This window comes from Vitis riparia, chromosome 19 (assembly GCF_004353265.1).
Source record: "Vitis riparia cultivar Riparia Gloire de Montpellier isolate 1030 chromosome 19, EGFV_Vit.rip_1.0, whole genome shotgun sequence".
In the NCBI taxonomy this organism is placed as follows: domain Eukaryota; kingdom Viridiplantae; phylum Streptophyta; class Magnoliopsida; order Vitales; family Vitaceae; genus Vitis; species Vitis riparia.
The window spans coordinates 20932674-21004762 of NC_048449.1; the positions used below are offsets into that span (position 1 = coordinate 20932674).

Below are 72089 nucleotides of genomic sequence, written 5' to 3' on the forward strand. Positions count from 1 at the left end.
TCATTTCACTAATACCAAAATTTTATTCAAATGATTTTCAATAGTATACACAGTACCTGGTTCAAAGGCATATGTAATGCCAGTAGCTCTAACTTCAAAGACAGTTGCAGGATGACATAATCAGCCGAGTAATGGATGAAACAATCCTTAAAGAGAGAAGTAGTTTATGAAGTTGCAAAGGAAAAGAGAAGAAGAAGATGAAGAAAAGTCATTACCATTATTGTCGGTGTATTTAAGAGTATTTAGATTCCCATGCCCAAGAAAATTTAGAAAAGTGGGGGAACCAAATTTTCTTATGATTCGGTACTATATGTGCTCCTCACCAAAGGATTGGTATTCTACTGTAAATGAGAAGAAACAAAAAAAGCTCAGAATTGCAGGAAAAAAATTTTATTTAAAGGGAAGCAATAAATTAATAATCCAAAAAATAAAAGCTCAAAGAGAGGAAGGAATCATAGACATTAATAATGAAGAGACTATAGACAACAGACAAAAATGAAAGAAAGCATATAGGTTTATGAGAATGATGAAATTAAAAAAAAAATTAAAAATAAAAATAAATAATAAAATTAACCTGAGCTCCCTTTCCAATGCTGTCACATTTGTCTCTCGAAAAGCGAACTGATTTAAGTTCTCAACATTATATTAAACCAAATCGAGTAAGCTTTCAACATTATCTAAAATTTGGTGAGAAAACATGAAGCAACTTATGATTTATTGGGCATATAATTAGCTGTTAATGATAACAAGCATGAAATAAATTTTAAAACTAGCCTAATTATTCAACAAACATGTATAATGAACTTAAATAACGTTATTAATTTGTCCAAAAGTAAATTGGTTAAAATAATTATAAGTATATTTATCCAAAAATATTAAATTAACTCACAATTCAAAACCGTGGAGAAGGTTTGCCTAACATGGAATCTTTGTCAGATTTCACATCCTCAGTAAAACTAATTTTGCATCAGAAAAACAGAAACAGAGGGTAACACTTTTAGAAGACTGATAGTATAACAATAAAAAATGAAGTCATAAAAAATGGAGGGATTGCACTCCTAAAACCTATTATAGATGACATGCTTTAACTAAAGAGCACAGAAGTCCTTTTGACATCTTTCAATAAGTATAGCATTCTCATTTTCATATATAATTGATCAAATATAACATTCTCATTTTCATGTATAATTTATCAAGTATGGTTATAATGTCACTCACTCTAGCAATGATACTCCCTTTCAAAGTTTTTCAAACTATGGAGTCTGGCTACTTCAGGTATGAGAAGAATAGTGCTACCTTCAATAAAAATGAAGAAGACTCTATCACAGTCAATCCAAAGCATTTAGGTTCCTGAGCTTGAAAAGCTTAAAAGAGGGGAATTAACCGAACTCATGTTTTACTGATTCAGCAGTATATGCTGCTCACTCAACTCTCAGCTATCCTCTGCTACACATGGGAATCAACAAACCAAAATTGCAAGCAAAGTATAACACTTTCTCAACAAACTGATTGAGAAGTAATAAACAATAAAGGGATCAAAAGCATAAACCTGAGTAGAAAGGATGGTTGTGAACAGTAACAAAAACTGAGGAGGCCTTAGGTTGGTGATGCAATTGATAACCCTTTTCATATTCATCAGCCATCCATAAGTGGCCAACATTTGCCTCTGAAACATTGAACAGTCTCAAACAGCATAATCATGTCGTTATGGTGGCTCAAGCAATCACAAATAGCGTGGAAAACAGTTCTCTTTTGCTTGTGTACCCAACTGTACAATTAAAAAAAAAAAGGAAAAGTAGAAGTAGAGGAAATATTAATTTCTTTCAGTGTCTGTGTCTTTAGCCTGTAAGTCATGATGAATATTATCAGAATAATACAATATTCATAATGTAGAGTGCCTATGGATTGTTACCTTCCAGAGATGTCAAGCCACCAATCCAGCCTAGTTATGAGGGTTTCCTTCAAATTGTGTGCCACTGTCATCATCCTCATTCTCTAACAGATGAAGTTCTTCTCAATGGCTGTGACATACTGAATATGTTGAGACAGAGACAGACATACAGAATACGTTGAGACAGACAGTGAACATGGATGATTTTAAGAATTTTCATAATGGCAACATTTGAAAGCCCAAAGTCCTTTGCAATATGCTTGCCAGCCTCAACCTCATTATCTAACAAAAGCTCTTTGCAACATTTATTCAAGGTCTCAAATGTGATGGAGATATAGAATCCACTGATAGACCAGTATCCATTTTTACATTTGACATGACAACAATTACATCTGCCATAAAAGTGTTAACCTAAGAAATTTCCAAACATGATGAATAGAAATATAAAATAGTAAGATCATTTTAGCAAACAATTATAATAGTTAATTATAACTATGAAAATACAAACATTACCAATTGATATCTTTAAAGATGCGATTTTCAAATTTTACTAATTACGAACATACTTCCAAGCCAAAAAAGTTCAACTAAATCATAATATCAACAGATGACTGGTTTTGTCTATATTTTTTTTTTTTGATAGATATGACTGGTTTTGTCTATACTACCACTATTAATGGCTGACATTATTATCAAGTGTTTTCATGTATGTTGAGTTTTGGTTAGAGTGATATTTTAGAAAATAGTATAAAGCATAGCAATAGACTTCAATTATTTATATGCTAATACATACACAGAGAGTAGAGACAAGATAAGCGGTGTAGAAAATTTTTGCTTTACACTATTCATTAATAAACAAAATTATAGATGAGCATAACATTCTTAATGGGTCAACAGTAAAATAAACGAGGATGCAGCCAGCAATGGTGGGAGGAGGGTTTTCTGAAATATGTCTGACAACACACCTGAATTGAAATGGCAGCCAAAGTCCTTTCTGCATTAGTCAGCTAGTAGATATAAATTGCTCAAGTGATTAATTTCAAAGCATATAAATAATATGTGGCTGCCAAACCAGAACAGTCCCAAATGATGAGTCTCTCCAGGGTGCTGAGAGAATGCATTTCTGATGGCAGTGATGCCAATTGAGGGGAAGGTTCATCCAGGCTTGTAATGTTGTCACTTGAGAGTAGAGAAGAGATAGAGTTTAATGCAAGTTAGTGGAGTTTTTCCTTCGCACTGGCCCTCAATACCTTTTTTCCAAGGCATAGGCAATATCCAGCCCATCTTCCATCATCATTTTGCATTGGGATATGAGAAACCTTTGGGCCAATGACTAATCACAAGCCTCCTAAACAAGGTGAAATCTGCAAGAAATTAGTAATGAAATCAACCCTAACATTTTCCCAAACTCTTAGAATGCAAAACTTAAAAAGCAATATAATTAGCTTGGTCCTCAATGACTAATTAATGACTTTTCTAATTGTACATTGATTTGAAGATGCAAAACTTTCAAACTTAGTCATCTAAGCATTTTATGAAACAGATTGACAAAAAAATAAAAATTTAAAGCTATTAAAAATAGGAAGAAACATTAGAGTGAAAACCTGAAATATATTGTAGATGAGATGCTTGAATTAAGGGATAGAAATTCCTTATGAATCATCCATTTCTGGTCAATATCAATTTTCAGGAACATTTAAGTGCATAGGGGCACATCCCCTTCTGGCAGTGATTTCAATTCAGGGCAAACATTTGAAGCTCATCAGGAGATGTCAAGCTGTTTAAGTTTCTAAACAAGAACAGTTGATGATTTGAAGAATTTCAAGAATGGTAACATTTCCAAGACCCAATGGTGGAGAGACCAACTAAAGCTTCGGAGTCCATTCAATTTGCATGCCGACCTCATCCTCATTATCTGACAAATGAAGCTCTCTGCAACATTTATTCAAGGTGTCAAAGGTGATGAAATATTGAATCCACTCATAGAGATGTTCAAGCCCCGCCATTAACCCTTTTACATTCAATTGACAACACTTACATCTGCAATAAAACAGTTCACCCAAATAATTTCCAAAATGGAGAATGTAAACACAAAATAGCAAGATCATTTTAGCAAGAAATTATAATAGTTAATTATAACTATGAAAATACACAGCATTAGAATTGATATCTTTAAATATAAGATTTTTAAACTTTACTAATTACAAGCATTTTCTCAAGCAAAAAAAAGGTTCAACTAAGTTATAATAAATGACAAGTAAATCATAATATCAATGAACTACTCTATCAACAGTGGACATAATGATAGTATAAAGCATAATAATAGACTACTGTTTTGTCTTTGCTGATAAATACACAGAGAGCAGTGATCACGAGACAAATAATACAGAAATTTTTTTATTTACATGATTCATTAATTAAAAAAATTATATATGAGTGCAACAATTTCAACAGATCAATAGTGAAATCAGTTATGATGCAGCCACCAATAATGGGAGGAGGATTACCTGAAATATATGCGTTGTTCATATTTGAATTAAAACGAAAGCAAATGTCCTTTCTGCTTTAGCCATCTAATAGATATGAATTTGTAGGCAATGTAAAATCTTTAGGCCAATCCAAGACCTATTTCCTTCTGGCATCCCTTTGGGCATTAGGCCAACTTAAGCTTCTTAAAGCAAGTAAAATCTGTGACAAATGATATTTATATGAGAGTTAGGTATTTCCTCGAACTTTTAGAATGCAGAACTCCAAGTAAAATGATATTAGTTTAGTAAACTGCATCAGCATATGGTTTGAAGATGGAAAAAATTTCCAAACTTACTCATTTGAGCATTTTGACAAACATACGAGGAGCAAATAAATTTTGAATACCAGGACAAAATGGAAATAGAGAATTTTGAATGTAAGATAATAAAAACTAAAGAAAAGTTAGGATTTCTGACCTGACATGGAATCCAATTTCATTCATTCTTTCATCGATGAAATCTATTTGTGGCCGGTCTTCAACAGTTTCCTCTTGGCCACTTTTTTCTAAGTTCAAACAATCAGAGACAACAGTTCTCTGTAGGCTGTTGAGGGAAGGCATCTCTTCCGGCAGTGATGTCAATTTGGGACATTTATATATTTTAAGCATTCTGAGTGAGGAGAATCCGCCTATCCAGTGTGGGAATGCTGTAAAATTGGGGCAGTTCCAAATGTTGAGAGTTTGGAGGGTGGAAACATGTTGAAGCAGCTCATCTGGGAGAGTTCTCATATCATCCACGACTGCAATAGATAGAGACTACAATGAAGAAGCAGTGAACAACATTTGACGTAATAGCTCTTCCTTCACCCCGAGCAGCTTTAGAGTCTTAAGACAGGTTAACGAAGGTACTTTCAAGAATGTGAGCTTAGGGCTAACCCAGATCTCCAAACTAGAAAGACGAGGAGATGAATGCAGCTCCAAGGAGGCTAACTTATCACAGAACTTGATATCTAGTTGTGAGAGAAGAGGGGATGAAGGCAGTGCAACTGATGTCAGATTAAAGCATCCCCATATGGTTAATTCGGAAAGACAAGGAAATGAAGGGCAAGGCTCCGTTGGTGAGTCCCTCCTCCAGAATTCCTTCAACTCAGGCATTAAGTTGAGTTTGAGGTATTGAAGAGATGGGAAGAACGGGCCTTCTGATGAACACTCCATGTACTCCACCTTTTCCATACCATCAAGCTCCAGAGACTTGAGGTGAGGGAGTTCAGCAAATGATGGAAGAATCTGGCATCCTGAACATCTTTCCAGATTAATTGTGATGAGGTTAGGCAGACTCGACCCATAATTCTTCATCCAACTTGGAAACCTCACGCCTCCATATCCTTCTACAGAGAGCTCCTCCAGGTGTGGATGTGGCTGTAGGCCTTCTATCAGTGATTCAGTGTCCTCACCCGATTGGGCTCTTGGGTCCTGCCATTTTAATCCCAAGGATTGAACGTATTTTTTCCCCCTCAAGTTTGCTTCCCTGGATTCTTCCACAACATCCCTCACATTTTCGAGCTTTTCAATCCTTAGCTTTCCTCTGAGGTTGTTAAGCCCTTCCAATTCACTCAACTTTCCAATTTGGCGATCATCCTTGAACCACCCCTTCCTATCTCCAACAACAAATAGTGGTAGCCTTTCAAGCGAAGTCAATTCTCTTATCCCACATGGCACATGAGTCAAACTCCTACACCCATTATCCTCCAAGTGCCTAAGATTAACCAATTCCCTTATATCTTTGGGGAATTCCTTTAAATATTCACAACCAACAAGTTATAATGTTTGCAAGTTATTCAACCTTGTAATAGAATTTGGGAGAGCATTAAAATGATTATAGGAAAGATTGAGATACCTTAGATGATTCAATTTGCCTAAAGACTTTGACACCTTCCTTATGTTGAACTTACTTAGGCTTAACACACGTAAATTTTTAAAATTTGAAATAAGCTTACTCACAATTGAGCTATCGTCTTCATATGTATGAAGCTTTAAAAAGGTTCTTATGTGTTTTACCTTCAAAGCCTTCCTCCCATTATTCAATGGTTTAGATCATGATACATGATGAACTCTTTCCAAGATCTCCTCCGCATCATTTCTTAAAATAAAGGTCTCAGATCCAACTAACTGGGCAAGGTCATGTATAAAATCATGCATTTTACAACTTGATACATTATTATAAACACCATTTTCAACCTCTTCCAACAATGATCTTGACAATAATTCCTCAAAATACTGATCTCCTACATTCTCGTCTAAAGGTTGAATATAACCTTGTGCCATCCATAATTGAACCAATAATTTTTTCTCAATTTCATAATTTTTTGGAAATAAGGCACAATAAGCAAAACATTGCTTCAAGTGGATTGGCAGGTTATCATAGCTTAACTTTAGCACTGATGAAACACTGTCATTTCCATCTCTCAATGACACATTGCTTCAAGTAAGAATACGTGTCATTCAAAGTGGAAGACGATAAAATTAAAAATATCAAATATAATTTATAAATAAATAAATTTTCTATATTTTATTTGATGGATGTTAACACTTATGCTAGAAGACAATAGTTTTCTTTATCCACACATGTTAGCCCTATCAAAATACTTAAATATGATATTGCTATAAGAAAATAAAATTATTTTATACCATTTCATTATTCTTATTTTATGTCCAAAAAAGTTGTTCAAATTATATTTGTTATTCATTACATATTTTTTTCTATGCTAATTAACTTAACACCAAAAATGTATTTTTATAAAAATTTATTTAGTTTTTTTAAATTTGATTCTCTCTTTTTAAGCTTCAATCTTAAAATTTATTTATTTATTTGAGACTTGATTAAATATGAGAAGTCCTTAATTAAGTCATAGTGATCAAATGATAAATTCATGTAAGTTGTAATATTATGTTATATTGTTTTTTGTGTCCTTAAACTTATTTTTGGAATCTTTGTTTGAATTCATTCAACCATTTGATTTGGACAAAAAGTTTAACCTCTAGTCTAAATTTTAAAATCCTAAGATGAGTTTTTTTTTTAAAAAAAAATGGAAACACGCATATTTATATTTTGTTAGAAATGACAAAATTTTGCTCAATGAACAATATTACGCCTGTTTTCAAGAATACTTTTTTGTTCTCTATAACAAAAAAAAAAAAAAAAAAGTTTTATATTTCTTATTTTTAAGAATATAAAACAATATAAAAACACATAAAAACATATTTGACAATTAAAAAACTATTTTCTATTCTTGTTTTTTAAAACAGAAAATGAAGTGTTTTTAGATAACATATTTTAATTGTTTTAATTGTTTTCACTTTTTTTTTTTTATTTATGGTTATTAGGATAAATAGGCTAAAATAATCATCAAATTGCAAGAATGACTTTCCTTCTTAATTTTGTTGAAAGACGACCCATTTTGGACTCTTTTTACCTTTTTAATTTGTTTCCCTCCAAAACCACGTTTTCTCACATATTTTATTCATTTCATTTTTTCCCTCTCTCATTTATCTTTCAAACTCTTTGTATTTTCTTTTTCTTTTTTCCTTTCCCACTCTCACGTTGATGCCAACATACTCCCTCCTACTACATGAGAGAGAGAGAGAGTATGAGAGGGAAATGAATTGGTAGTGAGGGGTGATGTCTTTTTGTTGAAATAAAGAAGGGTAAAAATATCAACAATGAGTTTGTTTTTTTAAAAAAGATGAATGAAGGTTTTTTTTCTAATTTTAAAACTATTTCAGGTCTTTTAACCAAATATATCTTATTTTAAAAAATAATTATACAAATATGGAGAATGTTTGAAAATAACACATTAGATATAATTTTTTTAAAAACATATTTAAAAATATAAAAAATAGGTTAAAAACATTTCAAGTTTTCAAATAAATTTTTGTTTTATAAAATATTAGAGAATAATTTTTAAAAATTGTTTTCTAGAATCATTTTTGAAAGTAATTATCAAACAAGTCTTAACATCCTATTCAAATTTTTTAAAATATTTTTAAGAATCAATAAAATATCAAATATAATAAAAAATGATGGGAATAATGTTTTTTCAAGTGTTTGTTTGAAAATATATACAAAATAGGAACTTCTCTTTTCATATTTCATATCATCTCATGAGATCCTAAATTTTTTGATATATTATGTACTTTTAAGTCAAAGGTGATATTGAATTACTACCTTTCGATTTGGTATATCATGTACTTTTAAGTCAAAAATGATATTGAAGTACTACATTTGATTTGAATGGATACTACTTTGATATAAAAGTATATGAAATTTTAATTATTTGTAAAAAATTTCCATTTTCATTTATTTATTTTCAAAAAGTATATACCAATATACACTTTTTCTAAATAATTACATAAAAACCCTCGTATGATACATTTCTTTGCACATTTGCACGTTTTGATTATGATTTTGTGGCATTAATAACAACTAGTATTCTATGTTCAATATATCTTATTTAGGCTATGTTTAGTTCCCAAAAAATACTAGAAAAAGAAAAAAAAATGTTAAAGAAAATAATTTTCTTATATTTAATTTTATTAAATAAGTGAAATTTTTTTTGAAGTAATATATAAAAATACTTTATTGATTTTAAATTTAATTTTTACTTTCCTTCACTTTTTTTTTTCTTTCTATTTTCTTTTTCTTACATTTTCCTTCAAACTTTCCAAGAACCAAATATAACATTAATTATCAATCAAGATTATTCTAACTTTATAGATTTTTTTTAACTATGTCAATATATGTTTGGAAAACAAGAAAAAAAAAATCAGTGAATTAGTAACTAAAAAAATTGAATGCATGATGTTTTTTAATAAAAAGGTAGGGAAATAGGCCACTAAATAATGGGTCTCTGTTATCACATCCTTCCAATAGTTTAAGATCATTTATACATTGAATTTCACATGCAATGAGTCTTGTAACTTTAGATTTTAGTGAAAATGTACTGTGAACCCATATTTCATTAGATAGAAAAACATCAAAAGTGTCCATCAAGTGGTGGGGTTGGGCGTTGAATTATTCATTGAAAGTAATGTGAATTATAATGCATTTCACGGAAGAAACAAGAAAAAACCCACAAGTGATGGGTTCTTAAAAAAAATTATTATTATTATTTGAATCATTGATTCAAAGTGTAGTGAATGAGTAACATATTTGATGCAAATTGAAATACGAAAAGAATTGACTTAATGATTTAATTATTTATAGATTTAATCTCTTCTTACAATTAAAAGCCTTAATCAAGTCGTATTAATCAAAGGATAAATTCATATAATATGTATTATTATGTTATATTGTTGTTTTTTTACCTTTAACTTATTTTTAGAATCTAGTTTGACTGGTTCAAATCATTTGATTTCTAAGTAAGCTCAAGCTCTGGTTTTAATTTTAAAATCCTAAAAAAAAAATATAGAAAATAAAAAAATATGAATATTTATATTTTGTAAATAAGTGAAACAAAATTTTACAAACTAGTATCATTTAAAGAAACTAGTATCATATTAACTAAAATCAAATATCATACTCACACATTTCAATTATGGTTTTGTGACATTTATAACAAACTAGTATTATATTAAAATTGTGTTTGAGAGTGATTTTATAAAGTGTTTTTAATATTTAAAGATAAATTTTTTTAAATGTTATACAAGTTAAAAACATTTCTAAAGTTATTACCAAACGTACTCTAACTATGCTTTCCTAATTATCAATCAAAATATTTTTTAATTATGTAGGTTTTTTTTATAACCATATTAATATATTTATGGATACAAAATATAATTACAATAATAATAAGGATGGAAAATTATGCTAACTTTGATAGAGATTATTATCGGTAGATTTGTAACAAAAAAAGTTTGAGTGCATGATGTTTCTAGTGAAAAGCTGGAAATAAACAACAAAATATTGGGTCTTGATGTTCATAGTACTCGTTCAAAAGGGTCAAATCTTTCAAGATTTGCATTAAATTATTATATTGATGGAGAAATAAGAAAAGAATGCACTGAGTAAGAAAGGAATGCACCAAGTGGGGTTTAGAAGAAAATTTTGCATTAAATTATTGTATCTAATAGAGAAATAGGAAAAAAAAAAAAATACTGCAAGTGGTGGTGTTTCAAAGAAAATGTTGCATTGGATTATTTTATCTAATGGAGAAGTAAAAAAAGAAGGCAACAAGTGTTGGGTTTTTCGAGAAAATGTTGTATTGAATCATTATATCTTATGGAAAAATAAGGAAAGAATGAATGAAGAAAATGTTGGGTTGTGAAGTCTGAATCAATATTGTTGCGTTTTGTTTAGAATGCTAAGGGTCGAGTTACCCCAATTAGCTCACGAGGATTTTCTTTTTGTTTTATGTGATGATTGACGAGTTTGCCCTTATTATATACTTAACCCTTTTATATTTAGGGTTTTATTTTTTAGAAGTGTGACCGTAATTGAAAGGTATTTTAAAGAGGTTCAACATTGTAACTATCTATTTGGGCATTAAGCCAATCATAAGCTTCTTTAAGGAAGGTGAATATGTGACGATGGTTCAAAGATGGAAAAAATTTTCAAACTTGTTGATCTAGAATTTTAACAAACATATGAGGTCCAAATATAAATAAAAACAGAGCATTTTTCATGTAAGATAATAAAGTTGAGAAGAAAGTTGAAGGATTTCGAACCTGTAATAACATTCTGTATCAATTCATTATTCACCATCTTCGACATAAATCTTTGGGATATGAGCAATCTTAGGCTAGTCTTCAACTGTTTCCTCTTGATATCTTTCTACTAGGTGCTCACAATAATATATATTAAGTGAGGTGAAACAACTTATTCAGTGTGGTAATGCTACCAAACCACAACAATTGTCAATTGTGAGACATTGAAGAGTTGAAACATGTTAAAGCAGCTTATTTGGGAGAGATGTCATATCATCTATGTTGTTAATACACAGAGTCTCCAATGAAGAATCAAAGACAAGAATGAGTTGTCGTAATACCTCTTCTTTCACTTAGGTTCACCACTTAGTCTATGGATACCTCTAACTTTTTCACTATTCACTAAGTGCACAAGGTCCCTATAGTTTAGATGACCTAGCCTTCTATGCCAGAGCTCAGTAAGATCTAGTTTTGCCTTACTACACATAAGAGGTGCTCTAGAGTTAGGATTTATCACATGATAGTTGTCAATTGTTCTATGTCTTATGATAACTAGCTTTCCCTCTTTATTGACTACCCTACATAATTCTTGACAAAAATTCACCTTATGGTCTTTGTCATAGATCTAACTAAAGCTTAGGAGGTTTGCCTTGAGTCCATCTACATAGAGGACTCCATCTAACTTAGGACAACAAAAGATGGGTATACTTTCCTTGCCTTTCACATGAGCTAAGTTCCCATCACCAAAGGTAATTGTCCCACCATTATAATCCTCAAGAGATGTGAAAAATGTTTTGTCTCATGTCATGTATCTAGAGCAACTAGTATCAAAGTACCAATCACTGGAAGATTTAGCTTTAAGAGCATTGAACACAACCTGACATTTAGCCCTATAATTTCTCAACCTGATTTGTTTAGTCCTAGGTTGTGACTTAGGGGAACTAGGTTGACTTCTAGGCTTTTGATTAATTTTATTCCCTTTCCCATTATTCAAGATTTTAATTTTAAGGGAGTTAAAATCATTCATTAGCCTACTCATTTGAGATTCAAACCTTTATAGGAACTTAGTGTAGTATCTAAATTGAGAGTGTCCAATTTTCTTACACTATGTGCATAGTGATGGGTTTTTAAGTGACGTTATATGGGTGGGGGTTTCATTTTTACCTTTGACAAATATAGTTTCTCCATTAAAGGGAGTTTCATTTTTGTTAATGTACTCCAAACCTCTTTAATGACTGTGGGTTTTGCACTTATCAAGTATTTCATTAAACACTTTAGTTTTAAGGTGAAAATTTTCATTCATAGATGAAGAAAGTGTATTGTTCTTGATCTCTTGAGTGAGAGCATTATTCTTCTTAAGGAAATAATGACGTTTAGATTCAAGAAATCTAATTTTTCTCAAGTAAATTAGTATTTTTTTACATTAAGCCTATCAATCTTGTTTTTATGAGCTTCCAAAATATTGTGATCTTTTAGATAATTCTTAACTAGCTTTTCATGCTCAACAAGAAGATTACTTAAGAATTTAGCCTTTTGTTCATCAGTAAACTCATCATCACAATCACTATCATGCGCAGATTCCATAGACGCAATAAAAGCTAAGAAGTCATTAGGATCATATCTTGCATCTTCAGAAGTTGTGAAACTACTTTATTCAAAGTCAATATCACTCCAAGTAACCTGCATAGACTTTTTCATATCTTCATGAGTGACTTGAAGAATATCTCATGCTACTTTTGCACGTTTACAGTCAGCTATCCTGTGAAACTTATCTGGACAAACTCTGTTAAAAACACTAAATAAAGTCCTAGCATTGGCTTCACTACCTTCATTGTTGGCTTTGTCTCGTTCGTGTTTAAGTTTCAGATCTTTTATTGATCTTCCTTGAGCATCAAGGAACAATGAGGGTCCTCATCCATATTCTACTAAGTTTCATACCTTTTCACCTTATATTTCTAGGAAAAACATTATTTCAGCTTTCTAATAGGAATAGTTATTCCCATCAAAGTAGGGTGGATTATTCAAGGGGGCACGACTTTTAGATTGTTCTATATCAGACTTATAGGATCAATAAAAATTTGATTTTTATCCTATAGGATCAATAAAAATTTGATTTTTATTTTGTATGATTAATAAAAAATTGATTTTCCTCTTATAGGAATAAAAACTTGATGTGTATGCTCTAATACTAATTGAAAAACCTAAAATCCGATAAGAAACACTTAGAAAGGGAGAGAGGAGGGGGCAAGGTTGAATGGGTGATTTAAAAAAAGTTCAATAAAGATTTATATATTATACCCAATTCTTTTACCCTACAAGATGTTAGGGATAATTTATTCTTTCTATTATAGGCAATTCAAATAGAATGTCAAATATAAAAGATATGAACAATGAAGTACAAAAATTTTACTTGGAAAACCTCCACACCAATTATAGAGATAAAAAATCATGAGGTCTAAAACCTACTAATCTAAATCCACTATACAAAATCAAATTACATAGATTTACCTTATTGTTTTACCCTAAAGACTTACTCTCTTGTACCTACAATTTGATTCACATCTACAATGCAACCCTCAATTGCCTTAGTGGATCACTTCATCCTTGTTAAAGGGATGAAACTCTTCAACCCAAGATTAAAAGAACAAATCCTTGAATGAGATATTGCGAATGGTGTGACACTTTAGGTTTTCTCTCTAGGAAACCCCTCTCTAGAGAATATATGATCTCCTTCCAATCTCTTAATGATCCCTAATCCTCAAGGGGTTAATAGAGAGGTATTTATAGGAAAAAGCTCGAAGAATTTTGATTCTAGAAGAGTTCTAAATTAAATTTGTGCGAAAAATCTTGATAGAATCTATATGACCGCTTGAGTGTCTCGAGCACTTGAGTGGTAAGGACGGCTTGAGCGGTCTTGAGCGCTTGAGTGCCTCAGGTAGCTTGAGCGGTCCTACCCATTTCAAAAAATCAATTTTAAATCATTTTAAGTTCAAAACAAAACCAATTCTCTTTATACCTCCAAAGAGCTTAAATTATCACAAGCCAAACTTTTTTAGACATACATGTGACCTTCCGGTTGGATGAACAACAACTCTTAATCTTTAATGGAGAGTAAGTCACTATTTGCAAAGACTTCTATGACCAAACTTTAAAATGAACAAAATTGTCAACATATAAACAAGACTTAATGTCTTAACACAAAACACCTTTTAACTCCTCATTCAAGTAAAATAGAGAAGATTTGTGACCTACTTCAAACACTTCTACATCAAACTTTATGACAAGAGATATCACAATATAATTTTTATTTTTTAATTGTCATAGTTTGTCAATTTTTTTTATGTTATCATAAGATCATTCAAATTTTAATTATTCATAATCTATGTTAAAAAAAGAGTAAATTAATAAATTTTAAAATTCAATCAAAATTTATATAAAAATAATTTTATTATAGACTAAAATTATACCTATTAAGAAGCTATATAATTATTATTATTATTGATAACTATAGGTTATGAAGATGAGAAAATGTAGAGAAGAAGCTAGATTTTGAATTCGAATATTCTATTTTTGTGCTTGGATAAAAAAAAATGATCTTGTTATTTTTTTTGGCCTACCAAACATGACAATTTTGCAATGTTTTAAAAACCGGACCGGACTGGCCGGTCCGACCGTCGACCGGTCACCATTCCGGTCCGGTCCGGCCATTTGGCTCGTAAAGAGGTTGAGTCGGAATCGAATTGGCTGAACCAGCGATCGGACCGCCGAACCGGACGAACCGGCCGATTCCCTCCGAACCGTCCGACTCAATTTCTTTTTTTTTCTTTTTTTTCTCCCAGCATCCGCACGGCTGTTCCCATGTTTGCCGGTCACTGGAGCGTTGTCCTTCTGGCAGCAGCCCCCGCGCGTTGGAAAGCCCTTCCCCGAAACGCTGCAAAGCCCCGTCGCTGGCCACTCAACCCCCCCTCCCCCGCGGTTATTCCCATTGTCGCCGGCAGTGTTTGAAATATCGAAAAATTTTGGAGATATTTCTCAAAAATCGTGGAGTTAGGGTTTGTGAAATTTAAATCCATTGGCATAAAAGCAAAGAGACCCCTAGAACAGATCCGGAAAACACAAGGAGCAAAAAAAATAGCAATTTTGTTGGTTTTCCTTGGGGGTTTTGAACAGATTTTCTCGGAAATCAAACGAGGATGAATTTTCCCGGAAATCAAATGGGGGATGGATTTTCTTAGGAATCAAACAGGGGTTGCAAAGAAAAAAAATCAAAAACATGATTAGATTAGTAACTGCGAGGATTGAGAGTGGTAGAGGAAAGTAGGGCTTTTTACCTTTTACTTTTAGGGATTGTGTCGTCTGGAGGGCACCTTCAGAGAAAACTGAAAAGGGCTTCTTTGCCTCGAGTGAGAGAATTCCTCCGTATAAATAATTATTAATTATTAATAATTCATCTTAATTTTTATTAAATCAAAACCGTGGCTTGAGTTCAATGCATGCTACCATTGGACTATGATAGTCTTTGATAATATATATTTAATTTAAATTTGTTAAGGTTCATCATTAAAAAAAAATCTAATTTTAATTATTTTATTTTAAATTATATTTAATCTATTAATAAAAATATAAAAAATAATATTATAAATTCTAAAAAAATTTAATAATATATATAAAAAATATATTTATGACGTCACCGGTTCAACAGCGATTCGACCACCGGTCCGACCAGTGAACCGTGAACCGATAACTTTTCCGGTTCAATGACTGGTCTGGTTCTGAAAACATTGCAATTTTATAGGTATAATACCTTTTTTTTTATTTCTCAATTTGTTTTTGTTTTAAAAATAAATAAAACTACAAGAAAAAAAAAACAAACAAATAAAAAGATTGAACCAAGTTTTTCTCTATATGAGATTGATATAAACTATGTTTGGTTCCTGAAAAGTATTAAGAAAAGAAAAAAAAATATTGAGGAAAATAATTTTCTCATATTTAGTTTTATTATGAAAAATACAAAAGAAAATAAATATAATTAAAATTAGTTAAAAATTTATATATTTTTAAATTATTTAATATTTATATAATTGAGATAAATATGTGATATGAGTTTGAAAAAATATATAAAAATAATTTATTGACTTTAAACATTTTTTTTTCTTCTTTACTTTTTATTTCCTTCTACATTTTTCTCTTTATTTTATTTTCTTCTTATCTTTTCCTCAAATTTTTCAAAAAACAAACATAACCTAAATCATTCTCATATAGAGAAAAACTTCATTCAATCCTTTTTTCTGTTATACATAATAATAATATTATTATTATCATTTCATAATTTCTGTATATATATATTTTTTATACATATCTCCAAACATATTTCCATTCCCTAAAAAGTATATATATTTCACACTATTGCCTTTTTTTTTCATCAAAATTAAGATTCTTAGTTCTCAATAAAATTTAACTTCTAATAACACTAAATCATATATCTACATTCTTACAAATTTAATGAAATCTCAAAAATTAAAATTATTATTTCCAATTATAAAAACTGTTATAATATTAAATTTAAAATTTGACAATATAATCTAATCTTAATCATTTGATAGCTAAATTTTCTTTAAATTTAAATTTAATTCTTGGAATTTTCACTCTTTGAATGGGAGTGGTAAAAATGTCAAACTAATAAAATTTCCGAGGATTTTTCGTTTTTTTTTTTTGGCATTTTGCCGATTCTATTTTTCGTGAATTTCTCAATATTTTCGGCCAGTTAACGCGGTCAAAGGGCACTTCGAGAGGTTCAAAACCTGCGTCGGGTCAAAAGTTCGGAATTTAACCTAGGCAACTACTCGGACATGTGGATATGAAGAAACATTAATATATTACAATCCACCATAAAACCAAAATACTAATATATATATATATAATATTAATTCTAATTATTTATTTAATTGATTAAAAAAATATAAAAATCTATCATTTCTTAACAAGTCTTTTTTTTTTTATATATATAATTTAAATAAAAATATAAATATTAAAAAATTCATATATATATATATCACAATTTATTTTTTATTATTGAATATATTTGAATTAAATAAATTATAATTTTAATATTAAATATATTTTGAGTTAGAATATATTATTATCAATGTTATAATATTATTATGGAATGATATTTAATGTAACTTCATAAAAATATTATTGAATATGAAAACTAATATATATATATATATATCAATTTCTTCAATAAAATAATATCTCAATTATTATCATTTTTTATATTTTTTTTTCTAATATTTTCATAAGTTTTAATCAATCTTCATCTTATATTTCGTATCAAAATTTCAACCAATATTTCCCAATACTCCATAAAATCTCAAGTTATCAATACATTCGTCAATCGATATTTTCATCATTATTATGACCAACTTTTCAAAAATTTATCTCAATTAAATATTAACTTTTGACTAACTAACTTATCAAAAATTTCTCCCACTTAGACAAGTAGATCTTAACCATTCCCTTTGACAATTTGAGCTACAATTTTGGGAAAACTTTTCTAATCCCTAAATCTAACTTGTCGTTAAAAACCCTGGTTTTACACTACAATACCGGAAAACCTCCAATGTCATTGTTAACCAATCAGTAATCTATTGCTGAGAGGTGAAGATAATTCGAGGCGACAGTGATTGCAAAAACTTCAAAATGAGTATCTCTAAATTGAATATACAACTGATCAACTGATCTTGGATTCTTTTGGTACAAAAACTTCTAAACTACAATATTGGAGTGGCGCCATTTCCTTCGAGTGTCATCAGTGATCCTAGCTCACAATTATCCCACTTTTTGTATTGCCTTGTGAAATCTGGAAATTTTCTCTTACATCAAGATGAGCCATGAGAAGCCAGACATGAGTGAGCAGCTCTCCGCCTCGCCTGAGCTGCTTGGCATGCTGATTCGGCCGACATTGACTTGCAGCGTAACATAGCATCTCCACCCACACACCCCGCATCAGCTCCCATTTATGTTCCCGGGATTGCAGAGACTTGGCCAGCCTGCAGGCATCAAATAGCAGAGACTTGCTTCTATCACCTTTCACCTGTGATGCTGGAAATTCAGTGCTCACTCTCAGTAAATCTTTGCAAGCTTGGGTTCTACTTTTTATGTGCTTTCTATCCTTGAAGAATTCTTTAGCCTCGGCGCAGCTGTCTCGATATCTAATCTCCCCAATTCCGTCAGGCAGCATAAAAGGGCACATGACCAGAAGATACAACATATAATCAGAAAGCACCTTGCACGCTTTACAATCTGGATTCTTCTCTGCATCATTCTCATAGCAGAGATCAGTTGCAATGTGCCAGAGAAGAATGCTATGACTGAAGTCTTCGTTATTGCTCAAACCTAATTTCTCTAGCAGCACCAGATCACCCCGACCAGTGCATAATTGCTTACCCGCCTCAATATCTGAGGCACTCTTTGATATTTCTACAAGGTATTCAAAGATCAATTTTTTCATTTCTTCAGAGAAAACAGCTAAATTCTTGTGATAATACTTCTCAAACATTTGATAAATGTGGAACTTCTGGAGTACACGGACTTTAATTGGCCTCGGTTTAAGGCAGAAATCTATTAGATTGTATTGTGCCATGGTTTTAGACCACCTCTGATTCGTCGGGAATAGAAAACGCAATTGGCAGCGAGAGATGGCTTTAATGATGAGCTGCACCGCTGTGTTTTTGTTTTTGTTTTTACTTGACCACCGCTTAGTCCAATCTGAGAAAAGCAGTACAAGAATGGCATAGATCTCTAAAACAATAGCTCCAACCAGCAACAAGTACGTTATAATAACATCAATAGTCGAGTACTCTTGCCTGTCAATGGTCAAGAAGGCTATGAATGCAGAAATGGTGAAACTCAAACTAATCGAGCGGAGAAGGCTGCCCCATCTAGAGCAAGTCACAGTTGCCTTTGTGTAGAGAACATCGTACATGAATCCAAGCTCAATCTCAACCACTTCAAAAGCCACTTTCAAAGTCACTTCCAAAGCTTGTTCAGAATGTTTCCCCTGGAAGAAAGACTGGCTCCTTTTGCGCCTCTGGGAGCTAAGAATGATATCTGCAAACAAACCCTTGAAAGTTTCGAAGAAGTAATAAGCCTGCTGCAAAATGTCTCCTTCTGGAGGAGAATGCACTGTCCTAGAAGTTTTACCTCGTTGTTGTATTGAAACTTGATATCCCTCGGCTTTTCCTGAAGTATACTCATCCATGAATTTGGGATAATTAGGCCCTGGATCAGGACGAGGTAGCAGGGCATCTCTGAATTGTTCGCTGCTTGCAGACCTTAGAACCCAGGTCCTTTCCCCATACTTGATGAGTCCAGCCACAAAAATTGGAATGGCCAGAATATTAAGCAGTTTGGACTTCCAGGACCTAAGAAAAATGTAAAATGTCCCTCCAAACTGGATGACTAGCGCAAGAAAGTGTCTTAACCATAATTCATTATCCTCTAATGAATAGGCTGTAATGGTATCCGGGCCGCCAAGGTGCAGCAGCAGAAATGGTGCCCAAAATGCCCATATCAAACTGTTTGGTTGTGATGAGTTGTCATCTCCATTCTCATTGGACAGGACGCCAATACAGACTGCTGCAATCCAATCTGCAGCTAAATAAGCTAGCCAAATGATGATTCTGACCCAGTTACTAGCTATATATTTCCTCCTGTTACCCAAGAGTATGAGCACAATTTGTAAGAAAAGGCTCAACAAAACCAATGCGCGGAGTTCCCATTCATTCCAAAGTTTTGTCACACTTTCTGGGAAGAGTTCCATCGCTCTTCTCTTATTTACGAGGATCATACTGCTAAGACCTGAAACTGTAAATATATATATATATATATATATATATATATATATATATATATATATATATACACATATAAGTGGTTTGATCAGTACAGAAGATCTGAATTAAAGCAGATTGATTATGAAAATAGCAGAGTTGGATTGATGGGCTCACCCGTAACTAGCATGCTTCCTTCCCGAGTGCATCTAAGGATCTGATTTTAGTAGTTGATGCTTCTGCTTTAGAGCCAATTTCAGCAGCCCAGGAAGCTAACAGAGAGGGGCTTTCGCACAAATCATTTCTCAACTGGGTGGTGCACTTGAAAAATAACATTGAAGAATTAAGTGCATCAAACATTTTGTTAAAAGAAAACAAGAAGAAAAAGACAACAAAAATGAAAGAAAACCAAATGCCAAACTGTATGACTTGTGAAAGGTGCTTGAAACTTGAAACTGTTCTTGCTTTTATTTTTCTTTAGCATATAGGAAATTTCATTAAGGCCCATGAACAAAATGGTGTACAAGGTTAACAGGAATTATAACATATTTTTACAGTTAGATCTGAGTCCATGTCAGTTGAATTGTTTAATAATTGTCTTTGGTGATTAAAATCTTTGAAATATCCATTTTTTTTTAGAATCGGACTAGTCATTGAATTGGAAAAGCTATTAGGTCATGATTCAATAGTCAGACCAATAGTTGAATTGTAGTTGAACCATGCCATTAGTATGACATCATAAATATATCATTTATATATGATTAAAATTAAAAATAATTATAAGAAATAAAAAATGACAAATTCTACCTGAATTTCTACAGCATATAAACACTAACATAATGTACACTAGCATAATGAAGAGGACAAATAGAAATGAGTGCACTAATGGATGAGATTTAGCTAATTAGATGAATAAAAGATCTCATCTACATTTCTTTCTTTTGCTATCTACTAGTAAGATCATGATGTCTTCGACTACCTAAGAAGAAATGTTTTAGGTTCTTCTATTTCCTAAGAAGAAATGCCTTCAAATAAAATAAAAAATTAAAAAAATATATAAAAAAAAAACTAATAGAAAAAAATCCCAGAGAGAAATTATGAGTTTTGACTTCGCTGTACTTGTTTTTCTTTTCTAATTAATTTCTACAATCATGGTAGCTTGTAAGGTCCTTTATTTCCACATTTCCCTCACTCTATTCTCTGTATCATCTCTGAACTTATGCTTTTCAAAGCTCACATAACAAACAGAAAAACAAGATTACACACACAATTCTTGGGCATTTATACAAACAGCATGTATATAAGCCATGAATGACAGTTGTATGTGATTGGAAAAAATTGGAATTGATTTGTGGGTTTTAAGCTTGAGAGAGTGCCTATTGAAGATACTTGAAAGCTTTATGATAATTCAAGAATCCAATAAATCACAAACTTTCTGGATAGGATGAAGTTGGCTGCCAGAAAACATGAATTTGGCTGGAGATTGTATCTCATCCACGGCAAAAAAAACAGTCAGCTAACAAAGATGCTTTGGGTTGTCAACAATGGTGTTGCTCACTGGAAATCAATAGATTAAGCATTAGATCTTTGTTGAAATGAAACACAGTAAGGTTAGATACTTCAGTCTGTTCAGAAAGGAATTCCGGATTTGAATTTAGATTATAGTAAAACAGTTTCATTCGATAATGAAATGCATTAAAATGGCATCATTTTGGATAAGCAGAACTTAAAAACAAATAAATAAAAGGCAGACTGGATGGTTCTTCCAAAACCGGTCAATTCACATGGGTTAGTGATCCAACCATCAGTTTACACAGTTCAAGGTTTGGTTGACTTCAAAACAGCTCAAAAGTGCCACCCAAACCAGAGAGGATACTGGTTGATGGTTAAACCGATTAAAACTGACTAGTCTGATCTGGTTTTTAAACCATTACAAATATCTCAATCATACAATACAAAAACTTATTAATCTTTCTGCTTAACTGTCATTTATCATTTAACAAATCAATATCTGATACCCCTTGCATTCCAATACTCTAATAGATTGCATACACAAATATCTTTGCATCTCAATTAGGTTGATATATATGTTATCGTTTGGTATAATTTAATATTTTGGATAACTCAATGAGGAGAAATGTAAACAATACTGCAAATTATTTAAAAAAAAAGGAAAAAAAAAGAACATTCTTTTGTAGATGAAATAGGATAAATGACATTTTACTAAAAGTATTACAAAAATCATTTTTTTAATAACAAGTATAAGAATTATTTTCCTGTAAATAAAGTAAAATTTTCTTTGTACATAAGACTAAATAATTTATTTATTTGTAATTTTTGTAAATAAAATTATAAAAATCAATTTTCTAAATAAAGATTGTGAAAGCCTTTCTATCGTAAATAAAAATGGAATTGAGATATTTTATTTTGTATTGTAAAAGTCATTTTTTAATAAAAATTGTAAAATACGTTTTCTTGTAAAAAATATAAGAAAATAAAATGAATTTAAAATATTTTGTAAATAAATAATCAAACTCACTTTTCTTATTAGTTCATTACATCAGTTGCGAAATTCTCATGTACTTTAGTTTGCATATTTTTGTAATCCATTGTCATTATGTCTTTACTTTTATTCTTTTATATTATGCCTTATCCATTTGCTAAGTATTCTTTAATTAATTAATAAAACACTCAAGTTCCCTCCATTTGTATATTAGAGACCATAAGTACACAAGCTTAGAGGGGTATTACAATTTATCCCTGTACCTTTCCACTAGCTAACGATCTCTGAATCCATTCTTAGTTTATAGACTTGTCTTTTTTCCAAATAAGGAGTTATATAAGGTTTTCTTTCTTATTTTATTTTACCTTTTAAAAATAAATAAAATAAGTGGCAACTAAAACTTTTTAAAAATCAAAATTTCACAATAAAAACAAGTTTTGCCATCAAGTGAGGACACACATAAAAAATACGAGTCCACACTAGGAATCTAAAAAGTCACCATTTTTCCAAAACAATAAACAGAGGCATGATAAGAGGCTAACCAATCCATCCCCAAAATCACATCAAAATCTTGAAGGTCAAGGAGTACTAAGTCAATTGACATCTCCCTATAACCAATCATCACAAGATAATCTCTAAGCATTTTATTAGCCATAACTGAATCCCCCATAGGAGTAGCAACAATCAAATCAAAGTCCATGCTAGCAATAGGCATACCCAACAAACCAACAAAAGATACTAAAACAAAGGAGTGTGTTGAGCCTACATCAATCAAGGCACTAGCAAATAAAGTGTGGATTCGGATAGTACCTGTCACCACGTCGGAAGTGGCATGAGCTTCTCAATGGGTCATAGCAAACACCTGCCCTTCAATCCTAGGCTTTTGTTTATCCTCTCTATTCTCCTCCTTAGGCTTTTGGACAATCCCAAATCATATTTCCCTGCTTCCCACAACCAAAGCAAGCTTCAGTGTCTCTATAGCATGGCCTACCCCCATGCTTCTTACCACAAGTAGGACAATCACATATGAAGTTTGCACTATTTTCCTTTTATTCTAACTCCCACCTAAAACAGACCTTTTCTGTGCTTGGCAACCATGAGCACCATCACTCCTACTCCTTTTCCTTTGTTGTTTCCTGTATTGATGAAGCTTTTCATTATCCTTCTCTGCAATAAGGGCTCTACCCACAACCTTTGAATAAACACTAAGCTTCAAAATAGATATCTTATTCTTCAGGTAGGGCTTCAATCCATCCTGAAACTTCAATACCTTTTCTGCCTCTGTAGCAATCAACTATAGGGCAAAACAAGACAACTCCATAAATTTGGCCTCATACTGGGCCACAGTCATATCCCCCTATTCCAAACGAACAAACTCTCCCACTTTCCGTCGTCTAAAACCATCAGGGAAGTACTTGTAGAAAGTCTCCTTAAATAGTTTCCAAACTATAGGTAATCCTCTAAAAGCTTTTGGGTCATATGCCACCATTGATTTACCTCTTGTCCAACATAAATGTTGCATAAGAGGCTTTTTGCTCCTCAATCTATGACATCAAAGAATTTCTCAATCTTAAGAATCCAAGCCTCTACCTCCATTGGATTTGAAGTACCAGAAAAGTAAGAAAAACCCAACTTCTTCCAAGGACTTCCATATAAATCTCTTCTTTAAGATCTCCATTCAAAAATGCATTTTTGACATTGAACTATTGTAGATCCTAGTTATAATTTGTTGCTAATGATAACAAAATTCTAACTCTGTTCATCTTGGAAACCAGAGCAAATGTCTCTAGATAGTCTATGTCATATGTCTAAGTGTATCCTTTAGCCACCGGTCTTGTCTTATACCTCTCTAATGTTTCATCTACTCTGTACTTAACAATATAGACCCACTTACATCCCATTGGTTTCTTTCCTGTAGCTAAATCTACCATCTCCCAAGTTTTTATTTTTCTCCAAGGCCTCCATTTCTGCATTTATGGCTTGCCTCCAATTTTCATTAGATAAAGCCTCAAATAGAGTGGTAAGAATATAGATATTGTTCAAACTTGTGAAAAGCTCTTATGGGATAGAGACAACTTTTCGAATGACACAATATGAGAAAGTGGATATAAATGATGTTTAGTGCATTCCCTTGTTCCCTTCCTAATGGCAATAGAGAGATTTTGATCAATAGCTTTTTCAATCTGAAATTTTGACTCGGTTTGTGAGAAAGGATGAGAAAATGTTACCTCATTTCTAGAAGCCGGTTTAGATTCTTGGACTTGTATAAGTTTAAGGACTACAACTTTCTTCCTTTAGTACATTTTGTTAGTCATTCGATTCTCAGGAGCAGGCTCAAGCAGCCATGACTCAAGTTCAAAGAAGTGGGGTACGGATACTAGATCAGACACTAGACCACATATTAAAGGAAGGTCAATGAGAAAGGGATTAATGAGATAGGAATCTTGATCCTTGTCTTCCTTGATGGAATTCTCCCCCTGAAAATAAGGAGCAAGAAAATAGGATTCATTCTCATTGAAAGTAACATCTGTTGAGACAAAAACTTTTTGGATGGTGGATGGTAACATTTTAACTCCTTTTGAGTTGAAGAATATTCCACAAAAATACATTTGACTACTTTTGGGTCCAATTTTCCCTTATTTGGACTATGAACATGCACAAAGGACACACACCCAACTATCAGGAATGAAATGGTTTGTGATTCTCATATTTGGATAAAACGATGAAAGTATATCCATGGGACTTTTGAAACCTAAGATTTTGAAAGGTAATAGATTTATGAGATGTGTGGCAATTAGGATGACTTCCCCCCAATAAGATTTAGGCACATTTTTTAAAAACAAAAAAGCTCGTGTTATATCAAACAGGTGGCCATTTTTTCTCTCAACAACTCCATTTTGATGGGGAGTGTTAACACATGATGACTCGTGAATTATTCCCTCATATTGAAAGTATGGAGTTAGGACTTGATTGAAATAATCCCTGGCATTGTCGAACCAAAACCTCTTGATAGTGACACCAAACTGGTTTTTTTTTCATGTTATGAAAGTTTGGAAGAACAAAACTCACATTAGATTTGTATTTAAGTAAGAAAACCCAAAAGACCCTAGCACACTCATCAATAGAAGACACAAACCAATGTGCCTCACTTGAAAAAATAGGGTTTCACGAGAATAATTTTCTATCATTGAGATTATTCTTTTACCGAGTTTACAACATATACAAATCCTTCAAATCAGGAAACTAATCACTAATTAAAGGGAAAGAATTACTCCTAACAATTACTTTCCTTAAAATACAATTACTTTCCTAAAAATACAAAGATTGACAACTAATAGCTAATTTACAACTTTACAAAGTTATTTCTTTTCATATCAGTTTCGGTTTTCCAACACTCCCCCTCAAGCTGGCTTAAAGATATCTTCCATAGCCAGCTTGCCAACTAGAAAATTGAATTGCCTCGTGTAGTCCTTTGGTGAAGACATCAGTCACTTGTTCCTCAGTAGGGATATAGGTCATACAAACCAATCTGTTATCTATCTTCTCTTTAATGAAATGCTTGTCCACTTCCACATGTTTGGTGCGGTCATGGAGAACCGGATTGTGAGCTACTGAAATTGTTGCCTTGTTGTCACAATACAACTTCATAGGAGATGAACCTATCATCTTTAACTCTTCCAGTAATCTTCTTATCCACATAATCTCACAAATACCTGAGCTACATGTCACAGGATGCTTCAAATGACCCTCCCCATGGGCTTATATAGGAGGAAGGAAGCTTCTGGAGACTCCTGGAGCCATTTACACTAAGCCATTGGTGGGAAGAGTGTGGAAGGTTCTAGAGATGCTTAGAGATGTCCACACATCTCTACACTATGGTGGAAGGCATGAGAGGAGTCCAAGGCTTTCTAGAGAATTCTAGAGAATTTTAGAGATCTCTTGTATATTCTTGTACATAGGGTTGTACATAGATTAGTGTAGGGAGTTCTAAAATATTCTTGATTTGTAAGGAACCCTCCAAGGTTCTAGAGAGTTCCATTGGTGCCTATAAATAGGTGAGGGCCTCATTTGGCCAAGGCACCACCCAAAATCACTTCCTAACCAAGCAAGTAAGCTCTCAAAGCACTTGTAAAAACTTCCTTGAGTAATAAAAGCTTCATTTCTTTAAAGAGTTGCCTACTACGCCTTCTAAGCTTCCGAGTCGTAAGCGTCTTAGCCTAGTAAGCTAAGCATTGGGAGTCAGGCTGACTTAGCAAAGATCAAGTGTCTTGACTTGTCTAAGTGCCGCACGAGCTTACGAAAAGACTAAGTCTGTGACAAGTGGTATCAGAGCACGGCTACGAAGCGGGCATAGTAAAGGAAGCATGTCGAGCTCTAACATGGATGAGACTAGTGAGCAAACCCAAGGGAGGGAGATCGAGCCTACTGCACGGGACAGGGGCAAGAAGGATAAATCTCGTGACACCATGGCCAACATAGAGGCAAGGCTAGCCAAGGTGGAGCTAGCCATGGCAGACACACGGGAAGGGGTGGACTTGATTGAGCAAGGCATGGAGAAGGGCTTAGAGGATCTAAGGGAGCAAATCCAGGACCTTCGTGAGGGGATGCTCAGCTCACAAGTTCAACCGGTGTCGCATGAGGAGTTCATGTCCTTCCAAAACAAGGTCATGAGCATGTTCGCTAGCATGGAGTCAAGGATAGAAGCCTTGGCCACTCGAATGGAGTCCCGAGACCAGGAAGTTAGGCAAGAGTTGGCCATCTATAAGGCTGTTGTGTCGGCACAAGTCATGGCCACACAAGGGGCATCCAGGGTGGAGGTGCCGAAGCCACAAGGGTTTAGTGGCAAGAGGGATGCCAAGGAGTTAGATAACTTCTTATGGCATATGGAGCGATACTTCGAGGCTATCGCATTGACGGATGAGGCGGCTAAGGTAAGAACTGCAACCCTCTACCTTACTGACACAGCTACTCTATGGTGGCATCGGAGGTTCACCGATATGGAAAAAGGCATTTGCACCATAGAGACGTGGGAGGACTTCAAGAGGGAGATCAAGAGGCAGTTCTACCCCGAGGACATGGCTTACCTAGCTAGGAAAAACATGAGGCGTCTCAAGCACACAAGCTCGATACGAGACTATGTTAAGGAATTCTCTTCGCTCATGCTTGAGATTCCTAACATGACTGAGGAGGAGTTGCTATTCAACTTCATGGATAACTTGCAAGGGTGGGCCGAGAAGGAATTAAGACGCCGAGGTGTTCAAGACTTAGCCACTGCTATGGCAGTAGCAGAGTCTTTAACGGATTACTAGAGGGGAGACCTCTCCAAGGTTGAGTCTTTGGAGGATAGCCACACCACGGGTGGGGGAGACGAGGCTTCAAGGGACCATTATGCTCCTAGAATGGGATCAGGCAAGACGCCTAATGTCCGGGAAGGAAGGGGTAAGGCGGAAAGGAAGGAGTTTACGCCTAAAATCAAATGCTTCCTATGTGACGGTCCACATTGGACACGGGATTGTCCAAAGAGGAAGGCGCTCAGTGCAATGATCGAGAAGAGGGAGCAGGAGGACAAAGCACATATGGGCTCGATGCAGCTACTAGGTGCCCTCCAATTCAACCCAAAGCCTAGTACACCTAAGACCTCCTTACTATTAGGGGTGCAAGTAAAGGGCGCAAAAGGGAAGCGAGCTCAGGTAGCCCACACACACATGGAAAAGGTCACCAAGGGAAAGGTGAACTCGATGGGTAAGAGGAAGCAACACTCTAAGAATCGAAAGCGCATGGGTCTGCTTCCATCTGAAGCCTCACAGGAAAAGGAGGTGAAGAATATCCTGGCTGAACGAGTCACTAGGAGACAAGGGGTCCCTCCTATGATAGAGTATCTAGTCCGATGGAAAGGACTACCTAAGGGGCAAGCAAGTTGGGAACATGTGGATTCCTTGAGAAGATTTTGGAAACACATCGAGAGGTTTCAGAAAGAGGCAACGACGAGGACATCGACAGCATAGGTGGGGGAGAGTGTCACAGGATGCTTCAAATGACCCTCCCCATGGGCTTATATAGGAGGAAGAAAGCTTCTGGAGACTCCTGGAGACATCTACACTAAGCCATTGGTGGGAAGAGTGTGGAAGGTTCTAGAGATGCCTAGAGATGTCCACACATCTCTACACTATGGTGGAAGGCATGAGAGGAGTCCAAAGCTTTCTGAGAATTCTAGAGATCTCTTGTATATTCTTGTACATAAGGTTGTACATAGATTAGTGTAGGGAATTCTAAAATATTCTTGATTTGTAAGGAACCCTCCAAGGTTCTAGAGAGTTCCATTGGTGCCTATAAATAGGTGAGGGCCTCATTTGGCCAAGGCACCACCCAAAATCACTTCCTAACCAAGCAAGTAAGCTCTCAAAGTACTTGTAAAAACTTCCTTGAGTAATAAAAGCTTCCTTTCTTTAAAGAGTTGCCTACTACACCTTCTAAGCTTCCAAGTCATAAGCATCTTAACCTAGTAAGCTAAGCATTGGGAGTCAGGCTGACTTAGCAAAGATCAAGTGTCTTGACTTGTCTAAGTGCCGCACGAGCTTAGGAAAAGACTAAGTCCGTGACATACAACTCTAAACTCAGCCTTAGCACTACTTCTAGCAACCACGTTCTGTTTTTTACTTCGCCATGTAACCAAGTTGTCACCTACAAATGAACAGTACCCAGAGGTGGACCTTCGATCCACTATGCTTCCAACCCAACCTGCATCGGTGCAGGCTTCAATTTGTAGGTGTCCTCGTGACTTAAACAAAAGGCCTCTACCTGGTGTCCCTTTTAGATACCTTAGAATTTTGTAACAGCTTCAAAATGCTCTGATCCAGGCGCATGCATAAACTAACTAACCATACTTATTGAGAATGCAATGTCAGGGCGTGTATGGGATAGATAAATCAATCTCCCAATAAGTCTCTAATAACGATCCCGGTCCTTCACATTCTTGGCTTTTGTAGGCTGCAGTTTTACATTCGGCTCTATAGGTGTTTCAGCAGGCTTACATCCTAACATACCTGTCTCATCAAGAAGATCAAGAACATACTTCCACTTATTTACAAATATACCTTCTTAGACCTAGCAAACTCCATCCCAAGAAAGTATTTTAATGCCCCTAGGTCCTTAATCTCAAATTCCTCAGCAAGTTTCCCCTTCAACTTTTCTAGTTCATTACAATCATCCCCAGTTAACACAATATCGTCAACATACACAATTAAGATGGCTACTTTACCTTCATTTGAATGTTTGTAGAACATCGTGTGATTAGCTTGACTTTGAGTATATCCATAATGCTATATTAGTTTGCCAAAGCGCTCAAACCAAGCTCTAGGGGACTGCTTAAGTCCGTATAAGGACTTCTTCAATTTGCACACTTCCCAACTCCAAAACTTTCTTCAAAACCTAGTGAAGGACTCATGAACACTTCTTCCTCTAGGTTTCCATTAAGAAAGGCATTTTTAGCATCCAATTGGTGTAAAGGCCAATTGGAATTTACTGCAAGGGACAACAAAACTCTAATCGAGTTTATTTTAGCTACGAGGGCGAAAGTCTCTTGGTAGTCTATCCCATAGGTTTGAGTAAAACCCTTTGCCACAAGTCTGTCTTTGTATCTCTCAACACTTCTATCTGCTTTACTCTTTATTGTAAACACCCATCTGCACCCTACAACTTTTTTTTCCTTTGGTAAATCTACAACCTCCCAAGTGTCATTCTTTTTTAAGGCATTGATTTCCTCGAACACTACCAATTTCCAACTCGGTTCATCTAGTGTTTCCTGAATATTTCTAGGTACCACAAGTTTTGAAATATTTGTAGTGAATACTCTATAGTTGTCAGAAAGGTTACTGTAGGAGATATATTTGGCAATGGGATGTTTAGTGCAGGCTCGGGTTCCCTTTCTAAGAGCAATAGGGAGATCAAGGTCAAGGTCTTGTGCAAGAACAACTGGGGCTAATCCTAAACCAAGTTCGGGTGCAGATATTTCTGGACTTGGATCAAAGTGTGATGGTAAACTTAGATCAGTAACAGAAAAAGAAGAAGCATGTATAGGAATAAGAACAGAATGAGGGTTACCTAAAGCATTTAGAGAGCCATTGCCCAGGGCTTTCGGTTGACTATGTGCTGGGATGATCGGTTGGTCTTTACTTCTTCCAAGGACTTTTTTCCTTGAATAAACCACAGGCTCAAGATTGTTTCTATTTTTTTTCATTCGTAATATTTCTTCTTCTGACAAACCAATTTCAAATTCGGATTCAATAGACTTAGTTTCCTTATTTTCTTTTTCAAGAGAGATATCAAGAATTACATTAGGCAAAGGGTTAACAATTTCCCAAAAATTTGGTTCCATTAATTTCTCCCCCTGAAGTAAATTTTTGGTAAAATATGGGACATTTTCCATAAAGGAAACATCCATAGTTGTGTAAAAACGTTTTGTAAGGGGATTAAAACATTTGTAACCCTTTTTATTAGGAGTATATCCTACAACAACACATTTTTCTACTCTTGAGTCTAACTTAGATCTTGACTTTTTTGGAATGTGTACATATGCAGTGCAACCAAATATTTTCAAGGGTAATTCAGAATTAATTCGAGATTCTGGAAATACCTTTTTCAAGCACTCCAAAGGAGTGGTATATTGCAAAATTTTTGTAGACATCCTGTTGATTAGATATGAAGCAGTTAGTATGGCATCCCCCCATAAGTATTTTGGAATATTCATGTAAAACATCATAGCCCGTTGTCAAGGACTTAGTCGTTTTCTAAGCTCATGCGGCACTTAGACAAGTCAAGGCGCTTGATCTTGCTAAGTCAGCCTGACTCCCAATGCTTAGCTCGCTAGGCTAAGGTGCTCATGACTCGTAAGCTTGAAAGGCGTAGTAGGCGACTCTTTAAAGAATGGAAGCTTTTATTACTCAAGGAAGCCTTTACAAGTGCTTTAAGAGCTAACTTGCTTGGTTAGGAAGTGGTTTGGGTGGTTTTGGGTGGTGCCTTGGCCAAGTGAGGGCCTCACCTATTTATAGGCACCAATGGAACTCTCTGAAACCTTGGAGGGTTCCTTACAAATCAAGAATATTTTAGAACTCCCTACATTAATCTGTGTACAACCCTATGTACAATAATATACAAGAGATCTCTAAAATTCTCTAGAAAGCCTTGGACTCCTCTCATGCCTTCCACCATAGTGTAGAGATGTGTAGACATCTCTAGGCATCTCTAGAACCTTCCACACTCTTCCCACCAATGGCTTAGTGTAGATGGCTCCAGGAGTTTCCAGAAGCTTCCTTCCTCCTATATAAGCCCATGGGGAGGGTCATTTGAAGCATCCTGTGACACCATGCTACTTCTAACAAGTGTTTATTTTTACATTCAGCTATTCCATTTTGTTCAGGGGTATCAGAACATGAGGATTGATGTAAAATTCCTTTCTCGTTTAAAAAGGTTTCCAAAACTTTATTAAAGTACTCAGTCCCATTATCAGATCTCAAAATACTGATTTTTGTTTGAAATTGGTTTTCAATCATTCTGTAAAATTCTTTAAAAATCCTTTCGACTTCAGATTTTTCTCTCATTAAATATACCTAACAAAGACGTGTATGGTCATCTATAAAGGTCACAAACCATTTTTTTCCTAAAATTGTGGTTACTTTTGAAGGTCCCCAAACATCACTGTGAAAAAGATAAAATGGTTTTGATGCATAGTAGGGTTTTGGAATGTAAGTTTTACGTTGGCTCTTTGCCAATAAACAACTTTCACATTGAAATGATAAAGGATCAACCTTTTGAAATAACACTGGAAATAAATGTTTTAAATAAGAGAAACTAGGATGGCCTAATCTGTAATGTCAAACCATTATTTGATCACGAACAGAAAGAGATCTAATACTACTTAGTCCTTGAGCAGTTTTATTATTAGGTAAATTGTTCTCGAAATAATAGAGACCATTGATCATCCTAGCACTGCCAATCGTCTTCCGTAAGCTCCGGTCCTAAAAAATACGATGGGATTCATAGAAGATAACACAACAATTAGAATCTCTAGATAATTTGCTAACAGACAAGAGATTACAAGTAAGTTTAGGAACATGGAGAACAGATTTAAGATCTATTCCCTCAGAGATTTTTATTAGACCTTTTCCTGCAATAGGTGAGAAATTACCATCAACTATCGTAACCCTTTTATTTCCAGGACACGGTGAATAGGATTCAAACATGTTTGAGGAATTGGTCATGTGGTCAGATGCTCCAGAATCGATTATCCATGGAGTATATTTAAAACGATAAGATAGAGCATATAATTCATTACCTATGTGTGCCATAGAGGCATTAGGAGCACCGGATGTTGAGTTGGATTTCAGCAGTGCAAGAAGATGCTCCATTTGCTCAGTGGTAACCAAGGCTGAACCTTCAATAACAACTCTAGGTCCCTTCTTGCCCAGCATCACATTCCTCCCGTTTGGTTTGCACTTCCAGTGATCAACCGCATCGAATCCTTGAAGACATTGCAGGTCCAAACGGCACCGTTGTGGCCACGATAGGTGCCGACGCGCTCCCCGTTGTCGGTGAACCAAACGGTGGGAGTGTGATCCTTGGCACAAGAAAAGAGTAGATCTCCATCTCTGTTATACTTTAGAAACGTTAATGGCCTTTTATGGCCTTTCATCATAATAGGCCTCATGGCTGCCGCTTCAAGCTCTTTCATGTCACCCTCTTGATGAACTCACAACCCCCTTCTAAACCGAAGTCTGATTGTGTCTTCTTCAAACTCAATTCTGGTGGTGTGGTGTTGAGACTTGGAGAGTTAAGAGAGCCTTTTTCTCTCTCCATTCTTATGCGGGTTCTCCCCTTTTCCGCCATGAAAGCCTTTTGAAAGAAGTGTATGCTGAAAGTAGAATTAAGATGGGATCAACTGTATCTCCACGCTCACAGCATAAGGAATGATCATCTTCATGGGCGAAGATCTTTCCAGACTGCATGACAAAAAAATCGCGTGACTACAAGAGGCTGAGGCTTGAATCACATGTCCTGAAGGCATGCTGCTGAACCAGATCCTCGTCAATGAAGTGAAGAAGACAAGTGTCAGCCCCTTAGACCCTTGACTTAACCATGGAGGAATAGGCCTCATGGGTAGGCCTTGTGCCCATGAAAGCCTAGGATGAAAGCAGGGAAATCCTGAAGGTTTGGTGGTTCAGACTCTAGGAGCCATGTGAGGAGGCCGCGGGCAAGCCAGACACGCACCGCGCGCGCGCCGTGGGCGAGCCAGAAGCGCACCGCGCGTGCACCGTGGGCGAGCCAAATGCGCACCGCGCGCTCACCACGGGCGAGCCAGACGCGCATCGCGAGCGGGCCAGACACGCACCAAGGGCGAGCCAGACGCGCACCGCGCGTGCACACGGGCAAGCCAGATGTGCACCATGAGCAGGCCAGACGCGCACTGCGGGCGAGCCAGACATGCACCGCGTGCGCACCAGATGGGCATCGGGCGCGCACCTGACTTAGGTGGTGCAGATGAAGGCTGACTTGGAATTTTAATTTATAATTAAAATTATATTCCATTATGCATCCTCAGACATATTGATGTCTCCTCAAGAAACTATGAAAACGGCCCGTATTACTCTTTAAGGGGGGGGGGGGGGGGGGGGGGGGTAGGTGACTCAAAGGAGGGAGCCACTAAGAGAAGCCTTGACCGCACCAAGGGGGCACCATGGCACGGCCTTGGCGTGCCAAAGACACACGACGCGACTCGAGCAAGCACACATGGGCTCCACGACATGTGTGTTGTGCACCCTGTGGCCGCAATGGCACGGGGCCTGGTGCGGCCTACCCCCTCCCCGTGCAGGCACGAGGGCGCCTAAGCCTTGTGCGGTGAGCCAGCTGATGAAACCATGGGCACAATGCCATGGTCTGATGGCTCCAGTAGCTGACTTGCACCGAGATGCCTACGTACAAGCACAGGGGCGCAATGCCTTGTGCACCAAGAAGGATTGGCCATGGGCGCAATGCCATGGCTCGTTGCTGGGAAGCAAGCAACAAGCCCAAGCCATGGGCACCTAGACATGACACGGGCTCAGACATCAGTGTGAGGAAGGCGCACTGATGCACCAAACGCTTGGTCAGATGGGTGGTGCACGCTGCCTGGCTCAGAGGGCTTGATCAAAGACATGCTGATGGGCACCCGGTCACAAGAGGCACCTTGAGGGGGAGGGGTCGGCTTGTTAGGGGGACTCACCAGCAGCTTGGCGAGCAAGACCTGAAGGAGAAGGCAGTGCAGCTAGCAAGTGGCAGCTAGCTCAGACAACCAGTGACCAAGTCAAGCCGTCATTGACCTGCAGTTGGCTGAGGATGATGGCTGGTGCAAGTGGGTGGCATGTGCAGCCCACTATCTGGGGTGGTGGGTGGTTATGCAGGGCAGTTGAGGGCAATTCTGGCCAATTGCATGACCACCTAGTTGGCTCCAAGATTTGAATTGAGGGAATTCAAATTTGTAACTGCAGATGAGTCATTTAAATAGGGCTCCTGCAGACTTGAAACAGAGAGTGAGAGTTGGGGAAAGGGTTCCTTCTCGTATGCCTTGGGTGAGTGCATTGTACTCTGGTTCAAGAAGCAATTTTGTCTTGTAAGAGTGATTAATACAAGTTGGGAAAAGATTTTCCTGGAACCTCGTGTGTCCCTGTTGCTTTGTGATTTCTGTATTCTACTCTGTTCTTCTAAACGTTGGGAAGGGAAGGTTGGCTAAGGAAGGGTCCTTAGCACCGCACACTCGTGAAAAATTAAGTGAGATAACCAAGGGTGTGACAACAAGCATCTTGGCTTCGGGTGTAAGACGAGCCATGAGAACAACCACCCCATTACCGGCCTTGTTCTCCTCTATAAAACTTCTCATTCCATGAAGTTAGGCCCAATCATTTTTCCGTGGTGCGTTATATATGCAGTGTCTTGATTTGATTGCCTCACTGAAAGTCTTTCTTGATCCCTCTTCAAGACTGAGTGCCCTCCCTTGTAAAATTCTTCCCAAATTCTTCAGAGGCGAGTTGTGCGCTGGTTATGGGTCCAAAAACTACAAGCAATCTATGAAGAACACAAAATCAACAACATCATGTGGTCTTTAACAGCCACTCCAATCATCCCAACGAATATCAATATTTGCAAATGGAATCAAAGTAAAAAGGAACATGGATGTAAAATGAAAACCTTATCTTAGAAATACGCAGGCTAACCAATATTCCCTCAAGAATCCTAGTGAGGTCATGGGTTCGAACCCCAGGGGTATCGCTGGGGGGAGATTGTTGGCATATCGGAGGCTTGACCGGGTCCATCAATTCCCCTTATGTTCGTCGTGGACGCTTGGGTAAATGCACTATAATGTTAGGATATGCATTTGTTCTAACAGCAATTGCTTTTAGGAGCGTTGGTAGCGTCTGAGGTCTTACAAATGGTATTAGACTTGATCCCCTACCTCGGTGTGGGGGTTTGTTTGGCCTTGTAGGAGGTGTTTGTCTGTTTGACCCCGCAATCCCATGAGGGGAAAAAGTTCCTAGCGCTATATATGTAGAGGCTCCTCTTAACCAAGTAGACGCGTTTTAAAGCTGTGAGAACCCCTTTAGGTCCAAAGCGGACAATATCTACACGGTTGGGAGCGGGTCGTTACAAATGGTATCAGAGCCGATCCCCGACCCGATGTGGGGGTTTATTTGGCCCCGTAAGGGGTGTTTATCTGTTTGACCCCACAATCCCATGGGACACAACGAGGACGTTGTGTCTTTATGAGGGGGTGTTTGTGATATCCCACATCGAATCGGGGAGAATGTTTCTGACACTATATATGTAGAGGCTCCTCTTAACCAAGTAGACGCGTTTTATAGTCGTGAGGGCTCCTTTGAGCCCCAAGCGGACAATATCTACACGGTTGGGAGCAGGTCGTTACAAATGGTATCAGAGCCAATCCCCGACCCGGTGTGGGGGTTTGATTGGCCTCGTAAGGGGTGTTTGTCTGTTTAGCCCCACGATCCCATGGGATACAACGAGGACGTTGTGTCTGTATGGGGGGGTGTTTGTGATGTCCCACATCGGATATAGGAGAATGTTCCGGTCGCTATATATGTAGAGGCTCCTCTTAACCAAGTAGACGCGTTTTAAAGTCACGAGGGTCCCTTTGGGCTTAAAGCGAACAATATCTACACGGTTGGGAGTGGGTTGTTCCCTCGCGGCTTTAAAAAGGGTCTACTTGGTTAAGAGGAGCCTCTACATATATAGCATCAGGAACATTCTCCCCTATCTGATGTGGGACATCACAAACACCCCCCCCCCCCCATACAGATACAACTTCCTCGTCCTATGGGATTGCAGGGTCAAACAAACAAATACCCCTTACGGGGCCAAACAAACCCCCACATCGGGGTCAGGGATCTTTCTGATACCATTTGTAACAACCCGCTCCCAACCGTGTAGATATTGTCCGCTTTGAACCCAAAAAGGCCCTCACAGCTAAGAGGACTCTCTACATATATAGCGTCGGGAACTTTCTCCCCTATCCAATGTGGGATATCACAAACACCCCTCATGCAAACACAACGTCCTCGTCCCATACAAACCCGAGTATAATTGGTTGGCTGCAACTGTTGACCACCCCCAACCGAGAGCAACCCTCCTCCTGCCACTTCCTCCTCATTCAGAAACAAGTCTTCTATACCCCCTCAACGCAGCATGTAGCCCAACCACCGCAACCCCAATTATTATAGAAACTAAAACGCTCAAACCCACATCAGTAAGCACCAATGCCACAACTGTAATCAATCCCAGTAGTACCAACACAACACGATCATCGATTGTTTGGTCAAACAACACTATAGGGTTGTCCTGGAAGTACAAAAAGAACCAGGCAAAGAAGATTATCAAGAAGACAATCATGGATGTTGGGTGCCACAAAAGGCTCACAAATAGTTTGAAAAGCATTACCATCGCGTAGTTCACGCGGAAGTAGTTGACATTTCTCTTGATTCGAGCCATTGCATCGCTGTAGTTGTAGGGACGGGAAAGTGCTAAGTAGTCCAAGAACTCCTGCCATGGGCGTCTTGTGGCCATTAGGGTTTGGGTCCATTGGGTGGCGCGTGAGATGAAGGTGAACTGTTCGGAGGCTAAAGACGATGGAACGGTGGTGGAGGAGTTGGGAAGTATACCGTAGCCGACGGATGATTTTTGCAACATCTGAGAGAAATTGAGAAGCAATAATCCTTTACCCAAGAGAGAAAAAACAGAAGGGCTCTGGATTTGAGTTAATAAAGTGGAAATCCCAAGCTCAGATTGATGAAGAGAGGAAAAAACTAAAGAGAGAGAGAGAGCGAGAGAGAGAGCAAGCCTTAAACCTAGATTTATGAAGAAGAGAGAAAGCTTGGCTTAGAATTTAAGGTTTCACTGTAACCGTCTCAACCTGCAAGACTGCTGATAGCGAAGCTGACTTGCCTCCGAGTAAAAAATCCCCACAAATCTCACCACCAGCATGGGTGATGCATGAGCAGGAACCTCTAGCCTCTAGGAACGAGTGAACGACCATGGCCTGGTTTAGAAATCTCGTCTAATTATCATCTCTGAAATCTTCACTCCGATCCAGAACCGCCATAACCCCATTTCCAAACACCCACTTCGTCTCCATCTTACAGTTCAGTTCTCAGCCAAATTCGGAGCCCACCCGCCATGTGCTGAGCTCTGGGCTCGGACCCACCTCGTCAAAAGAGAAGCCAAGGGTGGTGGTGTTGGGGTCTGGGTGGGCTGGGTGCAGGGCCATGAAGGGTTTGGACACCAACATCTATGATGTGGTGTGCGTGTCGCCAAGGAACCACATGGTCTTCACTCATCTCTTGGCTTCTACTTGTGTTAGGACTCTTGAGTTCCAGTTCGTGGCTGAACCCATTGCGCAGATCCAGCCGTTGATTTCAAGGGAAACTGGGTCCTACTTCTTTCTTGCTAATTGTAATCGGGTTGATCTCGATAACCATGTGGTACACTGCCAGACTCTAACTAATGGAGCAAATGTCCTGGAGCCATGGGACTTTGAGATCTCATATGATGAGTTGATTATTGGTTCGGGTTCAGTGCCCTTAACATTTGGAATTCATGGTGTGGAAGAATATGCCTTTTTTCTTCGTGAAGTCCATCATGCTCAAGAAATTAAGAGGAAGCTGCTCCTAAACTTGATGTTGTCTGATGTGCCTGGAATTTCGGAAGCAGAGAAGTAGAGGCTCCTACACTGTGTTGTTGTGGGAGGTGGTCCAATAGGAGTTGAGTTCAGTGGTGAACTTAGTGATTTTATCATGAGGAACGTTCATCAAAGATATGCCCATGTGAAAAATTACATCCATGTTACTTTGATTGAGGCAAATGAGATATTGTCTTCCTTTGATGATCGCCTTCAGCACTATGCTACTAGGCAGTTGACTAAGTCAGGAGTTCGTCTTGTTCGTGGGATTGTTAAGGATGTTAAAGTTGACAAAATAATTCTAAATAATGGGACGGAGGTTCCATATGGGCTGTTGGTATGGTCTACACGTGTTGGTCCCTCTTCTTTTGTGAAGTCTATAGAGGTCCCAAAATCTCCTGGTGGAAGGATTGGCATCGATGAGTGGCTACGTGTTCCTTCTGCACAGGACATTTTTGCAATAGGTGACTGCAGTGGGTTCCTTGAAAGTACCGGCAAACCAGTTCTTCCAGCTCTGGCACAGGTTGCAGAGAGACAAGGGAAGTATATAGCAAAACAATTGAACAGGATTGGCAAAGCTGGTGGAGGGTATGCAAACAAAGCAAGAGACAAGGAATTTGGAGAGCCCTTTATTTATAAGCATTTGGGAAGCATGGCATTCCTTGGCAGATACAAGGCTCTTGTGGACCTTAGTGTCATAGGATGCTTCAAATGACCCTCCCCATGGGCTTATATAGAAGGAGGGAAGCTTCTGGAGACTCCTGGAGCCATCTACACTAAGCCATTGGTGGGAAGAGTGTGGAAGGTTCTAGAGATACCTAGAGATGTCCACACATCTCTACACTATGATGGAAGGCATGAGAGGAGTCCAAGGCTTTCTAGAGAGTTCTAGAGATCTCTTGTATATTCTTGTACATAGGGTTGTACATAGATTAGTGTAGGGAGTTCTAGAATATTCTTGATTTGTAAGGAACCCTCCAAGGTTCTAGAGAGTTCCATTGGTGCCTATAACTAGGTGAGGGTCTCATTTGACCAAGGCATCACCCAAATCACTTCCTAACCAAGCAAGTAAGCTCTCAAAGCACTTGTAAAGGCTTCCTTGAGTAATAAAAGCTTCTATTCTTTAAAGAGTTGCCTACTACGCCTTCTAAGCTTCCGAGTCCTGAGCACCTTAGCCTAGCGAGCTAAGCATTGGGAGTCAGGCTGACTTAGCAAGATCAAGCGCCTTTACTTGTCTAAGTGCCGCACGAGCTTAGAAAACGACTAAGTCCGTGACATTAGGCAAGGCAAGGAGGGCAAAGGTTTATATCTAGCAGGATTTACAAGTTGGATTATTTGGCGATCAACATATCTCACGCGTGCTTTAAGCTGGAGGAACCGGTTATATGTTGCAATCAACTAGGCAACAACTTTTGTGTTTGGTCATGATATAAGTCGAATATAGAGTTCTAGGAAGGAATCAGTTTTTTTCGCTCAATTAGCATTGAAGCTATGTTTCCTGATGATGTTAGAGGAACAGCTCAGCATGCTTCCATGCTTTTCTTCCGACTCCATCAAGCAAAGTAGAGAAGAACATAACATATTTGAATAATGAAGGATGCTGAGTATGTTCAGAGAGGGTTGAGGAACAGTAGTGGACTCGTTTGAAATATCCGACATGGTTTCAGAGAGAACAGGGATTGAAAGAGAGGAAGAAGGAGGGTTTCGGCAAGCAAATTGTTAGCTTTGATACCAACTTAAAAAAATAGGGTTTCACGGGAATAATTTTCTTTCATTGAGATTAGTATTTTATAGAATTTATAGCATATGCAAATCCTTCAAATCAGGAAACTAAATCACTGATTAAAGGGCAAGAATTACTCCTAACAATTACTTTCCTAAAAATACAAAGATTGACAACTAATAGCTAATTTACAACTTTACAAAGTTATTTCTTTCCGTATCAGTTTCGGTTTTCCAACAGCCTCACATATATTAGGAATAGGGGAAGGGCCCTAACTATCACTATGAATTAGATGAAAGGGTTTTGAACTTCTTTATTATTATTGGTGGGGAAAGTTGAACGCTTGTATTTAGCAAGTTCACATACATCACAATAGAAACTCTCAACATCTAATTTCCTAAATAAAGAAGGAACTAGTCAGTTGTGTATTGTTGTTCGTACATCTATGTACAGTTGTGTACAACTAATTGGGAGTTGTGGTTTATTCTGTATAGTTGTCAATTATTTTGTATAGTTGGTTATCCTAAAATAACCTTATGTACTCTATCTATATACCATTGAAATATATGAGAACATTCATTCAGCAATTTATCAAGTTATCAAGTTGGTATTAAAGCCAAAGCAGAGAATTTTCACTACTGCCTAGCTGACACTTCAGGGGTCATTGATCATATGACTAGTCATACTCTCTCTTGCGGTCAATCTAGGCTAGCCATTGAGACAATTTGATGTAAACAATGCATTTCTCCATGGGGATCTGATAGAAGAGGTGTAGATGGACCCCCCTCTGAGGTTTACAGCAAAAGGAGGCAAGGTATGCAAACTAAAAAAGGCTTTTGTATGGATTGAAGCAGTCACCAAGGGCATGGTTTGGCAGATTGAGCTACTCGATGAAAGAGTATGGTTTTAAACAAGCAATGGCAGACCACACTCTGTTTTATAAGAGAGATGGTGATGACATTACTTTGCTTATTGTTTACGTTAATGACATGATTGCTATAGGTAGCAACTCTACAAAAATAGAGAAGTCTCGAAGCTATCTGACCAAGGAATTTGAAATGAAGGACTTGGGTGCTCTAAAATACTTCTTGGAAATTGAGGTGTTAAGGACTTTTCCTTTCACAATGGAAGTAAACATTAGATGTCTTGGATGAAACTAGTAACTCCACTTGTGAACCTATAGATACTCTCATTAAGATAAATCATGGTTTGAACATCTACCTTGATCAAATTCCAACAAACAAAGAAAGATATTAAAGACTAGTGAGGAAATTAATCTATTTGACCGACACTAGACTTTACTTGTCATATGCAGTTAGTGGTTGTAAGTCAATTCATGCATAATCCGAGTGACCGACACATGAATGCAATAAATCGTATCCTAGCCCATCTGAAGTCCTCTCCAGGCAAAGGTATTATGTTCTCCAGACACGAACATCTAAATATTAAGGGTTACACAAACTCTAACTTTGCCTGATCTAGATTGGATAGAAAGTCTACCTCAGGGTATGTGTTATTTGTAAGAGGAAATTTGGTGACTTGGAGGAGTAAGAAACAAAATGTGGTTTCATAGTCCAGTGCAAAAGCTAAATACCGTGCTCTCCATCATGCAACTATGGAACTTAGTTAAGAATTCTCTTAAGCGAGCTCGAGTTTGGTCCCAAGAAACCTATGGTGCTCTTTTGTGATAACACGACAACTATTGAGATTGCAAATAATTCGGTACATCATGATTGAACTTAACAATAGCTACATTAAGGCATGATAAAGGTTCCCTATATCAAGAGTGCGGATCAGTTAGGGAATATGATGACCCACACTGTTACTAGTGGTCCATTCTATGCATCATTATCCAAGTTGGGCATGTATGATATCTATGCACCAACTTGGGAGGGAACGTCAATTGCATATAGATGTTCATACAACTATGTACAGCTGTGTATATAGTTGTAGATACAACTATGATGTACAGTTGTGTACAACCAATTGTGAGTTATGATTTATTCTATATAGTTGTCAATTATTTTGTATAGTTGGCTATCCTAAAATAGCCTTGTGTACTTTGTATAAATACCCTTGAAATATATGTGAATATTTATTCATCAATTTATCAAGTTATCAAGTAAAGACTTTGAACTTCTTTTATTATTATTGGTGGGGAAGGTTGAACGTTTATATTTGAAAAGTTCACATACATCACAATGGAAACTCTCAATATTTAATTTCCTAAATAAAGAATAAAACACAATCTTAAGAGTTCTAAATAATGGATGTCCAAATCTATGATAATGAAGCTAGATTTTTTCTTTATTGACAAGGTGGTGCTCAGAACGAAAAAATACGGATGACTCACTTGATGTCTCAAAGTAGTATAACTTGTTCCATTCCTTAGCAAGTCCAATCATCTTCCCCAAGTCCTACTCCTAAAATACACAATGAGTAGTGTAAAAAGTCACATTGCAACCTAAATCTTGTGTAAGCTTTCATATAGAGACAAGATTAGTAGACAACTTGGGAACATGAAGCACATTTCTAAGTGTGAGTGTAGGACTAATTTGGACATCTACTACACCTACGACAATGGTTAATGAACCATCTACTGTGGCTATTTTCCTATTGTTTGGACAAGGGTTATAGTTGTTAAATTAGTGTGATGAATGAGTCATGTGATCTATGGTACTCGAATCTAAAACCCAAGAATTGGCAAAGGTTTCATCTAAGGCTTTTAATCCAATGGAAATAAGAAACTTACTCGACAATGCCAGTGAGTAGGTACTTGAAGATTTCTTAAAGGTTTCTCAAGAGTTCCAAACAAATCTCTCAATTTTTCAATCTCCTCCTAATTTAATTCACTTTGTTCTAGGGATTTTTCTTCAACTGGCTAAATAGAAGACGAGTTTGCTTGCCCATTATCCCTTTACTACCCCCCATTTAAACCCCACTCTTTGCTAGATGTGGTTGGCTTACCATGAAGTTTCAACAATTCTCCCATGTATGTTTAGGCTCTTGGCAATAAGTGCCCCATAAGTTCTCCCTATTATCACAGTTTGAAGCTCTTGATCAATTGGTCTTTTTGTTATCGATAGTGCTAGCCTTCTGATCACTCCCTTTGTTAGCAACCATAGTCGAGTCTTCCTTATTCTGAGGTTCAAGCATGAACTCCTGCTTTCTTCTACTTGGATAATAGAGATAGTCTCATTCAAAGTTGGAAGCTTTTTGCTTGGAATTTGAACTCTAACTTGGTCAAACTCAGTATTGAGACCAACTAAGAAATCATAGACTCAATCTTCTTCGATATAATTCTTCAAGATAGCTACATCCTCAGGACATTTTGTCTTAATGCATCCATATTGCCATAGGTTTTTCAACATATTGGAATACTTTGTGGTTGTCTTGTTTCCCTATTTCGCTGCTCCGATCTTGACTTTAATTCACACACTTGTGTTGCATCTAGTGCCTAAGTATGTCTTGTGAACTGCATCCCAGATGTCTTTAGCGGTTGTCAAGAGCATCCAAGTGTCACTAATTTCAGGCGTCATTGAGTTCCATAACCATGTCATAATCATTGAGTCATACTCATCCCAAGCATCAAACTGAGGGTCTCCTCTTCTTAGTCCCATTCCCAAGAGACGACTTAATTTCCCTTTTCCCTTCAGAAAGGTAAGAACAAGTTACAACCATTTTAAATAATTCTTCCCACTAAGCCTATATGTTGCTTCAATATTCTACAATTCTCTGGTGTTGTGACTAGTAATCACCCTTTAGATTGAGCAGTGACAATGGTAGTTTCTAATGCCTGTGATTTTTTTTTTTTTTTCTTTCTTTACTTTAAGGCTTAAATAACCAAACCTAAACACTTAACTAGTACAATAGCCAAACTTTAAATACTCGTATTGAAGCCCTCGCTGACAATCAAAGGTGTTGTCGTGAGGTAGAGGCGAAGCCAACAGCGATGTCAAGATCCTAGTGCGACGACAATGAGATCTAAGGGCAATGACAAATGCAAGGCAAAGACAAAGCCGCTAGCAAAGGGTGAGAACAAGGGCACTGATGATGGTGGAATTTCGTTGGTGGTGGTTATGTTGGAGCTTTGGAGCTTACAATCTTGCTGGTGGCGTGATCTCCTTGATGGTGAATGACAGAGGACGCGATCCTATTGTTTTTTACGACACACTCCCTGGCGATGAAGGACAGAGAGCATGAGAACAAGGGTTGTTACCATTGGCAAAGACGAAGATGATGACACGATCTTCTGTTTCGCGATGACTTCGCGATCTGGAGAGGGTGTGATGCGATGGTTTGGTGATGATAACTACTTTGGTGCTATGTTCACAATTCGATTTGCTACAATGGCTTAATTCAGACAAGAGGAAATTTAAGATCGACAATGAAGGTCGATTCTAGTCTTCAACTTAACAATGAAGGCCTAAAAAAAAAATCTTCTCTTCCCAGATTTACGAGCCTAAAGCTCTGATACCATGTAGAAGAGCGATGAAAGGAATATAAGGTAAAAAATCATTTTCCTTAATTCTTTTCTATATAGAGACTCACATATATATATATATATACAAAAAAATCCTAGCATCTAAATTAGGAACTTTCCTAACTCAATTACAATGAATCCCTTTGATCACAAGATGTGTATTCTTTCTATTAAACTCCTAAAAGTGTATTCTATCTATCTATTTGTATTTCATCAAATTCTTCATACCCTTTATTTATTGTTTATTCCGTATGAAGTGCAAGAATGCTATGTGCAAATTATTTGTATTTCACCAAATTCTTTTGTTTTTTTTATGAATAAAAAACAATATATTAAAAAGAAAAAGGCACATCAAGGATGCACCCCAAAGTATACAGGTTGTATACATACAAGAAAGAGAAAAAAGAATCCCTTAACCAAAGTCTAACCAATCTACAAAAACCACAAAGGAAAGAGGGCTGGAGTAAAAAAAAAAAAAACCCTTAGTCCATGCCCAAAGATTACAAAGGAACAATGATTTACACCCTTGAACCGAATGCTCCTCATTTTCAAAAACCCTACTATTTCTTTCCTTCCAAACAATCCAAATAAGACACAAGGGAGCTGAAAACCACATTTTCTTCCTCTCCTTTCCCACACAAGGCCCAAGCCACCCCTTAACCAAAGTCTAACCAATCTACAAAAACCACAAAGGAAAGAGGGCTGGAGTAAAAAAAAAAAGAAAAAACCCTTAGTCCATGCCCAAAGATTACAAAGGAACAATGATTTACACCCTTGAACCGAATGCTCCTCATTTTCAAAAATCCTACTATTTCTTTCCTTCCAAACAATCCAAAAAAGACACAAGGGAGCTGAAAACCACATTTTCTTCCTCTCCTTTCCCACACAAGGCCCAAGCCACCCCAATAACGCCTCTTTAATTGAATAAGGGAGCACCCACGAAACCCCAAAAAGGGAAAAAAGTAAGTTCCATAAACTTCTTGCCAGCACACAATGCAAGATGATGTGATCAATAGACTTTTCCTCTTACTAGCACAAATAACATCTATTAGCCAAAGATAACCCTCTCCTCTGAATACGATCCAAGGTTAAGACCTTTTTCCACCTAGCCTCCCAAGCAAAAAAACTCACCCTCGAAGGCTCCAAAGAGTACCAAATAACTCTTGCAGGAAAATCCCCTAGTCTTTCGATTCCAAAGCCTTATAGAGAGACTTGACAGAAAATCTTCCGTCCTTTGCCTTTGTCCAAACTACTTGATCTTCCACATCACTATAAACCCTCCTCCCTTGCAACCTCAAGAAAAAATGCTTCACATCGAACACTTCCCAATCATTAAGCCGCTGAGAGAACCCAGGAGCCCATACTCCCTCTCCAAAATGGCACCACACATCCTCCACCCAAGCCTCCTTAGCCAAGGATATAGCAAATAAAGAGGGAAAAGAAATACACAAAGGATCGTCTCCACACCACTTGTCCTTCCAAAATCTAACCCTCCTACCATTCCCCACAGAATAAACCATATTGTCGCCTATCTCATCCCAAACTCTCCCAATCGCTTTCCACAAACCAACCCCAAAACTGCCTCTCACAATACAAGACCTCCATCCACCCTCATCTTACCCATACTTCGCACAAATAACTTGCCTCCACAAAGCTTCTCTCTCCACCGCAAAACACCAACTCCACTTACATAAGAGAGGCCTATTCAACAACGTCAAATTCCTCACACCCAAACCACCCTTTTGTTTATCTGAGCAAACAATAGACCAATCTACTAAATGGGGCTTCCTCTCCAGGGCCCCACCACCCCAAAGAAAATCCCTTTGGATCTGCTCCAATCTCAAACTCACACTCCTTGGCATATAAAACAAGGACATACAGTAGATAGGCATACTAGACAGAGTGCTCCGGATCAAAGCTAGTTTGCCCCTTTTGGAGATATACTACCTTTTCCAAAAGGAAAGTCTCTTCCTGAACCTCTCCTCAACCCCATCCCAAACTGCCAACTCCTTGAAACGAGCACCCAAAGGAAGACCCAAGTTAGAAGATGGGAGCGTGCTCACCTTGGAACCAAACTTAAGAGCCAAATCCTCTACATTCTCCACTCTCCCCATTGAGATGATCTCACTTTTGTCCAAATTCACCTTCAACCCCGACATGGCTTCAAATCACATAAGAGTCCAACTCAAGTAAGACACCTGATCAAGAGAAGGCTCACAGAATACTAACGTGTCATCTACGAACAGCAAGTGAGTGATCTCTACTCCTGCGCCTCCTCTACCACTGATCTGCCACCCCGGAAAAAACCCTCCCTCCCTCACTCTCTTCAACAAGCAATTGAGAGCCTGCAAGACAATCACGAAAAGGTAAGGGGATAAAGGATCCCCCTGTCTCAAGCCCCGAGAACTTTGGAAGAAACCGGAGGGGGTTCCATTAATAAGGACGGAGTAATTGACAGTACCAATACACCACTGGATCCAACTAATCCACTTAGCTCCAAATCCCATCCTTTCCAACAACCAAAGAAGAAAACTCCAATTTACATGGTCGTACGCCTCCTAAATATCTAGCTTACAAAGGATGCCACCACCCCCGCTTCTCTGCATCGAATCAATAGCCTCATTCACAATCAGCGAGGCATCCAGGATTTGCCTTCCCTCCACAAAAGCATTTTGGGACTTAGACACTATCTTACCCATCACCTTTTTAAGCCTATTAGCTAGCGTCTTTGCTAACTTGTAAAAACTGCCCACCAAGCTTATAGGCCTAAAGTCCTTGAGATCTTCAGCTCCCCCTTTCTTAGGAATTAAAACCAGAAAAGAGGCATTAATGCTCTTGACGAACCTGCCCCGATCATGAAAATCCTTAAAGAACTCCATAACTTCCTCCTTCAGAAAACTCTAGCTGAATTGTCAAAACGCCATTAAGAAACCATTAGGACCAGAAGCTTTATCTCCATTGAGGTCCGAGAGAGCACCAAAAACCTCTTCCTCAGAGAAGGGAGCCTCTAACATTGCTGCATCTTCCCCTTCAAGGGCCTCAACCTGCAGCCCATTACATCTGGGCCTCCACTCCTCTATTTCTAACAAAAGAGAGTGGAAAACCTGAACCACTCCATCTATGATGTCACATTCTTCTATTACCCAAGACCCATTTATCTTGATCCTCACCAAGGAATTGACCCTCTTACGCGCATTGGCCATTTTGCGGAAAAAGCCAGTATTTCTATCTCCCTCCCTCAGCCATAACTCTCTAAACTTTTGCCTCCAAGAGGTCTCTTCCATTATCACCCGCTTCTTATACTCCTCCAAAGCTTGCTTTCTGAGATTTTGCTCTTTTGCAGACAACACTCTGTCCCCTTCTACAGAATCCCAAAACACAATCTACTTTAAGGCTGATTCTTTTCTAGCAATGATATTTCCAAACACTTCTCTGTTCCCAATCTTCCCACATCGGCCCACTTTCCCCCTCTGAGCCCACGATCTCCTCCAAACAGTTCCTCCTGCCAACTGAACTCCCCCTGCCACCGCCTCCAAAATCTTCCCCACCTACAATAACTTTTTGAACACAGCAATCCAAACTTTCGCCAAAACGGCCACTCTTCCCTCCAAAGTTCAACACGCCTTCCCTACCAGACTGCAACATAAATATTTCTTTCTCCATGCCTATACCCGCATGTGATCCACCACCGTCGTCATCCCTGACCTTCAACTTTGGAGACCCATTGTTGCAACTTCTCGGAACAACCATGGAAAATTTCGGGGAACTTCCCACCACAACTGGATCGAATAGCTCGAAGACCCGACCACTAGCTGCAATGAAGTGGGTAGACTTCTCCCATTCAACCTCACTAGCCCACTGCAATTGAAATGAGTTCACAGAGCCTTCATCCATTGTGACGAAACCTCCACAACAATCCCCAACTTTAATAAAGACTTCATGGCTCCACAAATGCAAAGGAAGACCCAACACTCTCACCCACGCCTCCTTGCAAGACCCCTCCTTCACCTCACACCCAATCTCATGTCGCCATCTTTCCAAACTAAGAAGTCTCTCCCTGAACCTCCTAGAACCTCTAGCCAACACCCTTTCTACCTCCATTCGATCCTCAAACTCAAACAAAATTAAAGACCCCCCAAAAACAGACACCTGCAACCCATATCTCAATTGCCATGTACCTTTTGCCCACATTTTCATTGCCTGAATCTCTGAGATCGAAAAGGGTCCCTCACCAAACTTCCTAACCAGGCATCTCCTAAGTTTCTCATCTCTGTCTTGGACGACTCCCTCTCTAATCTAGAGCTAAGCAGTCTCCTTCGCCAATCCCTCATTCTTTCTTACTACACTCGCATAAGACATGCTCCCACTTTCTGCCTTCCCACTTCCAGCCTCCCAATTGCCCCTATTCTCAACCAAAGGATCCACATTTTCCTCGAAAAAAAGGAACAACCCCAAGCGACCGTAATTTCTCAGCAAAATGAACCAACCCCCATGGTTTCCTTTTCCTTCCGAGAAAACCAGAGAGAAACTCTTTGATTCTGCCATGACCACCTTGCAGAATAAGAACCTCCCAACCCTATTCTCCCAACATTTCAGCATGAATATCCTTCCTCCCTCCTTCCACCCTTTACTCCACCTCGACAACCCAACATCTCTACAAGCAGCTTCCACCCCTACCAGAAGGCAACCTAAACTAAACTCCTCAAACCTGACCCACCTGGAAAAACCTCTTCCACGCTCCATGATGACCCCCCTTAGTCTCCCAATCACCAAATTCTTCATACCCTTTATTTTATTGTTTATTTTGTATAAAGTGCAAGAATACCATGTGCAAAGGTACCAAAGAGAAAAAAAAAAAAAAAAAAACTCCTAATAATTTTATTATACAAAAAAATAAAAAATACAAAGAAAGCTAAGATTTAAATAGAAATCTCCAGTCAAATAACAAATCAAAAAATCATGGAAATAATCAACAATAAATTAGCAAATAAAATTCAATATGGGATCATATTTTATCCCCTAAAAATCAGGACTGCATTAGCAGTCTAACTGCTTCCTAAAATCTTGGAATTTCTAATATCCTAAGGGAAAAGCTTTTCAACACTCCCCCCACATTGGATTGTAGACATCAAACATCCCCACACTAGATTGTATTAGCAGTCTAGTTGCTTCCTAAAATCTTGGGATTTCTGATATCCCAAGGGAAAAGCTTTTCAACACTCCCCCCCACACTAGATTGTAGACATCGAACAATCCCAGCTTATTCAACATCTTCTAAAAAAAAAAAGGTCATTGTAATCCCTTGGTTGGAATATCTGTTGTTTGCTCTGAGGAAGAGACATGAGGAATGCAAATTTCACCACTTTCAATCTTTTCTCTAATGAAGTGTCGATCAACCTCTACATGCTTTGTCTGATCATGATGAATAGGATTGTGAACCATACTAATTATTGTCTTATTGTTACAGTATAATCTCATTGGACTTTTGGTTGACATCTACAACTCCTTGAGTAGTAGCTTAAGTCATATTAGTTCACTAATCCCATTAGCCAAGGATCTACGCTCAGCTTTTGCATTGCTTTTGGCCACAACATTTTGCTTTTTATTTCTCCACATCACTAAATTGCCCTAAACAATAAGAACAATACCCCGAAGTAGATCCTTTATCAACTTCCGAATCTACCCAATTTGCGTCAATATAAGCCTCAATCTCATGGGACTACCCCTTCTTAAAGAGAAGACCTCTCCCTGGACTTCCTTTTAGATGCTTAAAAATTCTCATGACATCCTCAAGATGTTCCTCATACGGGGCGTGCATAAACTGGCTTACCGAATTGACGACAAAGGCTATATCCGGTCGTGTGTGGGCTAAGACAAGTCTTTGATATCTACCCTTGTCTATTGGAGCACTAGTGTTCTAGTCAGTTATTTTGGCATTGCAATCAGCAGGAGTGTCAACTGGCTTGCATCCAAGTAAACCAATTTCCTTTAATAGATCAAGAACATATTTCCTTTGTTATACAAAAATACCATATTTGTTCCTTGCAATCTCCATACCCAAGAAGTACCTTAGTGGGCCTAAATCTTTAATTTCAAATTCTTCTGCTAACCTCTTCTTTAAACAAGCCAATTCTAAAATATTGTCACCAGTTAAGATAATCTCATCAACATACATAATAGTATAGTTGATTTACCATCCTTATGTTTATAAAAAAGTGCATGGTCTGAATGAGCTTCGTTTATACCCTAGTTTTTTACTACTTTCGTGAATCTTTCAAACAAAGCCCGTGGAAACTGTTTGAGTCCATAGAGGGACTTCTTTAGTTTGCACACTTGGTTCATAGTTCCTGTACCCCTTAAATCCAAGAGGAAGGTCCATGTACACTTCTTCAGATAGGTCCCCATTCAGAAAAACTTATGTCAAGTTGTTGGAGAGGTCAATCCAAATTGGCTACTAGCGAGAGAAGAACTCTGACTGTGTTGAATTTAGCAACTAAAGCAAATGTCTCCCAATAGTCTATCTCATAGGTTTGAGTGAATCCCTATGCGACCAATTGTGCCTTATATCTTTCAATAGACCCATCTAGTTTGTATTTTACAGTGAATACCCATTTACTTCCGACTGGAATAACATCTCTAGGTTTTGAAACAACCTCCCAAGTTCCATTTTTCTCCAAGGCCTTCATTTCTTCTTCTACTGTATTTTTCCATTCTTTCTTCAAAAGTGCTTCTTCAATTGTCTTGGGCATCTCAACCTCAGCTAGATTAGATACCAAAGCTTTCATAAAACAGCATAGATGATCATATTTTACAACTCGAGTTATGGGATGTTGTGTACAGGAATGAATACCTTTCCTTAAGGCAATAGGCAAATCATCAGTATTAATAGCAGGCAAAGGAACTTGTGAATTACCTAAGTCTAAGTCTGAGTCATGACAAGTCGTAGGAGGTACTAGGTCTTCTTCTCTTCGTTGATTTCCCTGACGAGTCTAGACACGAAGCTCAGGAATCTGTTGTTAGGGTTCTTGTTGAACATCCAAATTAGGCACCCCATTTTCACTATTTCTTTCATAATTGTTTCCATTTTCCAAGTTGAGATTATGGTCAATTGCAGGGACGTTAAGAGAGGAAGAATTTGGTGGAGTAAGGCTAGATGTAACTAGTAAAGTTGGATGGAGTATGTCGGAAGAACATTTCCAGAAATTACCTTCACTCTCATTCTCCACTTGAAGGGAATTTTTGGGATAAAAAGGTGTATTTTCGAAAAGGTAACATCCATTGTGACAAATAATTCTCTTTTCAAGGAAGTAACGTTTATACCCTTTTTGGTTTGCTCCATATCCTAAGAAAATACACTTAAAAGCTTTGGGATCAAGTTTGTTGTGGTTAAGCTCATGATTGTGGACAAAGGCAATACTTCCAAAGATTTTTAATGGGAAACCAATGATAGTTAAGGTTTCTGGGAAGTTTTTTGAGAAAACATTGATTGATGTTTGGAAATGAAGAACATTAGTAGGCATTTTGTTTATAAGGTAACAGGCTATGAGAACAACATCACCCCAGAAAAGTTTTGGTGTGTTGGTAGTAAACATGATGGACCTAACAACTTCTAAAAGGTGTCAATTATTTCTTTTAGCAATACCATTTTGTTAAGGGGTGTTGGAACAAGTACATTGATGAATGATGTCATTTTCACTTAAGTAACTTACTAAAATTTGGCTACAATATTCTTTTCCATTGTTTGTATTTGGAATTTGAATGTGGGTAGAGAATTGAGTTTTAACCATATTATGGAAGTTTTTGAAAATTTGTTCTACATCAGATTTATCTTTTAGCAAGTAAAGCTAACACACTCGTGTATGATCATCAATGAAAGTTATAAACCAGTGTTTGGAGTAAAGATTTTGAGACCATGAAGGTCCCCAAATATCACTATGCACAAGAGCAAAAGATTTAGAAGCTTTATAAGGCCAGGTTTAAAAAAGGCTCTCTGATGTTTAGCTTACTAACACACTTCACATTGAAAAATATCTTTATTTGTAAACAATGAAGCAAATAAAAATTTAAAAAAAAAGGAAACTAGGATGTCCTAACCTAAAATGTCGTAACATTTTTTTATATCTCCTCATGAGAGAAGCTGATTCCCAACGAACGGTTTGAGCTTGTATATACTCATCAGTGTCCTCGTCAAAGTAGTAGAGTCCCCCATCTTCACTGGCATTGCCAATCTTCTTCCCCAAACTTCGGTCCTAAAATTCACAATGATCTTGTGAGAAAACAACCCAGCAATTACAATCTTTAAATATCTTACTCACAGAAAGTAAGTTACAAGACAAGTTTGGAACATGTAACGCAGACTTAAGGACAAGGGTAGAGTTAATTTTAACGGTTCCAAACCCTGCAATTAGAGATAATGATCCATCTGCAATTTTCACTTTGAGTTGACCAAAACTGGGGGTATATGAAGAAAACAAATTTGTACAACCTATCATATGATCTAATGCTCCGGAATCAATAATCCAAGGCTCTTTTTCCTTCTTTGAGCATTTAAGGGCTGTTAGGAAATTACTTTTCTAGGCTATAAGAGAGTTACTGGTGGTTTTCTCAGGTCTAAGCAGCTTGCAAAGCTTTTCAATTTGCTCTTTGTTCAGGTTGAGGCCGCCAATATTGTCACTATTTTTAAGTTCCTAGGTCTCGGTAATAGACTGGTAAGCACGGGTATCTCTTCTAAAGGTCCCTTGTGGCTTCGAGCTTTGGTTGGCAGCTTGGCCTTTGGCAATGAGGGCTGAGGCTTTGGTTTGGATAGGAGTCGTGGAGTCGCCTAGCATATTTTTTCGCTTGCTTTCTTCCCAACAAACCTCAGCAAATTTTTCTTCAATCAGTGGTAAGGGGTGAGTTCCAAGCATCCTGCCACATACCTTATCAAGATCTTTATTAAGACCAATAAGAAAGTCATAGGTACGTTGCTTTTCCACTAACTTTGCATCATTTCCAGCACATTCTCCACACCAATAAGTTGGTTCGAAAATATCCAATTCTTGCCAAATCTTAGTCAAGGATGTATAGTACTTAGTCACACTTTTATTACCTTGTTTGAGATCTCAGGCATGATCACTTAATTCACACTATTGGGTTAAGTTCTCCAGGTCTGAATATGACAATAGGACCTTATCCCATATTGCCTTTTTCGTGTCATGTACCAGATATAGTGAACCAATGTGATCCTCCACTGAGTTAATGAGCTAGACCATTATTAGAGCATTATTTGGGTCCCAAGAAGAGTAACTCAGGTTTGTAAGAGCATGTTCCTATACAATCCCATTTATGAAGCTGATTTTACCTCTCCCTCAAATAACCGTTTGAACTGATCCAGACCATTGAAAAAAGTTCCTGCCATTGAGTTCATAAGAGGTGATTTGGAGAGATGAATGATCAAAGAAGCAATGGGGTTAATTGTGAGGGCAGATGAAGAGGACTGGTTAGAGCCTTCTTTGGATCCATCCTCGCTTAACCCAATGAGGGCCTTTTTGAAGTCACCCATCTTTTTCTCTCAATGAAAAAAAAAAACCTTTGCTCTGATACCATGTGCAAAGGTACAAGAGAAAAAGAAGAACACTACTACATTTTTAATTATTTGAAAAAAAAAATGAATAAAAAATTAATGAGAAAGCTAAGATTTGAATAGAAATCTCCAGTTAAATAAAAGATCAAAAAAATCATGGAAATAATCAGCAATAAATTAGGAAATAAAATTCAAAATGCATCAGAGTCCCTTAAAAATCAGGACTGCATTAGCAATCCCTGCTTCCTAAAATCTCGGGATTTCTAATATCCCGAGTGAAAAGCTTTTCAACATACTATAACATTCTATCTACCACTTCCTCTCTCTTCAATCTTCACACACCACTGTCTCTCTCTAAGGTACCAAATGCACCAGTTTTTAAAATTTTTTCTCTTTTTCCACTACCAAAGACATTTGCCAACAAGCCATTCCTTCTTGTTTTCTTTTCTTTTCTTTTCAACCTCCACCTTCAAGCGTCACACACATCCACACATTTTATTTTGTTTTATTTTATTTTATTTTTTTGTACCCCCTACAATCAATCCATATGTTTTCTCCTCTCTTTTTTTTAATCTAACCATCCTATTGCAAGTTGGACTGCCATTCACCCTTTTTTTTTTCCTTTTCTTTTCCAATCTAAAGCTCGCACAATCGAAATATTTTATTTTATTTTATTTTTCATCCAAACCTACAATTTATTTTCTTCTACTTTTTTATATTTTATTTTATTTTATTTTTAAATCTACTCAATTGAATATTCAGAATTTTCCTATCTCCATCAATAAATCAACCTATGTTCATAAATTTCTAATATTCTTGATCTAAAATTAAATAAACAAACCCTAATCTAGATTGAGATCTTTCAAGGAATTTTAAATTGTTCAAAACTAATAAAGGAATATAAAATATTAATCTAAGGGTCAAAATCTTACCTAGAAAACTGATCTTTAAACCCTTATGTCACAACCTACTCCAAATGACTCCCTCACTTGGGTTTATACAGGGGAGCAGGAAGGTTCTAGAAGATTGAAGGAGCCTACATAGCTTTGGAAGTGTGTGGAAGGTCTTATAGAAGTGTGGAGAGTTCTACACAGCTTTGGAGAAGTATGGAAGGTCCTTGAGCGTTGTAGAGATTTCTAGAGTCTTCCATGTATATACTTGTACATAGGTAGTGTCTAGGTTAGTGATGGAACATTCTTGATTTGTAAGGAACCCTCCAAGGTTCCAGGGAGTTCCTAAGGTGCCTATAAATGGGTGAGGGCCTCATTTGGCCAAGGCACCACCCAACCAACCAACCAACCAACCAACCAACCGCCAACCAAGCAAGTTGAGAGCTTTTAGCCGTGTAAAGCATTCCTTGAGCAATACAAAGCTTTCTTTCTTCAAGTGTTGCCATCGGTTCTCATTCTAGCTTCCAAGTTATGTACCTACTTGCCTAGCTTAGCTAACTAAGCAGGTGGGAAAGGTTGACTTAACAACATCAAGTGGCTTAAGTTGTCTAAGTGTTGCATATGAACTTAGGAAAAGCCTAAGTCCGTGACACTAAGCTCCCAAATCTTCAACCTACGTTCTCTGATCTCTCTAATCTCCGTGTAAAAGGGTTTCTATATAGAGAAGTCAAAAAATCTAATTCATAACTAGAGCTTTTAAATGCGAAAAAACATTTTTATCCTTATTTAATTTATTTAATTTATTTTGTATTTCTGATTTATGATTTTACCCCTAAAAATTAATTTGAGGCGTTACACTCTTGCTCCTCTCCCCCATCCTTCCAATCACTTCTCAAATCTGAAAATGCAAGTTCCAAATCATAGAACCCCATGAACACCACATGCACCCTGTTTCCATCACTATAAAAAACCAAACCAAAAGCAGAGCAAAACCTACATAGAACAGGAGCAAGATGAGAGAACCCAAAGGCGAATGCATCTCAAGATTCCAAAAGACCAAAATGGAGAAAATAGAGCAAGAATCTATATCTTCCATCTTGTGGTTCTATCCCAACCTATATGATCTTCTAAAGCTAAAATTAATCATTTTCTTAATTCATTTGCATGTACAATGTGTTTGTGCGTGGGCCAATGGGTTTGTGTGTGTGAGATAGGAAGGGAGGGAGAGTGTGATTCTTGGTGAATGCATAATGATCTTGTAAACAATTCAATAGAATTTCAAGTGGTAACTAGGCCAAAGGAGTGCAGTTTTCATGTTCTCCAGACTTCACAGTTTCAAGCCAAAGGAATGCCCTAAAGTAGCACATCAATCCACAAAATTTAGGTTAGATTCAAGCAAAACAATGCAGAGAGGACTAGCAAGGACCAATACATCTACATCAACTAAAATAACTAATCAACAAAAAAACATGGAGCGCAATAGCCACATTGTAGATGCACAAGACATGATGACTGGTTCAAACTCCTCAAGCTCTTACAAATTGGATTACTTTTTAGACACTTTGTGGATTTCCAATTTAATTCCTAACTTTTAGTTATTAGTTTCCTAGTCTTATGGAATTCTAATTAGATTTTGATTTTATTTCTTATTTTAAATAAAAAGAGAAGGATGATTGTATCCTAAATCTTTATTTTAATTCCATCCATATATACCCATTATTTTAAGGGATTGTTTATAACTAGAATCGTGGCAATTCAATGACAAGTTTATTGTCATGCTTCTCCTATATATTCTAGCTTTTTCTACTGTTTATGTGATAAGAAAAAATTAGAGTGTTCCTCTCTAAATCTCAATATGGTATTAGAGCCAAATCTGTACCTATCACTATCCACTTGAGTCCACAAGCACCAGATCAATCACTCAAAATGGTAACTTTTCAGTGCCTTTGAGCACTCAAATGGAGAAACACAACCCTTGGATTGTAGACTCCGATGCATCAAATCCTATTGGTAATGCTGCTCTATTTCACAACTATAGCCCAAGTTCTGGGAATCTTATAGTTTGAATTGCTAATAGATCATTGTCTAAGGTAGCCGAAATAGGATCTGTTGCCATTACAGATGACCTAGTTCTAAATTCTATTCTCTTTGTTCCAAATTTGATTTGCAATTTACCATCCATTAGCAAACTTAACAAGGATTTGAATTGCATTACTAATTTTTTCTCAAATCATTGTGAATTTTAGGACTTGGAATTGGGGCGGATGATTGGAAATGCTAAGGAATGTGCAAGGCTCTATCTCCTTAAAGGTCATAATAATCCTAAAAAACAAGCTTGCAAGTACCATGTCTTTTCCTGTTTTTTCAAGATTATATAATAACAAGTGTCATCATGTTGTGGCACTATAGATTAGGTAATCCCAATTTTTTGTATTTGAAAAAGTTGGTACCTACATTATTCAATAATACCAATATCGAGGTTGTCCAATGTGAAGCGTGTCAATTATCCAAACATGTGAGAAATAACTATCCTCCCCAAGGGTACAAACATCTCATCCTTTTGCATCCATTCATAGTGATATATGGGGACCCATTAGAGTCAAAAACATCTCAAGAGCTCGGTGGTTTGTGTCTTTTGTTCATCACCATACTAGAATAACCTGGGTATACTTAATGAAAAAAAAATCTGAGGTTGGTACTGTATTAAAAATTTTCAATAGTACGATCCAAACACAATTTCAAACAAAAATCAAAGTGTTTAGATCAAAAAATGTTAAAGATTACTTCAAGTCTATACTTGGAGAGTATCTAATGAGTCATGGTATAGTGCATCAAAGCTCTTGTGTTGACACACCTCAACAAAATAAGGTAACTAAAAGAAAAACCAACGCCTTATTGAAGTGGCCAGATCTATTATGTTCACCACAAATGTTCCTAAACATTTTTTGGGTGAGGCAGTCCTTACAACGACATACCTCATTAATGAAATGTCATCAAGATTCCTAAAATTCCAAAAACCTTGTCAAGTTCTCCTCTCCTACCCAAAAACCCAAATCATCTCATCCCTACTACTAAAAGCATTTAGGCGTACGACATTTGTCCATGTCCATAAACAATTCTGAAGCAAACTTGACCCAAAGGCCATCAAATGTCTCTTTCTCAGCTACTCTCCCACTAAAAAAGGTTACAAACTCTACTCCCCTATCACTAGAAAATTCTACACTTCCATGGATGCAACTTTTTTTGAAAACTAATCATATTATCCAAAAACTTAAATTCAGGGGGAGAACTCAGCTATACAAGAAAGTAATTTTTGGCCTAATACTTCCATTCCATCATAAACTAAAACTGAACCTACCTTCATTCCCTCCATTCCACCAGAAACCAAGCCTAATATCATCATCATCAAATCAACTTTGCCTTTGCCTAACAACCAAGATCCGGTCACTCTTATCCATACTCAACTTGCAATAACAAGCTTTGTGTTTATTCAACGAGGAAAAGGCCCTAAGAGGAAATAAAGGATCACACACCTCCCGAGCAAAAACATGAATCCAATCTGAGTATAAATAGTCCAAGTAACACTTTTCATGAAATCCAGACTGATATTATTGCTAATGATGACCTTGATGTTATTGCATTAAGGAAAGGTATGAGAGCATGTACCCAACATCCTATCTACAAATTTGTTTCCTATGATGGTCTATCACCAAAATATCAGGCATTTGTCACTAATCTCTCCCATGTAGAAATTCCACAGAGTATTCATGATGCTCTAGAAAAATCATAATGGAAGGCTACCACCGAGGAAGAAATTAGCGCTCTAAAAAGAAATGGTACTTGGGAACTTTCAGATTTACTAGAAGGGAAACAACCAGTAGGATGCAAGTGGATTTTCACTGTCAAGTATAAACCAAATGGAAGTATAAATCACTACAAAGCAAGGCTTGTTGCCAAGGGATTCACTCAAACATACGACATAGACTACCAAGAGACTTTTGCTCCCATTGCTAAGCTCAATACAATTCAGGTTTTGTTATCCTTAGCAACTAACCTAGATTGGCCCCTTTATCAATTAGACGTCAAAAATGCTTTCCTCAATGGTGACTAGGAAGAGGAAGTGTACATGGAAATTCCACCCAGTTTTAAGATAGGAAGTAATGTCAACAGAGTCTACAAACTTTGAAAGTCTTTGTATGGTCTTAAGTAATTGCCCAAAGCGGGGTACTCTCAAGGACAAGCCAATCATACCTTATTCACTAAATTCTCTCCAAATGGGAAGATTGTCATTCTCATTGTTTATGGTGACGATATTACTGTGACAGGGGATTATACTAAAAAATGGAGTGTTTAAAGGAAGTTCTTGCTAGAGAATTTGAAATCAAACATCTAGGAACTCTAAGATACTTTCTAGGCATGAAGGTTGCTTATTTGAAAAAAGGCATTGTGGAACGTAAGTACATCTTAGACTTACTAAAAGAAAATGGAATGTTAGGATGCAAACCTCCAGACACTGATGGAATCAGATTATAGAATTGGCTTAAAAGAAGATAGTCCTCCAATTGACATAGGGAGATATCAATGACTCGTAGGAAAGCTCATTTATAAGTAGTGTATAAGATCCTTCGATACTTGAAAATGACTCCTGAAAAAAGGAATATTTTTTAGAAAAGGAAAAAATAAGGAAGTTGAAGTCTAATCAGATGTTGATTGGGCATGATCAATTATAGACTGAAGATCAACCACTAGCTATTACACCTATGTGCGAGGAAACTTGGTGACTTGGCGTAGCATGAAGCAATCTGTTGTCGCAAGGAGTAGTGCCAAGGCAGAGTATAGGGCCTTAGCTCAAAGTATATGTGAAGGAATATGGCTGAAAAGATTACTTGATGAATTAAAAATACCAACAAAAGAGCCACTGACGGTGTTTTGTAACAATTTGGCTGCAATCAATATTGCTAAAAATCTTGTTCACCATGATAGGACTCAACATGTGGAGTTGGATCATCATCTCATCAAAGAAAAAATAGAAGAAGGGATACTAAACTTGATTCATACTTCTACACATCTTCAAGTAGCTAATGTTCTAACAAAAGTCATTTCAAGAATAAAGTTTGAAGAATTACCCATCAAAAGAATAAAGTTTGAAGAATTGACTTCCAAGTTGGGAATGATTGACATCCATTCCCCAACTTGAGGGGGGGTGTGGATTTCCAATTTAATTCCTAACTTTTAGGAATTAGTTTCCCAGTCTTTTGGAATTCTGATTAGATTCTGATTTTATTTCCTATTTTAAATAAGAGATAAGGATGACTGTATTCCAAATCTCCATTTTAATTCCATCCACATATATCCCTTATTTTAAGGGATTGTTTGTTACTGGAATTGTGGGGATTCAATGACAGGTCTGTTGTCATGCTTCTCCTATATATTCTAGCTTTATCTACCATTTATGTGATAAGAAAAAAATTAGAGTTTTCCTCTCTAAATTTCAATACACTTCATTGAAGCTGCTGCTAGATTTTCAAGGGTACAACAATATGGGCTTCTTACAAGGACACACTGGATAATCATCATGTTCCAGCCATGTGTAAAGTTGAGTTAAAGCTTATTTTCTTTTGGCTTCTTGTATTCGGCCTGGCAGGTTTCCTCTTATTTATCTGTAATGCTCCATTTGATTGCTAAGAAGACGAAGGGAAAGAAATGAGAACTTAGAATCTGGTGAAAGGTTGAAGTCATCCTGGTTTTCGTTTCATCCTTTACTACTTCCCATCAATCAAATATGACTCAACAGAAGAAAACATAGGGTAAAAAGAGGAAAAAGTTTTTAGGAGGTTCGACAAATACAGCTGGAGATGTATTCCCTATGATTTCTATAATACATGCGCTTGTTTTTTTATAGGCATTATATTGATATATGCACATGATTTAAATAAATTAAAGCTATTCACCTCAAGTTTTCATTTCCATGGATTGGTCAAAACTTAGGCAAACAAACTGGTGAGATATATAAACTACAAGCCATGGCTTACACCAGATACATCAACAATTTGCTAGACTCATAATTCAAATTTTAGTTTCAAACACAAAACAATCAAAATTAAGCTAAAACTTTTGAACAAAAGGAACAAAAGTTGCTCTGTTCTGAAAGGAATGGCTGCAGAGTAGAATGTAAGTTGCTGGGAAACTTATCTGTGTTGCAGTTTAAGATCATGGAATAAGAGTTTTTGTGTCTAAAACCTCTTCATATGGGAAGAGTCCAGAGGAGGACCTAAACAGATTCATTGGAGATCCAGTCTCTAATGTCCTCAATGGATTCCAAACTCCTCTATATTGCTTTCCATTTGGTAAAAACAAAAGATTAAATCAAAATGGTTCTCAAATCAAAGACTTGTACAGAGGAGTGAGGAACCTTGATGAAAATTCAGGCTCCAGATAAGCAGAACCTTATTCATTTGCTTAAGTTCATTGAAATAACTAAGTTGAATTTTTCCAACTTTTATGTTCCCAGAGACTGAAATTTGTTTCTTCAGTTTCCTATAAGCATGCTCCTCATTTATGCAGCAAGCATTAAGGCTTCTCAGTATTGAGACTGTAGTCAAACCATGAAATTAGTATAACATCATAAATATATCATTTATATATTATTAAAATTAAAATCAATTATAAGAAATTAGAAATGATATATTCCACCGAAATTTCGACAGCTTATAAGCACTAACATAATGTACACTAGCATAATGTAGAGGACAAATAGAATGAGTGCACCAGTAGATGGGATTTAGCTAATTAGATGAACAAAAGATCTCTTCTACATTTCTTCCTTTTTCTATCTGCTAGTAAGATCATGATGTCTTTAAGTACCTAAGAAGAAATGTTTTAAGTTCTTTTATTTCTAACAAGAAATCCCTTCAATACATAAACAAACTAACAGAAAAAAATCCCGGAGAGAAACCAAGAGTTTTGACTTTGAGCTACTCGTTTTTCTTTTCTAATTCATTTCTACAGTCATGGTTGCTTCTAAGTTCTTGTATTTCCACATTTCCCTCACTCTATTATCTGTGTCATCGTCTGAACTTATGCTTTTCAAAGCTCACATAACAACCAAAAAACAAGATTACACACAAGTCTTGGGCATTTGTACAAACAGCATGTACGCAAGCCATGAATCACATTTGTATTTGATTGGATAAAATTGGAATTGATTTGAGGGTTTTAAGCTTGAGAGAGTGCCTATTGAAGATGCTTGAAAGCTTTATGATGATTCAAGAATACCATTGTTGAGAGAGAGAGAAAGAAGAAAGACCTTAATTCTTATTAATGTAATAATCTACTTACAATTAAGAAATATATATATATACAAGGCTAGGAGTCCTAACTACCATACATGTGTCCTATATTAACAAGGAAAGGTTATACACTATAAATACATTATATTCAACACTCCCCCTCAAGCTGGAGCATATACGTCATATGCACCAAGCTTGTTACAAATATATTTAATCCTAGGACCTCTGAGAGATTTAGTGAAGATGTCAGCTAGTTGATCATTTGAATTAACAAAACTTGTAGCAACACATCCTGATGCGATCTTCTCTCTAATAAAATGACAGTCAACTTCAATATGTTTGGTCCTTTCATGAAAGACTGGATTGGATGCAATATGTAATGCGGCCTGGTTATCACATATGAGTTTCATCTGTTCATCCTTTCCAAATCTCAACTCTCGAAGAAGATGTCTCAACCATATGAGTTCACATGTTGCCAAAGCCATAGCTCGATACTCGGCTTCAGCGCTAGATCTGGCCACTACATCTTGTTTCTTACTCTTCCAAGATATTAGATTACCTCCAATAAAAACACAGTACCCTGAAGTGGAACGTCTATCTGTGGGTGAGCCAGCCCAATCTGCATCTGTGTAACCAACAACCTGAGTATGACCTCTGTTCTCGTACAACACACCTTGGCCTGGTGTACTTTTGATATATCGAAGAATGCGGATTACAGCATCCCAATGGCTATCACATGGTGACTGTAGGAATTGACTAACAACACTCACAGGAAAAGAAATGTCTGGACGAGTAATGGTGAGATAGTTCAATTTACCTACGAGCCGTCGATATCTCCCGGGGTCTCCTAAAGGCTCCCCCTGTCCTGGTACAAGTTTGACATTCGGATCCATAGGTGTGTCTACCGGTTTACAGTCTAACATACCGGTTTCTTCCAGGATGTCTAAAGCATACTTCCTTTGGGAAAGGACCACAGCAGAACTGGATTGAGCTATCTCAATTCCCAAGAAATACTTGAGTTTCCCCAAGTCTTTGGTCTGAAAGTGGGTAAAAAGGTGTTGCTTTAGTTTCTGAATACCATCCTGATCACTGCCTGTAATGACGATGTCGTCCACATAAACAACCAGATAAATACACTACCCCAAAGAGTTATGATGATAGAAAACTGAATGGTCTGCTGAACTGCGAAGCATGCCAAACTCTTGAACAACAGAACTAAAACGGCCAAACCATGCTCGAGGAGATTGTTTCAAGCCATATAGAGAACGGCGTAACCTGCATACTAAACCAGACTCCCCCTGAGCAACAAAACCAGGAGGTTGCTCCATATAAACTTCCTCGGCAAGATCACCATGAAGGAAGGCATTTTTAATATCCAATTGATAAAGAGGCCAAGAACACATGGCAGCCATGGAGAGAAGCAGACGGACAGAAGCAATCTTGGCAACCGGAGAGAATGTGTCACCATAATCAGAACCATAAACCTGAGTATAGCCTTTAGCAACTAAGCGGGCCTTAAGGCGATCAACCTGACCATCAGGACCAACCTTAACTGCGTAGACCCAACGACAGCCAACGGTAGATTTACCCGAGGGTAAAACAACAAGATCCCAAGTGCCATTAGAGTGCAGAGCAGCCATTTCATCCACCATTGCCTGTCGCCAGCCTGGATGGGAAAGAGCTTCATGGGTGCTCTTTGGAAGAGAAACAGAGGATATAGCAGAAACAAAAGCAGAATAGGGTGAAGATAATCGATGATAACTCAAAAAATTGTAAATAGGATGAGGATTACGAGTAGAGCGAGTACCTTTCCGAACAGCAATGGGTAAGTCATTAGGAGAAGGCAGAGCCGGGGTAGGTGAAGCCGAAGGGATAGGAAGTGAGTCAGCAGGTGCCTCAGCAAAAGGGAGAGGAGCAACGACACGAGGGCGACGATGATAAACCTGAAGTGGTCGAGGAGGCATAGCATCAGGTGGGGAGACAATGGGAATAGGCAAGACTTCAGAAATAGGAAGAGACTCAGAAGTGGTGGAAAAGAATGGTGAGTCCTCAAAGAAGGTGACATCAGCGGAGATAAAGTATCGATGAGTCTCAAGGGAATAACAACGATAACCCTTCTGAAGTCTGGAGTATCCCAAGAAGAGACACTTCATGGCTTTGGCGGAAAGCTTGTCCTGTCCAGGAGTGAGAATATGAACAAAGCAAGTACAACCAAAGACACGAGGAGGAAGGAAATAAAGTGGTTGGTCAGGGAAGAGAAGGGAGTGAGGAATCTGATCATGTAAGACAGAGGAGGGCATACGATTAATCAAATAACAAGCGGTAAGAACAGCGTCCCCCCAAAAACGAAAAGGAACATTACTATGGAGGAGGAGAGTACGAGCTGTCTCAACAAGATGTCGATTCTTGCGTTCAGCTACCCCATTTTGTTGAGGAGTATGAGCACAAGAAGACTGATGAAGAATCCCATGATGAGACATAAACGAAGTAAATGGGGCTGAAAAATATTCCCTGGCATTGTCACTGCGTAACACACGAATAGAAATATTGAACTGGGTTTGGATTTCAGCATAAAATTTCTGGAAAATAGAGAATAACTCAGCTCGATTTTTCATTAAAAATAACCAAGTACACCGAGAATAATCATCAATGAAAGTGACAAAATACTGAAATCCTAAAGTAGACGCAGTTCGACAAGGACCCCAAACATCAGTGTGGACAAGCTCAAAAGGAGACTTTGCCCGATTATTCAAACGCTTTGGGAACGAGACACGAGTATGTTTCCCAAGCTGACATGACTCACACGGAAGCGACGATAAAGTGGAAAAACGAGGAACCATCTTCTGGAACTTGGAGAGACTAGGGTGGCCCAGACGATTGTGAATAAGGAGAGGAGCATCAGTGGAAATGCAAACTGCAGGAGATGAATCCGAGGTGAGGTGATAGAGGCCTTGAGACTCACGTCCTATGCCAATCGTCTTCCCCGTACTCCGGTCCTGCAAGGTCACAAATTTATCAGAAAAGGTAATAGAGCAATTAAGAGTACGAGTGATTTTGCTGATGGAAATAAGATTAAAAGGACATTCAGGAGTATAAAGGACAGAAGTGAGAGGTAGAGAAGGCAGAGGAAGGGTCAAACCAATACCTTTAGCCACAGTTTGAGAACCATTAGCTAAGGTAACATTAGGTAAAGCAGAGGTAGTAGTAATAGAGGAGAAAAGATCCTTATTACCAGATAAGTGATCAGAAGCTCCAGAATCTAGAATCCAGGGTCCAAGAGAAGATGTGTGGGTAAGGCAGGCAGAGGCATTACCAGGCTGGGCAACAGAGGCAACAGAAGCCTGAGATGCGGAAGAGCTCGGAGGCTGAGGCAGCGGAGAATCAGAGGACTGGGCCACATGGGCAGTGCGAGGAGGTCGTCCATGTAACTGATAGCAACGATCGCGAGTGTGGCCAAGTTTATTGCAATAGGTGCAATGAGGACGTTGACCTCTACCTCGGGTACCACTACGGCCTCCTCGAGAGTTAGTTTGAGAAACTAACACAGAAGAATCTGAAGTGCTATCAAATGGCAAAGTCTGAGTGGAGGAGATACGGAGGAGGCGAGCAAACACATCATCCAAGGACGGAACTGATGAACTACCAAGAATCTGATCACGGACAGGCTCAAGATCCGGACGGAGGCCAATAAGAGTAAGAACCATGAAGAACTTGTCAAGCTGTGTTTGTTGAGCCCCAACATCAGGAGTAAGAGGCATCACAGTCAAGAACTCCTCCTTAAGAGAGGCAATCTGGCCAATATAAGTAGATAGATCCAAGTCCTGTTGGCTGAGATGGACAATAGCAGAAGCCACCTTATAAAGACGCTGGATATCATTCGTATATAATCCTTTGGCCTGAGTCCAAAATTTAAAACAAGTTTTGTAGGCCCGAAGATGAAGAAGAATCTTGGGATCAACCGATTGCCATAATACACTACATAACTGTGCATCTATCTTCCTCCACTGTACGCGGTCAACCTCAGGGATATCTGCCTCCTGTGTAATCAAGTGATCCTCATATCCTTGACCCATAAACCAAAGTTCAACAGAGGCAGACCAGGAAAGATAATTGTCACTGCCAACCAATTTCTCCGAAGTAATCATAGGAGATCCAGATATAACAGCGGAAAAAATGGAATTTTTAGTAGTCATATCTACTTATCTGGAGAATGAAGTATGTTTGGATCGAAGAGAGCCCTAATACGGCTTCAGATTGCGGCGTGGCACCACCGAAAAAGGGAGACGGCCTCAGATCGCGGCGTGGTACCACCAGAAAGGTAGAAGAACACTTCCCAAGGCACGTGCAGGGATTGGAGTGGAGAAAAAGTAGTCGGAGCTTCGCCGGAAAGACTGTTTGGAGGGCCGACGGAGATGAAGAAGAATCTTGGGATCAACCGATTGCCATAATACACTACATAACTGTGCATCTATCTTCCTCCACTGTACGCGGTCAACCTCAGGGATATCTGCCTCCTGTGTAATCAAGTGATCCTCATATCCTTGACCCATAAACCAAAGTTCAACAGAGGCAGACCAGGAAAGATAATTGTCACTGCCAACCAATTTCTCCGAAGTAATCATAGGAGATCCAGATATAACAGCGGAAAAAATGGAATTTTTAGTAGTCATATCTACTTATCTGGAGAATGAAGTATGTTTGGATCGAAGAGAGCCCTAATACGGCTTCAGATTGCGGCGTGGCACCACCGAAAAAGGGAGACGGCCTCAGATCGCGGCGTGGTACCACCAGAAAGGTAGAAGAACACTTCCCAAGGCACGTGCAGGGATTGGAGTGGAGAAAAAGTAGTCGGAGCTTCGCCGGAAAGACTGTTTGGAGGGCCGACGGAGACAAAAATCCCCAAAAGAGGTACGTGCAGGGCTCGAATGGGAGAACCAGGGAGGTAGGGAGGCTGGTCGGCGTCAGGCGAGGCTGCTGGAGGAGGCGTGTCGCCGGAAAAGCCCTCACGCGCCCTCACGCGCTGGCGCGTGAGATGCAGCCGCCGGAAGGAAACGTGCGCGTGGGCGGCGCGTGGATGCTCTTTTGGTGCCGGTGCCTTCACAAAAGTTGTAGATCTCCTCCAGGCGCTCCTTCTGGTATGGTCGGTGTCGGAAAAATACGTCGCCGGAAAAGTTCGCCGGAAAAAATCGCCGGCGGTGAGTAGTTTCTGTCGACGATCCGAATGACCGGAAAGTATTGGGAGATGGGGAAGGTGACCGGAATGAAACACGGTCACCGGAAGGTTTCCCGGAGTTGATGACACGGGAAACAGGAAAGAATTAGGTTTTCTTCCTTGGCTCTGATACCATGTTGAGAGAGAGAGAAAGAAGAAAGACCTTAATTCTTATTAATGTAATAATCTACTTACAATTAAGAAATATATATATATACAAGGCTAGGAGTCCTAACTACCATACATGTGTCCTATATTAACAAGGAAAGGTTATACACTATAAATACATTATATTCAACAACCATAAACCAGAAGCTTGTAGGATAGGATGAAGTTGGCTGCTGGAGAAGATGAATTCAACCAGAGATTGTAGCTCATCCACTGCAAAAGAACAGTGAGCTTACCAAGATGAGTTGGGTTGTTGACAACTTACTAATCATTGTATTGTTCACAGGAAATCAATACATTGAGTCTTAAAGAGCTTCACTAAAATGAAATACAGTAGGGTTCGATACTTCGGTTTGTGTAGAAAGAAATTGGGGATTTGAATTTAGACAACAGTAAAACAGTATCAATTAATAATGAAATGCATCAAAATGGCGTCGTTTTGGTTAAGCAGAAAAAAATAAATATATAAAAAGGCTATGGACCTTTCTTCAGTTCTTCCTTCTCGGTGTCAGCCTTTTTTTCGATTCCGTTGGAGTCAATCTTTGCTTCTCAACGTGGTCCCTTTTCAAGTTCTCCTATTGTTGAGCTCAGTCGTCGTGTTGGCGTGTCCTATTCTGAAGGTGTGGCGTTTTCTGTAGAAACCTCTAACCAAAATTTTAAAGGCTGCCCTTTCTCTAGGGAAACACTCAGTAACCTAGAGGAGCTTTGTGTCTCAAGCAAGGCTTCGTCCCCAGAGCCAGAACCTCCCACCCTCCCATTGGAAGGTTTTCAGGTTGAGGGTCTCACGACTAGGAAAATGGTCAAGGTGCAGTCGGTTTTGGAGAGTCTGAGGATTAGAATTGTCAAAGATAATGGAAAAGGTGCGGAAATAGAGAGCAAGAGTACTCTATCTGCGGATAAGGTATATTCCAGAAGGAAGAGGAAAAATGACTCTGGAACCCGATGAGAGGATTAGGTTTGGTTGCTGGTTGTGATAGGTTGTTTTTGTTTACATGAAGATCTTAAGTTGGAATACAAGAGGATTAGGTTCCAAGAAGAAAAGGAAAACTGTCAGAAGGTTTTTAAGTACTCAAAGTCCAGATGTGGTGATGCTTCAGGAAACGAAGAGAGAAATTTGGGACAGGAGGTTTGTGAGCAATGTCTGGAAAGGTAGAAGCATGGAGTGGGCTGCTCTTCTTGCTTGTGGGGCTTCAGGGGGGATTGTGATTTTGTGGGATTCAAATAAGTTTAAGTGTACAGAGAAGGTGTTAGGATCTTTCTCTGTAACTGTGAAGTTGAACTCTAGTGAAGAAGGGTCTTTTTGGTTAACTTCAGTGGATGGCCTGAATAAGCTTTTGTGGAGGAAGGACTTTTTGTTGGAGCTTCAGGACCTGTATGGTCTGACCTTCCCAAGGTGGTGTATAGGAGGGGATTTTAATGTTATCAGGAGGATCTCTGAGAAGATGGGTGATTCTAGGTTAACTCTCAATATGAGGTGTTTTGACAAGTTTATAAGGGAGAGTGGTTTGTTGGACCCCCCTCTAAGGAATGCGGCTTTTACTTGGTCAAACATGCAAGCTGTTCCTATTTGCAAGAGATTGGATAGGTTTTTGTTTTCTTTTGAGTGGGATTCCTTTTTCTTTCAAAATTTTCAAGAGGCGCTTCCTAGATGGACCTCAGATCATAGCCCAATTTGTTTGGAAACTAATTCCTTAAAATGGGGTCCGACTCCTTTTAGGTTTGAGAATATGTGGTTGCTCCATCCTGAGTTTAAGGAGAAGTTTAGTGATTGGTGGCAAGAGTGCACGGTTGAAGGTTGGGAAAGTCACAAGTTCATGAGGAAATTAAAGTTTGTTAAATCAAAGTTGAAAGATTGGAATAAAGTGGCCTTTGGAGATTTAAGAGAGAGGAAAAAGCTCATCCTTTCGGACTTAGGTAGAATTGATCTAATTGAACAAGAAGGGAATTTGAATCCTGATATGGTATCAGAAAGGACCTTAAGAAGAGGGGAGCTGGAGGATTTGCTATTAAAGGAAGAGGTTCAATGGAGACAAAAATCTAGGGTCAAGTGGATTAAAGAAGGGGATTGCAATTCTAAGTTCTTTCACAGAATGGCCACTGGAAGGAGGAGCAAGAAATTCATAAAGTCTCTGATTTCTGAGAGGGGGGAGACTTTAAGCAACATTGAGGTTATCTCTGAGGAGATTGTAAATTTCTTTGGGAAACTTTATTCCAAACCTGAAGGTGACTCTTAGAGGATTGAAGGTGTTGATTGGGTCCCTATTCCTAGAGAGAGTGCAATTTGGCTGGATAGGCCTTTTTCTGAAGAGGAGGTACGAATGGCAGTGTTTCAATTAAATAAGGAAAAGGCCCCTAGTCCTGATGGTTTTACTATTCCAGTTTATCAAGAGTGTTGGGATGTGATAAAAGAGGATCTTATGAGGGTGTTTATTGAGTTCCACACCAATGGGGTAATAAATCAAAGTACAAATGCAACCTTCATTGCTATGATGCCTAAGAAAAGCCATATCTTCTATACAATAGGGAAAGGTGAGTTGAACTCCAAACCCTTATTCCTCTCATGGGGAAAAGAGGAGGGAGTTGCTGGTTTACAGTAGACTCTAAGTCTTTTGAAATTTCTGTGGATGTGATTGGGAAAAATCTAAAGGGGATCATTGTGGAAAGAAGCAGATGATTCACTTCGTGGATCAGGTTTGGGAGCTCCAGCTTGTGCTGGCTGTTGGAGGGAGTGGAGGCTAGCGGTAGGGGTGAGTTTGCGCAGAGATCTGTCAAAAGTTGGGAGGATGGAGGTAGAAAGTTTAAACTAGAATGTCGAGCAAATGAGGCCGGTAGATTTTTATTGTGTTCAGTGGTTGACTCAGATGCAAAGAGACATTGTTTAGTGTTCCCAAAAGGAAAAGGTTTTTTGGGAGGCTGGGCCTTGCTAGCTGAAAAACCTTGCTCACTTGGAATAGCGACACGTGATGAGCTAGGAAAGTTTTTGCTTCCTCTAAAACTGAGAGCAGAGATGGGAATCCTAAGGGGAAGAAAGAAAAATCCTACGTTGATGCGGTGAATACAAGAGGAGTTTCAAGAGTGAGAAGACTAGGGGAAGCAGCGTGGCTACAACTAGGAGAAGAAGATGTGGCAAGAGGAAGGGAGCATTTAGACCGGTGCCTGGTTGGGAGATGGGGAGAGACTTTGGTTTCGCTTCCAGACCTGTGTGCTCTGGAAAGTTGGGGAAAAGATCACTGGAAATTCAAAGGAGGAGTGAAGTTAGCGAGGATGGGGGGCCCTTTTATTCTGATTGAGTTTGAGAATAAAGCAGAGGCAAACAAAGTGTTATTAAGAGGCTTCCGATGTTTTAAGGATTCGATTCTACACTTGGAAAGGTGGGACCCAAAGGTGGGGTGTTTTCAAAGTGGTGAACATCTTAAGGAAATTTGGGTGAGAGTGATGGGATTACCACTGCACCTTTGGAGCTGGGAAGTTTTTGAAAAGATTGGAGACTGCTGTGGGGGCTTTGTTGCAGTGGATGAAAGCACTGCTGCATTTAACGAGCTCCAATGGGCCAGATTATTAGTGAAATTGGAGGGGATAGAATGGCCAAGTTCCCTGCAAGTGGTAATCGGCACCACTTGCTTTGCTTTTCAACTGTGGTGGGAGGTGCTGCCAAGGGTGTTCGAAGTGTTTCCGGTGATCAGAAATGGATCGGGAAAGGATCAAGAGGTTAGGGAAGAAGACCGGGGGGCTTCACGCGCTGGATGTGTGGTGAAACAGGTACAGTCAACTGGGCAGCCTGCAAAGGTGGCTGTGCCGTCTGAAGATGGAGAAAAATGTTGCAGAACAGTCATGGAGACTCCTTTTTCTGACTTGATGCCGACAAGAGGGGCAGAGGCGGACATGTCCAAAAAGAGGCAGAAGCATGGTAGGGGGAACAATTCAAAATTTGGGCCTGCAGCCAAAGCTAATGGATCTTCGGGCTTGGATAAGGAAACGGCAGTGGAGAGGAGGCCCGACGAGGAGGGCCTGTCTGGCACAAAGAAGAGTGTGGGCCGTCTCACTTAGGCCCACTCTCAAACAAGCTGGAGACAACTTTCCAGAGATGGCCCAACGAGGAGGGCCTGTTGGGTTTCATAGAGGACTGTGGGTCGTCCCACTTAGGCCCAA

The 72089-nt window shown here is 38.0% G+C and overlaps 2 protein-coding genes, 1 long non-coding RNA gene and 2 pseudogenes across 17 annotated transcripts in view; 2 read left to right on the plus strand and 3 right to left on the minus strand.

Annotated features, from left to right (window-relative positions):
* LOC117908882 overlaps positions 1-6826 on the minus strand; it is a 9343-nt gene extending 2517 nt beyond the window's left edge. For 3 of the 14 annotated variants that reach the window (XR_004650280.1, XR_004650268.1, XR_004650281.1), the window contains exons 1-8: positions 4837-6826; positions 4399-4579; positions 3496-3823; positions 2857-3255; positions 1913-2021; positions 1219-1768; positions 216-341; positions 57-146 (exon numbers count right to left, since the gene is read on the minus strand). This is a non-coding gene — a long non-coding RNA (uncharacterized LOC117908882). Of the gene's footprint in view, positions 1-56; positions 147-215; positions 342-1218; positions 1769-1912; positions 2032-2856; positions 3256-3495; positions 3932-4398; positions 4580-4836 lie in introns of all 14 variants that reach the window. The other 11 variants (XR_004650276.1, XR_004650277.1, XR_004650275.1 and 8 more) reach the window with 11 other exon arrangements.
* Positions 6827-17658: 10832 nt separating this feature from the next.
* On the minus strand, positions 17659-53173 carry LOC117908485. 2 transcript variants are annotated; one of them, XM_034822090.1, is made up of 3 exons: positions 52914-53173; positions 20072-20215; positions 17659-19928 (listed from the first exon to the last, which is right to left on the minus strand). In XM_034822090.1, exons 2-3 carry the CDS (start codon positions 20082-20084, stop codon positions 17881-17883), a joined length of 2061 nt encoding a protein of 686 aa, XP_034677981.1. In that variant the 5' UTR covers positions 20085-20215; positions 52914-53173; the 3' UTR covers positions 17659-17880. The 2 variants fall into 2 exon arrangements, with proteins under 2 accessions (XP_034677981.1, XP_034677982.1); XM_034822091.1 differs by lacking the exon at positions 52914-53173 and adding an exon at positions 23208-24839.
* On the plus strand, positions 26762-28402 carry LOC117908316. Its single transcript, XM_034821920.1, has 2 exons — positions 26762-26993; positions 28050-28402. The coding sequence occupies exons 1-2, from the start codon at positions 26762-26764 to the stop codon at positions 28400-28402; spliced, it is 585 nt and encodes a 194-aa protein (XP_034677811.1).
* Positions 34489-38213, minus strand: LOC117908317 (annotated as a pseudogene).
* Positions 37925-39335, plus strand: LOC117908318 (annotated as a pseudogene).
* Positions 53174-72089: the final 18916 nt, after the last annotated feature.

Bases quoted from the DNA above. Each gene is read 5' to 3' on its own strand.
- LOC117908316 (XM_034821920.1), top strand. From the start codon at position 26,762: ATGTCGAGCTCTAACATGGATGAGACTAGTGAGCAAACCCAAGGGAGG. The intron at 26,994-28,049 runs GTGAGGGGATGC...CCTTACTATTAG, and splicing joins GGAGCAAATCCAGGACCTTC to GGGTGCAAGTAAAGGGCGCA.